This window comes from Pyrus communis, chromosome 7 (genome assembly GCF_963583255.1).
Source record: "Pyrus communis chromosome 7, drPyrComm1.1, whole genome shotgun sequence".
Classification (NCBI taxonomy): Eukaryota; Viridiplantae; Streptophyta; class Magnoliopsida; order Rosales; family Rosaceae; genus Pyrus; species Pyrus communis.
The window spans coordinates 26,718,774-26,790,051 of record NC_084809.1 but is presented as its reverse complement, the minus strand read 5'-3'; the positions used below and the strand labels follow the sequence as shown (position 1 = coordinate 26,790,051).

The 71,278-nt window shown below is 37.8% G+C and overlaps 7 protein-coding genes across 8 annotated transcripts; 2 read left to right on the top strand and 5 right to left on the bottom strand.

Annotated features, from left to right (window-relative positions):
• Positions 1-857: 857 nt before the first annotated feature.
• On the bottom strand, positions 858-4,055 carry LOC137739720 (probable inactive receptor kinase At1g48480). Its single transcript, XM_068479401.1, has 2 exons — positions 2,575-4,055; positions 858-1,839 (listed from the first exon to the last, which is right to left on the bottom strand). The coding sequence occupies exons 1-2, from the start codon at positions 3,827-3,829 to the stop codon at positions 1,238-1,240; spliced, it is 1,857 nt and encodes a 618-aa protein (XP_068335502.1). The 5' UTR covers positions 3,830-4,055; the 3' UTR covers positions 858-1,237.
• Positions 4,056-13,893: 9,838 nt separating this feature from the next.
• Positions 13,894-14,985, bottom strand: LOC137741066 (15.7 kDa heat shock protein, peroxisomal). The gene is made up of 2 exons (XM_068480869.1): positions 14,678-14,985; positions 13,894-14,316 (listed from the first exon to the last, which is right to left on the bottom strand). Exons 1-2 carry the CDS (start codon positions 14,817-14,819, stop codon positions 14,021-14,023), a joined length of 438 nt encoding a protein of 145 aa, XP_068336970.1. The 5' UTR covers positions 14,820-14,985; the 3' UTR covers positions 13,894-14,020.
• A 3,395-nt stretch (positions 14,986-18,380) lies between these two features.
• On the bottom strand, positions 18,381-20,006 carry LOC137741182 (plasmodesmata-located protein 7-like). The gene is made up of 3 exons (XM_068480989.1): positions 19,253-20,006; positions 18,701-18,814; positions 18,381-18,517 (listed from the first exon to the last, which is right to left on the bottom strand). The coding sequence occupies exons 1-3, from the start codon at positions 19,983-19,985 to the stop codon at positions 18,510-18,512; spliced, it is 855 nt and encodes a 284-aa protein (XP_068337090.1). The 5' UTR covers positions 19,986-20,006; the 3' UTR covers positions 18,381-18,509.
• A 2,526-nt stretch (positions 20,007-22,532) lies between these two features.
• On the top strand, positions 22,533-23,401 carry LOC137740755 (DEAD-box ATP-dependent RNA helicase 13-like). Its single transcript, XM_068480568.1, has 3 exons — positions 22,533-22,657; positions 22,975-23,068; positions 23,192-23,401. Exons 1-3 carry the CDS (start codon positions 22,533-22,535, stop codon positions 23,399-23,401), a joined length of 429 nt encoding a protein of 142 aa, XP_068336669.1.
• Positions 23,402-26,972: 3,571 nt separating this feature from the next.
• LOC137740940 (nudix hydrolase 18, mitochondrial-like) lies at positions 26,973-28,616 on the bottom strand. Of its 2 annotated transcripts, none has more exons than XM_068480746.1 (5): positions 28,409-28,616; positions 28,083-28,197; positions 27,904-27,972; positions 27,554-27,682; positions 26,973-27,457 (listed from the first exon to the last, which is right to left on the bottom strand). In XM_068480746.1, exons 1-5 carry the CDS (start codon positions 28,507-28,509, stop codon positions 27,311-27,313), a joined length of 561 nt encoding a protein of 186 aa, XP_068336847.1. In that variant the 5' UTR covers positions 28,510-28,616; the 3' UTR covers positions 26,973-27,310. The 2 variants fall into 2 exon arrangements, with proteins under 2 accessions (XP_068336847.1, XP_068336846.1); XM_068480745.1 differs by having other exon boundaries at positions 26,979-27,457; positions 27,904-27,987.
• A 12,260-nt stretch (positions 28,617-40,876) lies between these two features.
• LOC137741050 (uncharacterized) lies at positions 40,877-47,053 on the bottom strand. The gene is made up of 12 exons (XM_068480856.1): positions 46,654-47,053; positions 45,867-46,070; positions 45,447-45,592; positions 44,799-45,067; positions 44,270-44,367; positions 43,912-44,059; positions 43,395-43,834; positions 42,566-43,080; positions 42,394-42,454; positions 42,039-42,302; positions 41,630-41,891; positions 40,877-41,403 (listed from the first exon to the last, which is right to left on the bottom strand). Exons 1-12 carry the CDS (start codon positions 47,026-47,028, stop codon positions 41,090-41,092), a joined length of 3,096 nt encoding a protein of 1,031 aa, XP_068336957.1. The 5' UTR covers positions 47,029-47,053; the 3' UTR covers positions 40,877-41,089.
• A 20,849-nt stretch (positions 47,054-67,902) lies between these two features.
• LOC137739038 (glutamine synthetase cytosolic isozyme-like) lies at positions 67,903-70,791 on the top strand. Its single transcript, XM_068478511.1, has 9 exons — positions 67,903-68,089; positions 68,637-68,676; positions 68,791-68,894; positions 69,022-69,070; positions 69,200-69,394; positions 69,586-69,714; positions 69,819-69,893; positions 69,979-70,070; positions 70,181-70,791. The coding sequence occupies exons 1-9, from the start codon at positions 68,016-68,018 to the stop codon at positions 70,491-70,493; spliced, it is 1,071 nt and encodes a 356-aa protein (XP_068334612.1). The 5' UTR covers positions 67,903-68,015; the 3' UTR covers positions 70,494-70,791.
• The last annotated feature ends 487 nt before the right edge of the window (positions 70,792-71,278 follow it).

Below are 71,278 nucleotides of genomic sequence, written 5' to 3'. Positions count from 1 at the left end.
TCTCATCCAAAGAAGTCAGGATCAATCTTGGTCTCCCTTCCCGAATCCGAGGTAATTCTCTTCACGAAAGATTTCGTGAAGGTTATCTTCCATACTAATTTGTTTCCTGCCACCCGTTAATGCAAATATATTAATGTATTTTTAGTTGAGGAAATTTTAAAAAACATGCACCTATCATCGTCAGCTGTCTAATTGTATGATAAATTTGTAAAAATGGTCCATCAATTTTAACTTAATTGAAGCAATGATCCCTTAACTAAAAATTCATGATCATCGATCGCTTAACTCATCAAAACATGTAGCTATGATCATTTTCGTTAACCACATCAGAATTCAGTCAAAATAAGTCATGTTAGAAGGACAAAACTATGATTGGGTTAAAGTTGAGAGATCATTGCTTTGATTGGGCTAAAGTTGAAAGATCATTGCTCCATGTGAATTAATGCTGAGGGATCATTGCTACAGTTTTTCTAATTTGGTTTTTCATATATTTGCCCTTTGATGCAACCTCACGTGAGTGGCACGTGACTCATTTTGACGGAAGTTGTAACAGAGTTAACGAAAATGACCATACTTACAAGTTTTGATGAGTTAAGGAACTAATGGTCATGAATTTTTAGTTGAGGAACCATTGTTCCAATTAAGTTAAAATTAAAGGATCATTACTACAATTTCCTCAATAACTAATTATATATGCTTTTGAACCGCCTGAATACTTACTCTAGTATAATTAACACAACCATGTGATCCCAGAGAAGAAGAGAACCCTCAAACCACCAAAAGTACTCAAAACCATCTAATAAGATTATTCTCCAAGCAAAGAGAGAGTGCTTGATTTAGCTGAGATTAAAGACAAATAAAAGCAAATGAAGCATTTTTCAGTAATAAAATTTGCATCGAGCTCAAAGCTAAGAGGAACAGAAGTGGTAAGAGCACTACACTACAAGGCAAACTCAGATTTGCAAATGACAGCATTACAGACATCCCCCTCCACATACAGCATAAACAGTAATATACAGGGGGTAAAGAAGATTGCTACTGATAAAATAAATATGAAGGTGAAAACGATAAAGAGACATGATCCCGGCTGTAAGATTTGCTCAAAATAAACTCAAGATTAAGCAAATTATGCCTGACCAGAAGGGCAATGCAGGAAAGAATGCTGATCTTTGTTCAGTACTCACGGTGATATGCGCGTGTCAGTTGATAAATCCTGCTGAGAAAGCCATCGTCCACGTCATGAGATATCAGGATTCGCATCTTGTTCGTGCTTTAAACTAGAACTGTAAAGCTCATCGATTCGGCTAGTCACCTCACCCATTGAAGGGCGGCTATCAGGGTACTGAACAGTACATTCGAGTGCAATCTGTAAAAGCTGAACCATCTCCTCCTCAACATTCTGGTACCTAAGAAGCTCGAAGTCAAACACCTCAGCAGTCCACTCCTCTCGAACCACTGAGTGAACCCATCTTGGAAGGTCTACTCCTTCCTCGTTCATGATAGTTTGGGTTGGAGGCTTTCCTGTAAGTATCTCCAAAAGCAATACGCCAAAGCTATAAACATCTGCCTTTTGGGTTACTTTGCTAGTATCTGTGAGTTCTGGGGCACGATAACCAGAAATGCGGTTCGGAGTAGATGTTGGGCTTGCAAGATGAGCAAGGCAAAAATCAGAAACACAGGCTTCATAGGATCTAGTGAGAAGGATGTTTGAAGATTTAATGTTTCCATGGGAGGTAGTGGGACCATGAGAATGTAAGTATGTAATTGCACGAGCAGCTCCTACAGCAATACCAGACCTTGTTTCCCAATTCAATGGAGTCCTTCCAGAACCTCTGGTTCCTGCAGTGAAAAGATAAAGGAATGAACTGTTAACAGAAAGATGGTTAACAAAGAGAACAAATAAAAACTTAATCATTGACTCGTACAATGTGATTTATTGTGAAAGAATACTGAATTCAAAAATAAAAGATACAGACATAGTCAGAGACGCCAAAGCTCAGAAGCTTACAGCATTTTTTGCACCTGGTCTATGCAAGTGCTGCTAGCATTTGGACCAAATGCCACTCTCCTAGCCAATACAAGAGACCAGTAATCAAATAATGACATCCTTCCTATGCCTATATTGCTTAATACTTTCTTAGGAACTCGCATTTTGCTTCTTTGATGTAAAAGAAATAGCTGCGATGGGTCACAATCCTAGTTGTTCTCAGATGGGATTCAGTATGATTTTATTATTTATTCCTTGTCTTTTAAATACGTATTGATTTGTCTGTTTGGTATATAAATGTATAGCAAGCCGTGATAAACAAAAGGCTTCCACAACACTAGTCTATAATTACTAATTGAAGAGTTCATTTTAGACATGCATGTTTGGGGCAACAAAAAGACGATGCAGTTGACATAGAAAATGTACCAAAAAAACCATCCAATGGAGAAACACAGTCAAGAAAAAAAGCGATAAACATAATATAGCAACAGAAAACCATTTCAAGAAAAAGAAACGCGAAAACACCAACTCAAACAATAGCTGCATTATATAATGCAACGAATGAAACCCCAGCATGAAATGCTCACCGTGCAAAAGAGCAGATAAGCTTCCCATAGGCATGTAATCATACACAAAAAGCTTCTCATCCCTGCTGTAGTAGTAAGCCCTGAGTGGGACCAAATTTGAATGATCCATTCTTCCAATCTCTTCAATCTTCTCCCTGAATTCCTTCTCTGATACAGCCACTTCCTTCAACCTCTTCACTGCCACTGACACCCGCATTTCCAAAGTTGCCTTGTACGTAGTTCCAAATGTCCCCTTTCCAAGTACCTCAGCGGATGCCCTCAATAAATCCTCCAAATCAAACACCTTCCCCACATGCCCGAAGAACACTAAACTCTTATTCCCACCACCACTCTTCACACTCCCTTTTGATGTAGATGAATAATCAGTACTCGAACTCCTATCCAGCACCACCTTTCCACGGGAGGTGTCAGCCTCCTGAGGCTTCCCCGGCACAGCAAAGTTTGTACCTTTTTCCCCATTTTTCTTTCTTCGGCACAAAAATATCACAATGGCAACTATCGCCAAGAACCCAATAATACTACCAATCACAATCCCTGCAATTGCCCCACCAGCCAATTTATTCTTCTTCCCAGCATTCTCAGTCCCATTGCAGGCCTTCAACGGCTTCCCACAAAGCAAATTCCCCTCGAACGCGTTTTCGGGCCAATCCGAAAGCTTCGAAGGAACCGACCCGTTCAACTGATTAAAGGAAACGTTGAATTGTCCAAGAGACGGTAAACCCAGCTCAGGAATTGACCCAGTAAGCTGATTCTCCTCCAAATGCAGACTTATCAAACTCGTCAAATTATTAAACGCCGACGAGATTTCGCCGGAGAAATTATTTTTCTCAAGGTTCAATCTCATAAGGCTTTTCAATTTGAACAAAAACTCAGGAATTGGACCGGAAAATGAATTACCTTGCAAGTAGAGATTTTTGAGGTTGACTAGGTTGACAAGGTCGTTCGGTAGTGGACCGGAGAGCGCGTTTACGCGCAGAGAGAGGGTCAAAAGCTGGGTTAAGTTTCCGAGACCCAAAGGAAGCTGCCCAACTAGTGCCCAACCCGGAAGCCGCAATTCGGTGACCCGGTCCGACTCGCATTTGACGCCGAGCCACGAACAGGGCTTGGTCTCCGTCACGTTCCAGCCCATTGTACGGCCTCCCACGGCTGTTCTGAGCGCCAGCAAGGCATCTCTGTCGGAAGCCAGATCAGAATTCGCAGCCATGAGAACACCAAGGCAACATAACAGTAACACAATCAGCTTCGGGGGCTTCATTTTTTCAACTCCAATGGCGAAAAACAAAGGTGGGTTTTGTTCTTCGAGGCGCTTCACGAAATGGGTTTTATCCGATTTTTTATTTGAATTCGAATTTGGTTCTGTGGTGACTGTCTGTTTGGCTGGTGAGAAAGTCACAGAAAGTGAGAAAAAACGAGAAAAAATTGAAGGAGGGAGGGTGAAGGTTGAGAACTTGAGAGGACGATGAGGTGGTTGCGTTGTATTAAAAGCACCGGAATTCCAGAAATGGCTTTTAAAATGCCACTGACTTTTTTGAAACATAAATGAATGTGTGGGAAATGGTTGAAATTTTTTTGAAAATTTTTATTGTGACGGGAACACAGGTTATCATATGTTTTTATGTAATAGTGAAAATTTTTATTTTTCAAATTATTAACTTTTTAACACACATATCTCATCATTTGTATAGTAACACGTGATATATCATCTCGTGTGCCGGTCACATTGAAAAATCTCTCGAAATTTGGGGGTTTTGGAAGGATTAAGAACCAATCAAATCAAAAGAAGCTTCGGAATGGGGCCACTGACATTAGGACGGTGTAAAGGTATTTAAAATGTAGACGTGGTTTTATTATATAGTTTTTGGTTGTGTGTTAATTGGTGGGTCTAAATTTGGTAGCATATTATGTCATGATTTGGGCTTACCTTTCTCCAGAAGAAGTTGCATACGGGGAATTAGGGATTGTATTAAGATAGGTCAAAATGTTTTTTATGGTAAAAAGGATAAAAAAAAAAATGATTTCTATCGGTATGTTTTTGTGTATTACTTTTTTTTTACTTTTTTTTTATTTAACTGTCAAATATAAGTATGGGATATGGAGAAAATGATGTGTTTAAAATAGTTTCTTAAAAAAATCATTTAGCTAAAAAAAAATTGTATAAGAAATAATTGATATTTTCACCTTGAGCTTCTCAAATTGATTGCATTTTTTCTTAATTTGTAATCGTTTTTGTTTGTAAAAACCTTATGGGTTTACTTCCTTAATAATGCTCATTTAATGGAAATATATATAGAGGTTATACTATTCACATACATTTTGTATTTATCACACATCTATCTTAATTTTTTAACGTTGAATTAAATAAATTAAAAAAAAATCAAAATAAAAAATTTAATAAAAAAGCATGTGAAAAATAAAAATAAACATATGGAAATACCATATATAGGAAATGGGATTTTTGGGAAGTTGAGCTAATCAAATCTGCAATGATGAGGAACTTTTGAATTATGATACTCTACTCACTTGGTCAATATATAAAAATAATAAAAATATCCCAAGATAAAATTAAACAAATAAAACCCCATAAGAGGCCAACCAACCAAGACAGGTGTCACATGCCTATTAGTATTACCAAGGATGAAAAGGTTTGTAGAGGACAACCAGTTCATACTTTTATATATATATATATATATATATATATATCTATATTTTTTTTTTCTTTTGGTGAATGATTCATACCGTGTCTTATCCTAGTGTGGATTTTCTCCCTGTTCCTTCCTATTCATTTCTCTCGTATTTTCTGTTTTCTCTTTAGTTCTCTATAAATAATTCAACACAAATTAACGTAATTTAATTGTAATGGTTCAAATAAAAAGAAAGAAAATAAAAAAGAAATTAGCAGAGAAGAAAATCTTACTCCCACTTATACAATCCTCTCTCATATGATGAATGGAAGTTATCTTTTAAACAAAGAAAATAGTTCCAATGGAAAACAGTAGATTACCATGATAATTAAAGTAGCATTTATTGATCTCATGTTTATAGAAAAGCAAACTTTGTAGTAAACTAAACACGATTAGTAGTGTTGATTTTCAAAATTGAACTCCACGTTTGGTATAGAGCGTTACCTATGGTGGCTAAAAAAGCCTATAGGAAATGGGATTTTTGGGACGTTGAGCTAATCAAATCTGCAATGATGAGAAACTTTTTAATTATGATTCTTTAATCCCTTGGTCAATATATAGAAATAATAAAAATATCCCAAGATAAACTTAAACAAATAAAACCCCAAGAGGCCAACCAACCAAGACAGGTGTCACATGCCTATTAGTGTTACCAAAGATGAAAAGGTTTGTAGTCGTTTGAGGATGGAAAGGATCCTCTTCTGATTTTTTAGATAAATGATTAAAATTTGATTTAACGATTAAAGTTATTATAATTTTTAAATGAACCCATTATTTATAACTATTGAATCAAATTTAAATAGCTCAGATGAGTGGACTTTGTGGAAAAGATCCAGAAATAATCCCTTTCCTTCGAGGACTACCAGTTCATACTTATATATATATATATATATATATATATATATATATCTTTTTTTTTCTTTTGGCGAATGATTTATACTGTGTCTTACCTTAGTGCTCAGACGATAATTTTTCCCTCTACTCCTTTCTATTCGCTTCTCTCACATTTTTTTTGTTTTGTCTTTAGTTCTCTATAAAGAATTCAACACAAATTGATGTAGTTTAATTGTAACAGTTCAAATAGGAGGAGATGAAATGAGAGAAAAATTAGCAGAGAAGAGAATCTTACTCCCACTTATACTTATATGATGAATGGAAGTTATCTTTTAAACAAAGAAAACAGTTCCAATAGAAAACAGTAGATTACCATGATAGTTAGGGTACCATTTCTTGATCTCATGTTTATAGAGAAGCAAACTTTGTGGCTAACGCGATTACTAGTGCTAATTTTCAATATTGAGCTCCACGTTTGGAATAGAGCGTTACCTATGGTAGTTAAAAAAGCCTACTTATTTGATTATATGAGAATTGAGTGTAACTGTAGTCACTCTATTTAATATGTCATGTTTTTATTATAAAAATAATAATAAAACCAAATGCATTTCAATAGAAATTAGCTGGTTGAAAAGTCAACACTCTTTCTAGAGCCGGTAGACTTACCTTCATTAAATCAAGTCTAGCTGGAATGCTAAATCACACTATGGCCTGCTTCAAATGCCCCCAAAACTAACACAAGCTATTAACAGAGAGAGCAGGAAGTTCCTTTGGAACAAGAAGTCGAATTTTTCCCTTGTGGCTTAGAATGATACTTGCCTTCCAAGTCTTTAGGGGCCTCGGGATCAGAAAAGCTGAGAATTTTAATCTTGATTTATAGATAAACTTGCCTGGAAAATCATTACTTACAAAGAAAATTGGTGGGTCAAAATAGTGAAAGCAAAATACTCAAGGAATGAAACTTTTTGGAATGCTAAATATAAACGAAGTCATTTTGTTGCTTGGAAAGGTGTTTTCAAAAGGGGATGAGATGGATAGTAGGAAATGGTCGAAACATTTTGTTTTGGTCTCATAATTGAGTTTTTCTTGTCCTCTATCCAATTTATTCAAGATCAAGTAAGAGACTCTTTGAATTTGAATCTTAAAGTTTGTGATGTAATATTGGATAAAACTTGGATCAAGGGGTTAATACTTCAGTTAGTCCCTAGCGATGTTGCAGATAAAATTCTTGCAATTCCTTTACCGTTAAATGATATGGACGATGATTTCATTTGGGAACCCTTTCCAAGTGGAACTTTCTCGGTTAAATCAGCCACTTGAAACCAAAATAATGATCATTGTAGTGTTGGTTTTTAAACTTCGCTAAATAATGTGTGGAAACTCAATATTCCACGTAACATTAAATATTTTAGTTGGTTGTAAGAGAGAGACTTTCCACAAATATTAAGACTTGGTAAGCACAATTCTAATGGGCAAATTATTTGTGCCTTGTGTAGAAATGCTGATGAAGACCAATTACATCGCTTTGTTTATTGCACTCATGCTCAGGAAGTTCGGAAATTATGCAGCAATATCTCTCCGCCTTCTTCTATTGGTAACATCAATGTTTGGTTAAACAATGTTTCTTACATTGATAAAGATGAGCTTCTGATCTTAGTAAGATCCTTCTTTTTGCTGTCAAATGTAGAATGATAGAAACAGTTCCGTGCTTAGACAGGCTAAACCTCATTCTTCCCGTTCTTATTGTGGCAGCCATTGTTGCCGAAGAGAAAGCTACAAAAAATCACTGGAGAACCTATTAAGTAGAAGGCTCCTGCTACGGGTTTTTTCAAGCTCAACTTTGATGGATCGGTGGATGGACACTCTGCTGCTCGGGGCTTCATCATCAGAAATCATAAGGGAATCCTTCTGCTACGGGATCCTGCCACCATGGCTAGAACACTGTCACCGCCGCAGAAGCAATGGCTCTTCGAGGCGCTTTGAACTTTGCCATTGTAGAGGGTGACTTGAAGATTGTCTTTGAGGCCGTCTCGGGAAAATGTGTTGTCCCCTAAAGAAATGTATCTATCGTTGAGAACATCAAATGGTTAGCTGGTGTTTTCGACTCGGTGGAATGAAATTGTTGGTATTTGACAGTTTACTAACTCAATACCAAAATATGTGGGTGATAAGTTTACAAACTCTATCACACCTCTTTCACTTTCCACTCTCAAATAAAATTGGACAAAGAAAGAAATAGAGAAAGGAGGGAAGCAACAAGCTTTGGCAAAACACTTGGACTTTGATATATGAAAAGGTTTACAAACTTTTGGAATAAGAAAGCTTACAAGCTTCTTCACAATTGGAAGTGGGATTTGGATGGGATGATTTACAATGCTTGAGAACTTGGGTATTTATAGCAAACCAAATGATTAAACTAAGATTATTTATTACCACACAAAACACATTAATTGCACCTAATAATTTTTATTCAACCATACCTAACATTGCCTAACTTTCAATGCCTAACTTTGACATTGATTTTCAACAATAGCAACCTATTTTGATTTGAATTTCCAACACACCTCCTCAAATCAAAACGCCTTCATTCCTAGCATTTCACGCAGTAGCCGGAATGTTTCAATTGGCAATGGCTTTGTGAAGATGTCTGCCACTTGTTCCTTGGTGTGACAGTAGACAAGTTCAATTGTCTTTTGCTTCACATGGTCCCTTAGAAAATGGAACCTGGTATCAATGTGCTTGCTCCTTCCATGTTGAACAGGATTCTTTGCAAGTTTGATTGCAGACACGTTATCTACATGAATCACAGTCGATTCCATTTGTGGATGACACACTGACTTCAACAGATTTCTTAACCAAATTGCCTCACACACGGTTGAGGCTACAGCAACATACTCGGCTTCACATGATGACAAAGCAACAATTGATTGCTTCTTTGAAGTCCATGAGAAAGCTGTTGATCCTAGAAAAAACACATAGCCAGTTGTGCTTTTCCTTTCATCTTGGTCACCTCCCCAATCACTATCTGAATAACCAAATAATTTTGCATCTTCACCAAAATTATAAAATAGACCATAGTTTAGAGTACCTCTTATGTACCTCAAAATTCTCTTGGCGGCCAGCCAATGAGACTCCCTTGGTGTTTCCATGTATCGACTCACGAGTCCAACACCATAAACTATATCAGGTCTTGTGATTGTAAGGTACCTTAGGCTTCCAACGAGGCTTTTGTACACTGTTGAGTTTACAAACTCACCCTCTCCTCCTTTGGACAGCTTCAATCCAGTTGCGACTGGGGTATTGACAATGTTGCACTTGTCCATATTGAACTTCTTCAATATGTCTCTCATGTACCTTTGTTGAGAGATGTAGATACCATCACTTTCTTGCTTCACTTCTATGCCAAGAAAGTATGACATTAATCCATTGTCAGTCATCTCGAATTCACTGAACATGGATTGCTTGAACTCATGGAACATTGCCTCATTGTTTCCTGTAAACAATAAATCATCTACATAGAGACAAATAATTAAGAACTCCCCTTTTTCACCATTCTTCATGTAAACTGAATGCTCGTATGGACATTTCTGAAATCCATTTTGGTGAAGGTAGTTGTCGATCCTTGAGTTCCAAGCTCGTGGTGCTTGCTTGAGGCCGTACAAAGCCTTCTTCAAGCGATACACCTTATCTTCTTCTCCTTGTACTTAGAAGCCTTCTGGTTGTTCCACGTACACTTCTTCCTCAAGTACTCCATTAAGGAAGGCTGACTTGACATCTAGTTGATAAATTTTCCATTTATGATGTGCGGCAAGAGAGATTAGCAATCTTACCGTGTCAAGTCTCGCAACTGGAGCATAGACTTCATCATAGTCCACTCCATACTTCTGTTTGTAGCCCTTTGCTACAAGCCTTGATTTGTATCGATCCACACTCCCATCTGCAGTGCGTTTGATCTTGTAAACCCACTTGACACCAATAGCCTTCTGATTTGGTGGGAGCTTTGTCAGCTCCCAAGTGTCATTCTTCTCGATGGCATGGATCTCTTCTTCCATGGCTTTCTTCCAACAATCTTCTTCCACAGCTTCATTGAATGAGAAAGGCTCGTGGTCTGCATACAAGCAGAAAAGGTTGGTTTCTTCTTCTTCTTCTTGTCCATAAATCTCTGTGAGACTCCTTAACCTCACTGGAGTTGAGGAGCTGCTTTCCTCACTAGATGTAGGACCACTCCTTGCAATTCTGTGCACTGGAGTTGTTGTGATTGTTTGAGCAGGCTGTTGCTCAATCGGTGGTACAACTTCTGGTTCTTCAAAATCAGTGGAGACAATTTTCTCTTTACTGACTTCTTTGTTGTTCCACGTCCATGTCTCTTCCTCACTGAAGATGACATCTCTACTAACCACTAGTTTGCCAGTTAGTGGGTTGTAGAGCTTGTATGCCTTGGACTCTTCACTGTAGCCCACAAACACACACTTCTCACCTCTATCATCAAGTTTCCTCCTCTTGGCTTCTGGAACTTGAGCATATGCAACACACCCAAAAATTCTTAGGTGTGTAACATTCGGCTTGTATCCACTCCAAGCCTCTTGTGGTGTCATCCTCTTGACACTCTTTGTTGGACATCGATTCAACAAATAAATCGAACAAGCTACAACTTCTGCCCATAACTCTTTTGGCAAATTCTTCTCCTTAAGCATGGACCTTGTCATGTCAAGGATGGTTCGATTCTTTCTTTCGGCTATCCCATTTTGCTGTGGGGTATAGGCAGCAGTAAGTTGATGCCTAATTCCTTGCTCCTTGCAGTATGCTTGGAAAGCATTGGAGGTGTACTCTCCACCTCTATCTGATCTCACAGCCACAAGCTTGTGGTTACTTTCTGCCTCTGTGAGTGCCTTGAACTCCTTGAAAATTTTTAGGGCAGCTGACTTCTCCTTGAGAAAATAGACCCAAGTCTTTCTACTGAAATCATCAATGAAGGTAATAAAATACCTATTACCTCCATAAGACATGGGATCCAATGGACCACATATATCTGTGTGCACCAATTGCAGTGGTGCCTTTGCTCTCCATGTATCACCAACAGGGAACGATAGTCGTGCTTGCTTGCCAAGCACACAACCTTCGCGTGTGGCTTCAATCTGGGGTAGACCACGAACCATTCCTCCACTTGACAGCAACTTTAGGCCATTGAAATTAAGATGGCCAAATCGAAGATGCCATTTCCATGACTCATCTTCCATTACACCGATGTTGCAGCTTCCAATCTCTGTGTTCAAATTCAACGGAAACATCCGGTTCTTTAACATTCGAACACATGCAATAAGTTTTCTCCTTGCATTCTTGAGAGTGAGAAGCATGTTCTCCATATGTATAATGTACCCTTTCTGGAGCAGTTGACCAATGCTCAGAATGTTGCTCTTCATACCTGGTATGTAGTAGGTATCGGTATTCTTCTCTTCCATCCTTCTGGATGATCTTGATCTTCCCTTTGCCTTCAACTGGCAACTTTGAGGAGTCACCAAGACTTACAGATCCATAGGCCCCTTTTTTGAGTTCGGCAAAAAACTCCTTCTTTCCACACATGTGATTGCTTGCACCAGAGTCCAAATACCAAACATTTTGTTGGCTACTGGAATCATGGTGTGCTAGTAAGACTGTAAGTTCTTCATCAGTATTTCCACTTGATTCTGCCATGTTGACATGCTCACCATTTTTATGTGAACATTCATTGGCATAATGTCCATATTGCTTACAGTTGTGACACTGGATATGCGCCTTTCCTCGAGTAGATCTCCACTCCTAAGACTGACCTTGATTTTGTGCATAGCCTCGACCTCTTCCTCGGGCTCGTCCTCGGCTACGGTTGGATGAGCTCCCACGACGTGAGTTCCACTGCCCACGACCTTTATTTGGTTTGTCAATATTCAACTTTGACTCCAAAGCTTGCTCTAGCGTTGTGGGGCTTGCATTCTTCTGAATGCGTTGCTCGTGAACTAGGAGGGATCCTAGTAGCTCTTCTGCGCTCATCACCTCCAAATCCTTGGATTCCTCAATGGCAGTCACCACATGCTCAAACTTAGATGTGAGTGACCGGAGTATCTTCTCCACAACTCGTACTTCATCGAGTCTCTCGCCATTTCTCCTCATCTGATTTACTATCACAATGAGCCTTGAGTGATAGTCTGAGATGCTCTCCCCTTCATTCATATGAGCAGTTTCAAAATCTGCTCGAAGTGATTGTAACCTCACTTTCTTGACTCGATCTACTCCTTTGTAGATTGTACTGAGTGTATCCCATACTTGCTTGCTCGTTGTTGCTTCTGCAACCTTCTCGAACGTTGAATCTTCCAAACCCTGGTATAGAAGATACAGCGCCTTTTGGTCCTTCTTTCGTAAGTCCTTGAGAGTGTTCCTTTGATCCGCAGTATATACGGCTTCTTGCTCGGCAGTGGGTACAACATACCCACTACTGACAACTTCCCATAGCTCCTGTGATCCAAACAATGCTTTGAATTGGATGCACCATCTTTCATAATTTTCTTTCTTCAATGTGGGAACTTGGAGTTGCACTAAGTTGGACGCCATAACTGCTGCACCTGCCAGAATGGTATTCTGGCTCTGATACCAATTGTTGGTATTTGACAGTTTACTAACTCAATACCAAAATATGTGGGTGATAAGTTTACAAACTCTATCACACCTCTTTCACTTTCCACTCTCAAATAAAATTGGACAAAGAAAGAAATAGAGAAAAGAGGGAAGCAACAAGCTTTGGCAAAACACTTGGACTTTGATATATGAAAAGGTTTACAAACTATTGGAATAAGAAAGCTTACAAGCTTCTTCACAATTGGAAGTGGGATTTGGATGGGATGATTTACAATGCTTGAGAACTTGGGTATTTATAGCAAACCAAATGATTAAACTAAGATTATTTATTACCACACAAAACACATTAATTGCACCTAATAATTTTTATTCAACCATACCTAACATTGCCTAACTTTCAATGCCTAACTTTGACATTGATTTTCAACAATAGCAACCTATTTTGATTTGAATTTCCAACATCACATCTTTAGATAAGCTAATTATATTGCAGATGCCATTACTTTTATTGACCATCATTGGGAGAATTTTTATATTTGGAACGGTTGTATTCTTTAACAAGCTAAAAATGTTTTATTGTATGACTCCATAGGCCTTGAATGTTACCGAGGCTTCTCTTTAAATTACGCTATTTTTTTCCTAAAAAATATATATGCTATTGACAATTAGGGATTTAATTGAAGTCGCAAAAATATATTCGGATATGGAAATAATTTTCTTTATAAACCTCCTGATTTCTTTTTTATTGTTTTACAATATACCAAGTCAACTTATCTTTGACCTTAGTAGCCAAAATTATCCTGATTCTTCAGTGATTTAGTTCGACTTTGAGTATGTTAAAATAAATATCAGAAAACTTTAATAGGAGAATTAGGAAAGCGATTCAGATCAATTAACATCCCTCTTTTCCCCCAAAAGTTGATTTGATTTAATTTTTAAATGTTTTAGTTTTTCCCCCAAAAGTCGATAAAGAGATCTTTCATTGATCTTAGTTGGAGAGAAATCAGTTTCCAAGTATTTAACTTCTGTAAGTTACGATTCTTCAACTGCAACAGCCGAGGGAAATGGGATGGGCTATTGCTGTAGCCCACTGCGAGGTTTTGAAAGCAATTTGCTTCACTTGGTTGCCTTGTGTTTGAACTTGGTTGAAACGAGCTCTTGTATTCCCTCGTCCAATATCGCTTGTATAAAAAACTAAAAAAAGGGGCAAATTAATTACTAACGACCGCACATATTATACTCATTGTTACATGTTGTAGCACAATACATTACACATTCAAAGCATTATTTTTGAACCATATGACATAACATACATATGCATATGGTTAGAGCTTGCTAGTGATATTGATGTTTCGCACTCTGGATGGTTTGGGGGTCGAATCTTTTGGGACAACAATCGTGAGAACACCATTCTCAACCTGAGCTTTTATCTGATCGACTTTCACATTTTCCGGCAACTCGATTTCCCGAGAAAAGTCTGCTTTTCCCGTCCCCCTCTCCGCGACGTGCCAAACAGTGTCTTTTGCTGCACGAGCCTCCTCTCCTTCTTTCCCGCCTTCCCCTTTTATCTGCAAAATGTTCCCTTCTTCCATCTGCACTTTTATGTCCTCTTTTCTAAAACCTGTTTTGCCACAAAATCTCTGTCACAAACTGTGACTTGTTGGATCCACTTTCCTAGTGAAAATAAATGGTTCATTCCTAAAAGCAAAATTGGACAAGTGGTCCTAAATTTTCTCAACCCGTGACATTTGAACAACAAAGCGATGGCATGTATTTCAACATTTCTGAGTGTTATTGACATAACACGTTACAGTGACATATTAGATGTAATTAAGTTTCATTAAAAACCTAATGGGAGCAAAGAATCCATATCATACACATAAGTTTTAATTCCAAATAACAAAATTTAGAAGCAGAGATGAATAAAGTGAGATTAACTTATAAAACTCATTTAAGGAGAACAAAGAGAAAAATAATTAAACCTGGAACATTGATCTTGAATATGTGGGCATTAGGGGATTCAAGCCAGTCCATGAGGGCCGTTGATCCTGACCATTCACGGAAAACCGGAGGGCTCCAGAGTAGGCGCCTGAACGGGTACCCAAATATGCTATCAGCTGCCATTGTTTTTGTTTCTTTTCTCTGGTCTTCCTTTTTTGTGTTTGCTGTGAACAATTTTGAAGCAACTATAAGCTCGACGTTGATGATATTGATGGGGTTAGTACTGGTATTGGAAATCCACAGAACCCAGAAGCTTCTACTCAAAACCTAGTTCTTATCCGTTTCAGTTTCCCTGATACTTCTACAACATTCCAGTGCGTCTATAGCAGCCGTTGGATCAATTTGATTACCAAGGTCTCTGTCGTTTTTGGGTATTGGGCTATTGAATTGGGTCTTGAGTAATAAAACATGTCATACTTTGCAAATTGCGTGTATTTAGTCACATAAAATTAACACATTTGTTGATATCGATTCTAATAAAAGTAATCCTATGTGATACAATACATATGTATTGTAGAGTGTTTTGTATTTAAATAACGAGCCATGTTGTCTTGGTTACTTGGTGACATAAGATTCATGGTCATAGAGGTATTTTTAGAGAGATTAGATCTGAAACATTTCCAATTTTCATTTTATAATTTTAGAATTGGATCGGAGCGGAACACAATTTTTAGATCTGAAACTTTACGAAGTAATCTTATAAATTTCCGAACATAATTATGAAATTCATATATTTTACAAGTATTTGAATATTCTCAAACTTTTTCGTAAATTAAATCTATTGTTCTTTCTTAATTTTTGGTATGTGCTTATGTATATATCCATTTACTTTTGAGTATATTATTATGCCTATCTTTTTAATGTATACGTGTATGATTTAAAAACAATGAATAAAATGTACCCAAAACTAGCAATCAAATACAAAAGTTGAATACAAAATAACTTTAAAAAATGGAATATTAATATTGGAATAATTTGAATTCTTTTTATCCAACCAAGTTCGGAACACATCGGAAAATTTAAGATTGATCAAAATATCTAAATGCATTCGAATTCCCAATCCAACTTCGAGACTGGAAATTTTTTCGGGTTCAGAAATTTTGGTGTCAAAATCAAAAACACAATTCAAACTTACACCTCTAATGGTAACTTACCCTTGCATTTGATATCAAATGTCGAGATTAAAATACTAAAAGCACATTCATTTATTCTCCACTCTTGATATCAAAACTAAGGGTAAGTAATCATTTTTTTATTTTTATATAGAAATATATACAAGCAATATTCTATTTTAAACTAACATAAAGTGCCGAAAGGAGGTTCCGACTTGGGTGCATAGGGCAGCACATCATCTAAATGTTGGTCATTTGTTTTCATAATGCTCGTAAATGAAAATATATTAGCTTCTTCTCTTTTGGGCTTTGTTCCATGTTACAGTTTTGTGTTGGTCTGTTGGCATGTTTTTGAAAGATGAATAACACATCTAACCCGAGGCCAATGCTAGGAGGACAAAAAGGGGTAGATCAAAGAAATGAGAACAAAAACACACAAACCAACCTGAAACTAACCGTTTGAGTCAAAACACACTTTTTTCATGAAAAATGAAAACACGTGAACTTTGAAGCATCACACACTTTTTACGGCTACGCTGCGAGGGAATGAAAAACATCTATATAAGCTATGTAGTTTTTAGTATTTACTGTGAGATTGAGAACATCCATACTTCCCAAGTTTTTGCCTTGTTTCTTCTTCTTTTTTTCCTTCTCAATATTTGCATCTCTCTCAATTGCGACAAGTGCGATTATCAAGCCATGAATCAAGAAGACTTTTCTAAACGTAAAAGAAGGGTGACAATTAAAGATGTTACCTCTACAGGAAAACTTTTGATCTCAAGGTTTATCGCACAGATAGGTTACTCACATAGAAGAATATGATGTCAATTTTTTTTTTTTTTACAAGTTGTTATAACTTGTACTATACAAAACAAGATAAGTAGTAGCACAATTTGTGCTTTGCTTCTCTTGTTTTACGTAGGATAAGTTATAACATCTCATAAGAAAAAAATAGGCCTTCATATTGTTTTTTGTGGGCGTCCTTCCATGAACTTTTGAGATCAAAAGTCTTCTCAGGATAGCACCTATAGGAGGCTAGTATCTACTGGTACGCGTTTCAGTCGGATATGTTTGCTTAAGTCTTTATTGTTCTTTGCTTCGTAATCGCATTTTTCACAGTTGATGGACATCTTAAACATTACAAAATAAAAAATAAAAAATAAAAAATAAAAAAAAATTCAAATGAAATTAAGCAAAAGACAACTGAAAATTAAAAAAAAAACATGACCTTTTTATAGATCTTAAATGCAGAAAATGCGAGAATAGGTAGATAGCAATAAGATACCAACTTTACTAGATTGATAAAATGCATTTTGGTCTTGAAGAATGCAAAAGGGAAAACTAACAATACAACTACCGTTCTCCTATCAAGAGGGCAATTTTATTTCTCCTTGTTGCCTTTTGTGAAAACAAATCTTACAGCAAATCAAAACTAGAGTCTTTTATTTTGTATGGTGAATATCTGATCTACCATCAAGTGAAAGCAGATTGGTAATACCATCAAGTTAACTGTGAAGCGGGTTTTGTCCTGCAGGAACACGTCGGTACGAAACTACGTGGACGAGGTTCGGTTCAAATTTTGGATTTGCTTCCTGAACAATTTCAACCGTTGTTACTGCATTAAAATTTTCTTGATGGGGCTTCTAAGTTAAGGGCTTTCATAATCTGGACCTTGGTGTACACAACTCTCCCTTAATTGTTGATCTTAGCAGGGGTTTCTGCACAAGTTTCATAATCTGGACCTTGGTTAGGTTCAAATGCATATTGGATGCAACATTTATTACATCCAACATTGTTCTTTCTGCGTATAATGATTCAATTCAAACATAATGTGAAATCCTATTCATACTCTTTGAGTTGTTAAAAAGGATGATGAGTAGCCTTTATAGGCATTGATGCATTGCTAATGTCTTATTAAAAACATTTTTATTCGAATAAGCACAAGGCAAGTTTATAGATCCTGAGTTAGAATTCTCATGAGCACACACATATGTGAGTTTACTTATTTGAATGTGATTGCGCATATTGAGTACTTAACTTTAAGTACTGTACTTTGACGAAGGAGTGAGGGGTGAAAAAGGTGAAATTTTTCTTCCTTTTTCTTGTTAACTTTTTCGGTAATATGGAGGAAAAAGAGAAGAGAAACACTAAGAAACAACTAGTCTAGCTCTAGCAACACGCCGACACCAGAAGATATATGCAATCATCGAAAAGAATTTGAACAACTAGATTTTTTGTTAACTTTGACTTGATAGCAAAGTTGTTTAAATTATAGCAATCCTTCATCACTAAGAAACCATACAAAAATGAATTATATATAAGGGGACATTTCAGAAAGCACAAAACAATTACATACAGAATAAGAAATCACAAAAAGAAAAGATCATCTGCCCTTTTACAAAAGAATATGCCTCTTTCTTTTTTTTCATATTAGACAACACACTTTTGGTAAGTGGAGAGGAGATTGGAATCTTTAGCCTTTTTTTTTTCTCACTCTCCATTTAACTTTGATTTTAGCTAAGCACCCGTCGTACATATTTCCATCATAATTTCTATGAACTCTGTGCTTTTGGAGAGAACATAAAGTAATTAAATCAAAGAAATTAAAGCATAAAGAGAGGGAGGAAGTAGACATAATGAAGAGAAAAGATAACCAAAAGCAAGATCACTTGCGAAGACGATTACTTTGCATGCTCATTATTTATTTACCTGCACAGAAAGTAACAGCCAGAAAAATTTGTTAAGATATATCCCTGCATATACGGTATCTACTTTTCTGGTTCTAAAGCTAATGAAGATTAATAATAAATATGAACCAAGAAATAAATTTTTTTTTATAAAAAAAGTGAAATTAAGGTATAAGAAAGACAATCAAGTGAAGATTCTACGTACCATTGCCCCCAGAAATCCTTCTCATGAAAGTAACAAAAACAATGAGTAGAGCAACTCCAGCCAATAATCCAATTATCACAGCAAATGTCTTCTCACCATCATTGATGGATTTATCTGCCATTCATTGTTGAATTTAGAAAAGAAAGAGTAAATCCACAAAATAATGAATTCTATAGAAACTTAGTCGATCAAAAACATGTTTACTTAATATAAATAGGAGAAGGATCAAAGAACTTAGGAATAAAAATAACTAAAGAAACTGAATCGGATGCAAGTTGATCTGATCCCTGAATTTCATATATTTGATAATGAATTTCAAGAAGAAACTTACACTTTTCCGATTCCACATGTGTTAGTAAACAAGTGAAAAAGTTGAGAACGAATTAATTCTCAATCCCGTATTTTAGTAAACGGATAAAATTCATGAACAAAACTCAAAAATAAATATGCATTCAAATTATTATTCCCTATGCCACTAAAAGAATAAAAATGCTAAATTTATCAAATTCATTTGCAAAATAACGTGATGGTAAAATTTCAAGTCTAACTTACCATGATGATGGACCTTGGTGTAAACATCAGATCCACCAGTTGATGAGTACTTAGCGTAGCACTTGGTCAAGAACATATCACCAGAAACTGCGCCACCACATTCACTTTTCACCCGTCCAATTGCCTCCGATATGCAATCCTGACACTCCGCCAAGCTTAAATCGCCAACGCATTGAGCCAAACCTTGTACCTCCCCTGAACCACCCACCCGGTATAGTCCGCTAGACCCCACCAAGGCAGCCAACACTGAATCTCTACGGCTCACTCCATCAGCATCATACCCAATCGACGGCCCACATTTCTTCAGCACCAGAGTCTTATCCTCCACACCCAAAAAGGTAGTGTTGTCATACTTGATGTAGCATCCTTGTAGCTGAAGAGCGCCACCGGAATTGTAGGGGCAGAAGTGTCCAACTTGGCTCACTGCACGCGCGACGCAGGTGGCACAGTCGGGCATGGCAAGGTCGCCGCGGCATTGGTAGAGCCCGTAAACTACGTCTTGTGTGCTTGAGCCCATGATGGTGTAGTTGTTGTAGGAGGAATAGGTGGCTGAGTTGACCAGGGAGGTGAGGAGTGAGTTGAGATTGGACTCGTAGGGCGAGTTGGATGCGTACTTTTCCTGCGTGCAGCCGACGAAGACGAAGTCGTCTGTGGAGGAGGAACATGATGAAATGGAGAGACATGACAGAGAAACAATGAATGTGAAGAGGGAGAGAATAGTTGTATTTGCCATTAGAGAGAGAGAGTTGGCACTTCTTTACCAGTGTCAAGCTAACACTAACGTTGGATCGTAAATCACTTAATAAGGGACTAATAAATTGCTGCTATCTCCTTGTTTTCTAGGAGTTTCTCTAAAAAAGAACAAAAAACAAAAGGCTACTACAAAAGTTGTACCTCTTCTTATACAAAAAAATACAGCTTTATCTTTTTCAAAATTATTGTAATACAAGACATCAAACATATATATGTTATCCATATTTAGTCTAGCGGTATATTCAGTTTATGGATTACGACCTTAAGACACAAAAAGGATTGCGCTTTTTCCTTTGTTGAATTTTCCAGAGGGACGTCATAGATTCATAGTTTGGCGCTTTACTATGAATTATTGATAGACCTTTTGCGTGTGAACACACAAACACAACGGTGGCCATCGCACCATAGTATTAGTTGCACTCTCGTCTTACTTTACAGGGAGAGGACAGCTTAGTTACTTCAAGAAAAAGAAACCTTTGTTCCTGTGGATTATTAGCAAAAAATTGGCACAATTAGCCAACAGGAACGTTTTGTATCATAGCAAGTAAAAACAAAAAAAATGAACTCCTCAGTAGGGGTAAGCTGGTTTCATGCAATTGAACAACTCATGGTCTCACAGGGCAGTGGCATGTTTCCTGATTATGTTATGCGTAGGTATTTAGATGTGTTTTGATCATCATTTTGTTTTTTCATTATTAGTTTTGATTTTTATTAGAAATAAAGAGCAAATACAAGAAAAAAAGCAGGGATAAGTAAAAAGATAGAGGAAGGGTGGTGTCGTATGGATGTGGAAGACATGCACATAATGTGATTCACAATATGAAAACTAAAAATTAACAATTGAAATAATTTTAATTACGTTTTCTTTTATAGTTTTTTGTTTTCATCGTTTTGTATGTCATTCAATGTGCATTTCTCATACATTATTTCATCTTCTTTCTCTTAATATCTAGTAAGAAAACGAAATAAAAACTAAAACCGAAATGATTATCTAACTAGCCTTAATTATTTAAAGAGAGAAGAGTTCCTACTGTCAAGAGGCTATAAATGATTTCCAAATAAATTTACCCGTGTGACCATACACGTACATCATCCTTGTTATTCACTCTCGTGAATCTTTTATATATCTAAGAGAGCAAACTGACAATGACAAAGGCATGGTCGGATTTTATAGCACAACTGTGAATTGCCTAGAGCCTCGTGGTGCATGGCACGAAGAGACCAAGACAAAATACCATAAATTTAATACGACATTCCTGAATTGAACAGTCGTTCGTTGTTAGGAGTGTAAAAGCAAAGTAACATACACATGCAGCTTGCACGACTCTCCTCCACTACTTCATATCTAGTTTACTGCAGAGAGAGCAACGTTACAAACGAAGCAAACAAATTGATATAAATATTATGGCAGAAAGAAAGAGGCCGATGCCACAAGTGTTTGTTGTGGACAGTCGAGCGGGAGCTACAAACTCAAAGCATTAAATTCAGACTGCCCCATTCTTTACAAACTCTACCCAAAAAGAACTAGTGGTGTCCAGCAGACGAAAAGTGGTGTGCGGAAGTCATCTCTGTAAGTTGGACTAGTAAACACTTGGTTTACCAGTTCCTTGTCGGCCAGAATTGTTGATATATGTACGGACTGTATTCTGCAGTTGATGAGGCATGCTACTGCTACCAAGAGTCAGTCGTTAATATGACAATGCTTATAATTTTGTCACTAATATATAAAGCAATTACTTACTAAGACAATTGGGAAATATGAGCAGAATAATGGACTCTATCAGAGATTGTACAACGAACTCTGTTTCATCATGCTAAAGTAATTTGTAATGTCACACACGCTAATATTTATGTATGTAGTTGCATTCATAAAAAACAGGGTTATTCCTGTTCTAGCTTTATCAGTGGGCAGTACAAAATACTGTGACAGCAGTCACAATTGTGGTGTCACATAATGCTTTTCTCATAGGGAAATGCTAAGGTAACTAAATTTGGAGACTAAATTTGCAAATTAAATTATGTGTCACAAATAGGAATAAGTATTTTATTAACGTTTAAATAATAAACCAATCATCAACTTCCATGTCCTTTAGTTTTCAAAACTTTGTCTACAAATTTAGTCTCTCTAGCATTATTCTTTATATTTCAAAGAAATTGAATTCTAGTCATTGGTCCTGCTTTGGTTCATAAACGAGTTGCATGCATGCGCACACCTTCGTCATGCCTTTTTTCTGTTTACTCCTACTTTCTGCTTTTGCAGTTACATAATTCATTATCGTTCTTTGTGCTGGATGAGGCTGATCGAATGACAGAAAATGGTCATTTTCAAGAGTTGCAGTCAATAATTGACATGCTTCCAGCGAAAAATGGATCAATTGAATGCCATTCTCAAAATGCACAAAATTGTGTCGCAATGTCCAGCTTCCAGAGGAAGAAAAGACAGATATTTGTTTTCTCTGCTACCAAAACACTTTCTCATGATTTTCGTAAGAATATGAAGTGTAGTTCACTATAGTCAAACCAATCAATGTCTGACAGGGTGAATTCTGTAGAAGTTCTAAGTGAGCGACCAGGTATGAGAGACAATGTTGCGGTCATCGATCTGACAAATACATCCATCTTGGCAAATAAGCTGGTGGAGTCATTTGTTGAGTATGTGCCTTCCAAGTGTTCATCTATTATCTGGCATGTGGAACTCTTTCTTGTGAAAATTCAATTCGCCTTACCGACTTTGTCATTGAGTATAATTCCCTGAATGTGTTTTTTCACTGAATTGTGTGAAATTAACTCTCTGTTCATGCATATACTTTCATTCATACATTTGAGTATGAAATCTGAATTATGTATAATTCTGGAAAGTGAAGTAGACTATACTGTGGTAATTCCTTTTTTGGATAGTCAATCTTTGGTTGAATTTACATTTGTAAATAATTTGAACACTACTCTACTCTTCGTCGTGCTGAATGCAGGCAATTGATCGTTTTTGGGGAAATGAACATGCAGGGTGTACTTGTGGCCGATGCTGCTGCTGCAAGAGGCCTGGATATTCCTGGTGTTCGAACTGTTGTTCACTACCCGCTTCCCCATTCAGCAGAAGCTAACATTTGGATGCTTTGCACCATGTTTGTTGCGGCCTTTACATTTTCTGACTGGAGAATTACTTTTATCGTTTCTTTTTCCCACTAGGTTGATGCTCACAGAAGTGGTAGAACTGCTAGAGCTTCTGCTGATGGGTCTCGTGCACTCGCTTTACTAATGTTCGCGCTTATTTTCTTTTTTCAGGAGAAGTCAAAGAAAAACTGGTTTCAAAGAAATGCAGAATTGGTTCAATTAGTTATCGACCTTGATGACAGTGAGGAGGAAAGGGTAAAAGGTCAAAGAAAGCCAGCTCCATGAGTTTATAAAGAAGTTGCAAAAGGTAGCTTAATACTATGAAAATTGTTTTTTCTTAATGCCAAATTATCTCTTATGATTGTTGAGTATGCATGGTCTAAAGTTCAGGTCTATAGTTTTGGGTACAAACTCCCACCTAATAAGATTACGTGCACTATATGGAGTATATCCCTGATATGCGTAGAAGATGATGTCTACAGACTCTCTACACCGCCCCGCGAAGGAAGGGCCAAACAGTGGCACCAAATAATTATTTAATGCAGAATGAACTAGGATAATTAATCTAATAAGGAGTTTTCGGAGCTAGGGTTATCTTAGTATTTAAGTTACGGATGGATTTTCTAAGGGTTATAAGGCCATCTCTAACCGAGGATTGTCAAAGGAGCCCTCTGACCCTTCAAGATATTAATATTTTAATGAACAGTACATGACTATATTTGTCTTCATCTCCAACCGAGGGTCATAGGGCCATAGGACTCATTTTAGCCCTGTCATAAAAAACCGTCTCCAGCCGAAGGCTAAAGGGTCATAGGGCCAAACATAATTTATATATTATTTAAAAACTACAACTTAAATTCAAATCCAACGGCTAAGTGACGTTAGCTAGCTGTTAGATTTGAATTTTTTGGGCTATAAATAGGGTGGATATTGGGTTATAATTCACACAACTTTGAATTCAATCTATTTCAATTCAATCTCTTTCAATTCAAGTTTGCAATGAATTCCAACTTTGGATCCTCTTCGGATTCCAACTGGGGGTCCTCATCCAATTCCAAATTGGAAGAAAAATGGGCGCAGATGAGACGAGAAGATGAGGAGTCTAATGAAGAAGATGAAGCATGGCGCAACTCAAAAAACATAGCAGTAACCATGGCTGCAGCCATGGTGTGTCAGCCAACTGCGCAACAACCTGAATAGGATGGCTCTGTTGCTGGTCGCTCTTACAAACCACAAAACAGAGCCATGATGCATGCCAATCTGATGAACAACTACTTCAACCCCAACTCGGTGTACACATAAGAGGATTTCAGATGTCTTTTCCAGATGAGGCCTTATGTCTTTGAGCGTGTACTTCGTGATATCCCGCAGGTCAATTCATACTTTCGATAGAAGCGGGACAAAGCAAGCCACCCTGGTTTCTCACCTCATCAAAAGGTTATTGTTGCACTCTGAATGATGGCCTATGGCTCCCCAGCTGATTCGATGGATGAAACCCATGATATGTCTGAGTCTACATGCCTTGAAACTCTTCAACAATTTTGTGTCACAATTGTTCAGGTTTACAAAGATGAGTACCTTGGCGAGCTAAATCAAGAAGATCTGGATCGGCTCCTTCGCAAAGCTGAAGACCGTGGGTTTCCGAGTATGATAGGGTCATTAGACTGCATGCATTGGGATTGGAAGAACTGTTCCACCGGATGGCAATGAGGCTTCTGCGGAAGGTCGAGAAAGCCAACTATTGTGTTAGAGGCAGTTGCCTCGTATGACACATGGATATGGCATGCTTTCTTTGGAGTCCCTAGATCCCAAAATGACATTACAGTTCTTGGGCGTTCACTTATCTTCCATACCCTAATGGAAAGTAAAACACCTCAACTTGACTACTACATCAACGGTTGTCAATACAATATAGGGTATTACTTGGCAGATGGCATCTACCCAAAGTGGGCGACAATTGTCCAAGCAATTTCAAACCCTAAGAATGACGCCGAAAAGTTGTTTACCTTACACCAAGAGGCATACCGGAAAGATGTTGAGAGAGCTTTTGATATTCTACAAGCACGGTGGAAGATCAACGAATCGGTAAGAGGGTGGAGTCAAGAAAATTTGGACTCCATCATGATGTCTTGCATCATATTACACAATATGATTGTGGAGGATGAGTGAGATGGGTATATTGATGGAGAGTCCAATGACGACCGAGAGGATCCTAATAGGTCAAGAAGGGCTTGTGCAAAAATATTGCCTTTCAATCCACGAACTGATAGTATCTCTATAAATGAATACATGAGGCGCTATAGAATAATACGTTACCGTGCCACAAACAAGTACCAACAACAAGATCTTGTTGCACATCTTTGGGCCAAAAATAGTATGGAGTAGGAGTTTAAGTTTTATGTTGTTAAATGTTTTTCAAAATGTTGTTTAAGTTTCATATTGTTAAATGTTTTTTGTTTATGTTGTATAATTTTTATGTTATTTAATGTTGTTTAATATTGTTTAATGTTATTTAATGTTATTGAAAATATTGAAGGAACGATTATTGGAAGAGGTAAGAAAATATAATGTGAAGAATTGAAATAGAATGAAGTGAGATAGTATGAAATGGTGAAAATTATGTGAGAAATGATGTAGGAATGGCTTATGAAAAAAAAAAAAAAACAAATACATTTGAACCCAACGGTAACTAGCAGTTGAATTTCAAATTTTGGCAACCATTCCTGTCGGTTATATCCGACAGGAATAAGTACTATTATTGTTGATTATATCCGATAGGATTAATCAAATTTTTCGCCCAGCCCAGGACTAGCTGGATGGCTGGATTGGGCCAGCCAGTTGGCCCTTTAGCTCTTTCAGATTCCATGGGGCTCACGAACCCTCTGGCCTAGCCCTCAATTGGAGACGTTTTTCGGGCAAATTTCGGACCTCTGGCTCTTTGGACCCTTCTGTTAGAGATGACCTAAGTATGTGACGATGATCCTTTGTTCCGTTAGTATTTTTTCAGACTGGTGTTTCACCTCTTCTTCAACATTAGTTTAAAGAATTGGCAAGCAAAAACTTGGTGATAGCAGTGACTCAGGAGATAAGAAAAGAAGCTATTTGGTAGTTATTGGTCAGGAATCCGTGGAACGACTCCAGGCACTTCGGAGTGCTGGGCATGAGGTAGCCCATGTTCTGATTTAGAGTTTTATTGCATGATTTCATTACTCCCTTCTCGTTTGAAACCGGACAGAAATAAACCGAATATTAGAGGATCGCATGATGTCCGTATACTGATTTTTTTATGTTATATGGTTGAAACTTCTGTCTGCTCAAAGCCTTTTGTTTCAAATGATCTTTATTACAGATGTATCAGGAATAAAATTATCGATAGGTTTCTTAAGTAGAAACAATACATCAATCATAAACGAACGGATGCATGGCAAATCGGAATTACTAGAATATTAGCATCTGATGCATCGGAAAGTGATGTTGAAATCACATGTCAAACAACAGAAATTTACTTTCATTTAGAAAAACTTTGTGTGTGTGTTTTTATGTCCTTTCTTCAAAAACGAAAAGAAAAGAGAAGAGAAAACACAAACATTCTCGTTCCTTTTTGTGTTTCTGCTTTTTGGGGTGGAGGGGCTGGTTTGGCTTCTATGGTTTCTGTTGGGACTGTGTTTGTATTGATATTGTTATGCCCTTCAGTTTTGTGGCTATTGTCCTTGTAGTTCCATTTTGATTTCAATTTAGTACAAAGACGGAAGTGAAATTCCCAGTAAATTACAGGCAATTCAGGACAGAGTACTGGAAATTAAGGTAATGAATGGTCATTTTTCTTCACAGGACTTCATTTGATGAAAGAGTTCCCATTTTTCTATTTTTTTTTTTTCGCATCCCCTCGACATAATTCAAGCTCAAAAAGTCCATGGATCATCCAAGCAACGAACAAATTTGCGAAAAAAATGAAACGTTTTATTATTTGAAACAATCTTGCTCAGATTCTTTAGCTTCAACCAACATGATTGTGACAAAATTTTCTGGATTAGAATTCCAGCAGAACAAAAACAAGAAGCTAATGATTTTCAGTTGTGGCTTTTTTCTTGCTTGTTTGAATCCTATAGGAGAGTACTCTGCCTAAATGCTTTTTGACTAAGAGGAAAAAGCAATACTGATATCTCCATAAGCACTTCTCCAAAAGCACCTTTTCTATGTACATGCCATCAGATTTTCCTTCCTAGATTTAAGAAGAGGGCCTTGATGCTTTTGTTGCTGAGTTAGTCGATATACTAATCTATCCAAAGCTTCTTTCATCCACCAATGCTGACAGACTTCTCTTGCTTCTTCAACATTCATCTATTTTCACAATTATTTCCAAATTGAATCAGCAATTATATCTATTAATTGGATAAATTAATTGATAAAATTAAACATGCACATATAAAAGCATACCCAAACTCTTTGCCTGAGGTTCTTCTCTGGCCAGAAATCTAACTGCTCCTGAACAAGTAAAGGGAACATGTAGCCTTCATAGTCAGAATCATGGCTTTTGCTCTTGAAACTCCATTTACCCAATTCACACTGTAAAAAAGATAACAAGAACATCAAAATTATGATATTTCCTAAGTTAATTGTAACAAGCTAGTTAATCAGCCAACGAATATTGCTATTTGGACGACATTTACTGACCACTAATAGGATCCGCCTTATCATGGAAGAGGTGATTAGCAAGGCAGTGAGTAAATATGGTACAAAAAGCGTTATTCTTAAGTAAACGAGTAACAAGGAAGATCGTCACTAACCCCAATGAGTCCTCGTACTCCTGCTTCCTCTAGCGTCTCTCGCGACGCTGCCCCTTCCTTGGATTCGTCCTGTTCCCACCCTCCCTGTTATGGATTAATTGAAAATTTTGTATGATTTAAACTGAAGTAATTACTGCAACAAATCATCATTAATGTGATTGAAAAGAAAATCAGGGTACCTTTGGAAAGAGCATCCCTTTGCCCTTCTGTGAACTAATGACAAGGACTTCAAGTTCTTGTGCATCATCCTTTAAGGGAGTTTGCTTGGAAGCTTTATATCTATATGGAATACATCTGCACAAATAGTACGAACGGAAAAAGCACCATCAGTAACCAAAAGCATCAATCTCTTTTACCGATTACACGCGATATTAGTTGTCTAAGCTATACTAAATGGAGGGAAGAGGATTTGAACTCGGAACACAGAGAATTGGTGAAGAAGGCCCTTCAATAACAAGTAATGCAGTAGATATACAAGTTCGGAGAGAGAGAGAGAAAGACTAACCCGACAACTTGGCGACGACCTTTGCTGTAACGCTGCAAATGCCTTCCAGTGCGAGCTACCAAAGCAGCAACCGTGTTTTCTTGAGGTATCAAAGCTACCATGTTTTTGTTTCAGATATATTCTTGCAAGTTGGAAACCAAACCAAACACACCCAGCTTTTATAAACAAAAATAAGGAACAGAATCTTTGGAAAAAACAGAAACAGGCATCCTATTGAAACCAGAGAAAAAAAAAATATATATATATATATGTATATATAATTTATGTTTATTGCTGACCACTAGTAATATATAAAGGAAATGAATAACTTGACGTATTGATTGACGATCCTGACTTCCATGTGTTCTGTTATCCAAAAATAGGACAGCTGACCTACTTGGCCATGCCATATAATTAGGCCGTTTTAATTAGGAATCAGTTCGGTTCGGTTTGTCTGTTTGATATTAAAAATATAATTGAATTAATAAGCATTCAACTGTTTAATTTAATTTAGTTTTGATGAATACTATCATTGAAATTGAATCATATCAAACCATTGTTAATGGGTTTGGTAAAATCGGTTTAAGAATATTGTAAAAAAAAACTTCAATGTTGGAATCAAATTCACACATCACCGTGGGGGAGGAGATGCACAAACTCGACTACATGTAAAATAATAAACAAATCGTAAAGTGACCTTGGCACCAGCAGGGTGCTAAAGCAATATATGAGACTCAAGTAGTAGGCAGGAGAATAGAGTATGTGATAATTGTGTTACCAGAGATGAATCCTAAAATGGTGTATTTATACTAGTCGAGAGAGAGTCCTTTTAGAATATAGAATCTATATTAAACTGAGAGAATCACAGAGGATGTCTAGGAATAGATATTGCATTCTTTCAAGAGTGTGATTACTTGCGGCGTGTACTAAAATCCCTATATTGTAGGAATTTCAAAAATATAGGAAACCTGGTTAATTCTATGCCGGATCAGGTTTTCGTGTCTTGCGGAACAAGAATGACCTATCTTAATGAAGTCGATGGACTTTGCCCATTTATCTGGAATAGAATGATGGTAGCAGGATGATATGTTTTTATAGCTCTGCTATAGAGATTGTTGAGTCCATGACTAGATTTCTGGGATATACGTATTACTCTGGCCTAGAAAATTTGCTATAGAGACTGTTGAGTCCATGACTAGATTTCTGGGATATACGTATTAATCTGGCCTAGAAAATCATGGTCCCACAGTTACCCCTAACTATGTATCTGAAAGGAATGTTCCTTTCGATGATGGATAGTTATGAAAGACCATGCCTTTTGAAGTAAATCGGCATTCATTGTCACGCCCCGATCCCGACATTCGTCCAAGATCAACACGTGATGTCACCAAATACCTATATTTCTAACTTACCCTGCCTCCGGGATATGGCAAGGCACAACTCGAGAATTGAATCGCATAATAACTTTTCGTATACTTTATGGTTGCATCTAACCTCTTCGTTGGACTGCCTACGTACTCTAAACAGGGATCAAGTCATTCGTAGTTCGTCATTCACTACACTCGAACATTCATCGCATATCTCACTACGTCTCAACATAATACCATAATTCAAGCATGTAGCACCTCAAGGAACATTCAACGAAACACAATAATATTCTCTAGTCATCTTGCCATTCACCCACACATATGCATTCCAACACCATCCAATAATCACACCAATCAATAACACATACAATACACCGAAATGCAAGGCTAGAGCGACACAGTTCGGCCAAATACATCGGGCTCCGAACCACTCACCGAAATCCAAATCAAGATACGATTCCAGACCACTCAACGGAATTGCGGAGTAAAAGGGATTCCGGACCTCTCAATGGAATCCGAGTGGATACGATTCTGGACCACTCAACAGAATCGCGGAGTACAATGCATATCGAACCACTCAATGAAATCCAAGCTGGATACAATTCTGGAGCACTCAACAGAATTGCGGATCATGAGGGATTATGGACCACTCAACGGAATCCAGACGGAGTAAGGAACCAAACCACTGAACAGAACCCCAGTGGAAACCCAGTTCCGGATCGCTCAATGGAACCGAGCGGAAGTCCAAACAATATAACAATGGTCAAAGAACAAACAAGAAACAAGTACTCAAATTACAAAGGCTTAACGAAACGAGTCTCGAATCAATGAATCCCCTATGATAGTGGGTTAACGATCCACTACTAGCCCTCACATTTCATCACATTATACCAATCATGCAAATCAAATCTCATTTCAAATATGCACGTCAAATTACTTTCCATCGAACAATTCAACAAACACTTCAAATCACAATTCACATATATCATCAATACACAAATCAAATCACGTTTAATTAATAAATTCCATGAATCAAAGATACACGATATTAACGTCTGACTACGTTAATCAATCAATGAAATAACATATCATTTCATGAATTTAATTAAAGAACTCTACATAATTCCCTACTTGGATTATAAGTAATAACATGGTAAATTTCATTTATATTCACAAGATCTAGTGTGGTTAATCTTCATTCACTCGAATCTAGGGTTCTAGACTAACTTATGAAAATGAGCAAGAGTAAGAATTCCAGACCACTCAATGGAATCCAACTAAAATATGGCACCTACCGAAATGTTCTAAGTACCACTAATCATCATCAACTCTGGTATGCGTAAAGTCCCCTATTGAGGATATACCAAGCAGAACCATAGGCATAATCTAAGTGTGTATGCAGTGATAAGCCATTGCGGATATACCAAGCATAATCACCACTACAATATGTATGGTCCCCCATCGCGGATATACCAAGCAGGACCATATCCTAACTCTAGGTAGTGATCACCCATCGTGGATATACCAAGTATGATCATTCCTAGTATGCTTATGGTCCCCCATCGTGGATAAACCAAGCAGAACCATAGGCATAGTCTAATAACGTAGGCAGTGATCACCCATTGTGAATATACCAAGCATGATCAGCCCCTAACAGTCCCTCATCGTGGATATACCAAGCAAGACTGTATCTTATAGCTATAGGTAGTGATCCATCGCGGATATGCCAAGCATGATCACTCCTAGAATGCGTATGGTCCCCCATCGCAAATATACCAAGCAGAACCATATGCATAGTCTAATAACGTATGCAGTGATCACCCATCGTGGATATACCAAGCATAATCACCCCTAACAGTCCGCCATCGTGGATATACCAAGCAGGATGACCATTCATGTACCACTGCTACATGGTACAGTAAATTCAACACACAACCTACCCATACCTCAACCCCTATGAGTTACAATATAGTCACCTACACCATCAACTTCTCATGGCCATCAACTAATATGTCACACAATCATCTAAGTTCTACATAATACTTCTAATTGGATTCTAGGATCACTTTGTCATAACATTTATCATACTTATCATTCACATTATTAAGAAGATAAATAAACACACATACACACACACACACACACACACACACGCACGCACGCACGCACACGCACAAATATATATATATATATATATATATATCACAATATGACGTCCCATACACGTAAACCAATGTATATATTATCTAGGATAACTCACTAACCAATATAGGCCCATTAAGCCTACATAGTCTTTAGTAATATTGATTTTAATATTTAAGATCAATTCGTAGCATATTGACCAAAAGTCAAGTCTCTGCCAAAGGTGGGGTCAATGACCCTACACAAGTCAATCTGGAACATCCGCCTATGGAATTCCGATCTGTAACTTCCCAAGGGTCTCATTTATCTTCTAGAACAATATTCTAAAATTTCGAAACGATCCAACGGTCGGATCATCCCCAATTGCTATAATTAGGTTGCTATCAATGTTTAGTTTTACAAACTTAGAAATTCAATTTGGGAAGATCCGTACATCGGATTCCCAATCCATCAGTTCTTATGGTCCTCAAATGTTACGTATTATAACGTATTAATGTTTGGTGACGATCTAACGGTCAGATCATTGAATCATAAAATGGTCAAGTGGTGTAATATTCCATACTAGGTTCAAACTATCGAAATATATCAAATGGTTATCAAATTTGAAATCAGAACATTGAATTTAACTTAAAAAGGCAGCGTCGGCCCATTGGCTACGCACCATCGTGGGTAGCGGTTTCCAGCGAACGAAAACCCCAAATTTCGACCAACACTAAAATTCACCAAATTTTGCAGAAATGTACAACTCAAGGAGATGAACATTTTCATACTTGGGCCGAAGTCTAGTTCGGCTGGGAAATGCCTGAAAACCTCTTCGATCCGCCGGAACCTTAGAAATGGATGTGCTTCGATTCTCCTTTCTCAGTATTCCGCCGCCCCTACAACTGATCGGCCTTTGTTCCAGGGCTCAAAGGGAGTGTAATGGTGGAGGAGATCGACGAGATTACATTAAAAAATGGTGGATCGCCATCAATTAGCCCAATTTCCGTCCAATCTTGAATGAACAATGAAGGAGAAGAAGTGTGGTGGTGATTGCAAGTGATGGTTGGGTGCAATTCACCTGAAAAATGGCTAGGAACCATCGGAATTTAACCGAGTCGAACGGGTTGGGTGTGTGGGTGTTCGGATCGACGAGATCCGGTGCTCCTCACCTCTCTCATTTATCTCATTTCCCTTCTTTTTGATTAGGCAAATTCCTCATCCCTTTCTCTCCTTTCTCTTCTCTCTTTTCCATCCCAAACACACACGTGGCTTCATCCCAGCCATTGTTGCTCCAACAAATCTAGAGCCTTCCAGATTAATAACTAAATGACCATTTTGCCCCTAACTTCGTTCGTTAATAACTCATTCGTTATAACTCCAAATTGCATTCTGTTTGTGCTCACGCGATCGTATCGATGAGTACTATCCAAATATGTAAAGAAATATGGAAAATCACGAAAGGATCAAATACTTCCACCAAGAATCCTACTTAATCCATTAAGGATGTTTTCATCATTTTACTTATCGAAAGAAAAATTATACGCCATAAATATAAACGTGTTGAAACTAAGAATACAAAATACGTAATTTTAAATAGTGAAATCCGGAGATGGGATTTCACATTCATTCCATTTAAATTCTCTTGACACGTGGTAATTTAACTCCATAACCCGTAAATTGTACGTTCTAGATTCAGATGTGCTACCTCAAAAGTTATGGCGGGAAGACAACAATGATGAGGAGTGTCATGTTATGTGTGTACAATAAACAAGAGGCAGCTCTTTATATTAATGATTGGCTTCGGCTTTTGGTCACACGAATCTCAAGGTAAGGTGTTCCAAAATTTAATAGTGAGATTATTCAGAGAATCTTCTTTAAATAGCGTGGTTCTCTTTCCTTTCTTCTAACTTCTCTTTTCCAAACTTCGGATCAAAGTATGGCTTTCCTTAGTTTCTATCATATTCCACCTCTCGTATCCATTCCTTACTTTGAGTCTTCGATGATTAAGATATGTAGCAAAAAAATTTGCACAACCCTTATTCGTTGTCATCAAGAATTTGTAGAGGAAGTAAGAGTGAGCATCAACCTTTCAATAATGAGCTTCCTTCCCTTATCAGGTCTTATAGTCCTCATACTCTACTCCATAACGAAAAGTAGCATCCTCCTTGCAGTCTTTGTGTACGGGTTTAACTTGAGCAGAGTGTCGAGATTCTTCCATGGGTGCTTCTTAATTGGTGCCCTCTTAGTATCTTCCTAAAGTAAGTTGGACAAGCCTGAATAACATGGATCTCTATTACAAAAGAAAGAACACCCTTCTTAGATAAATTTTGTGCTAGGGGTAATAAGTAACACAGAAAAATACTGAGAACTTTTCATCCTTTGTTTCCTAAACACGGAATAAGTTTCTTGTTCGATAATCTTTCCAAAGTAAACCAACTTTGGAGTAATAAGTAACACAGAAAAACACGAATAAGCTTGTAGGCCCAGACATAGCTCCAAGCCCCCCTCGATAACTTTAGTTTGGAAAAATGTTATCTCCCAAACTTAGTTTTTATAAATATTTTCATTGCAATATTCGAAATACCACCCTACTCCAACAACAGGGCCAAAACCCATGAAAAATCTTTTACTCCGAACTTGTTATGATGCATTGGTCGGATTAAGGATTAAAAAGTGATGAGTCTTATCTGGAATGGTCTCCGATTCTTAATACCGTTCCAAGCTTATTTCTTTAAGTATGATTTTATGCATGTTTGCTCGTTCACACTACCTCATTCCGTGTCTAAGAATTTTTTTTGTCGTAATGTGCCACTCAGAAGGGGTTTTCCTTCTTAGTCTAAAATGCGTGTCCATCACTAGTGAATCTTAAACAAAAGGTCATTGGAGGCCCTGTCTCTTAATGTGGGTCAGAACATCTTTGAAATCCTTTTGTCAAACCTTATGCCTTGGACCTAAGCACTTCTGATCGGGCTACACTTAGCTGACTTAGCTAAGGTATTTCCACATATTAGAGCTCTACTAGAATAAAAATTCATCTTGAGGATTTCCTAGTCTGGATATCTCATCGGGACCTGCTCAGCCACAAAATGGTCGCTGAGCGTACTTGACTTAGTACGTTGGTTATAGAAGTAATTGTACTATGGGTAGGAGTCCAGATCGCCCTTTCGGTTATTCTCTCAAATGACGTATAGCCTAGGTTTGAATTTTATAACCCACAACTCTTAGGTTGTATAATCTTTTCGGAAGCCGAATGGTGCATTGGAAATTTCAAATCCGGGGGCGATGTCCCTGTGTCTATAGTCTGCCTATCGTAATTGCGCTTAATACGGTTTGAGCCTCCTAAGCTGCTAAACGAAACATCACATAATGTGATATAGGAGGCTCCTTTGACACTATTACTTTGAGTTTTTAGACATGCAATTATAATTGTATTAGGATTCATTTGGAAATATCATTAAAATGATTGAAAGTACTTTTGGCAAAATTATTTTTGGATTCCAAAATCACTTCAAGTATTTTTCATGATTTCTTTTCATTTTTACTGATGATTGATTTTTAAAATACTTTCACTAACAACGCTTTTATTTATTTTGAAAAACATTTTCCAAAGAGTCCATAGACTACATAGTATTATTCTCTTTATGCACGAATCTAAATTATATTGAAGGAAACTTTGAGGAGCTATCAATTAGCCGAGTCATGCTACAGAGCCAAAATAAAACCTTACGTATAATGAGGGAGACTCTCAAAGTCGCCATCATCAATTGTGTCCTTGTAAACTTTGAAATTAACATCAATAATAAAGTCCACTTTCTAGAATATTGAAGAAGTTTAGGTTGACATTTTCTATTAAGAAACTAACGTCCTGTATGATTTTCTCTATTTCTTTAGTTAAAAAGAGAAGCAAAATATTTACTATTTAGTATAATAAGAAAAAATGGAAATAAGGAAGGAATGAGAGAGAGTAGGGTAAAATACTATATATAGTATTAAAAATTAAAACTATAACCTAAGATCTAAAATATTTTATATATATATATTATATAGTCAGGGACACGTACTTGCATGCATGCCTCCCAATTTGTTAGATGAGTAGTGCTATTTACATACTTCATTTTACATGCTACACACTGTTATTAATTTTTGTTCATTGATTTTCTTCAATTCATTAAATTTAAAGGATGAAAATTTAGAACATGTGTGAAAAGTAAAAATAAATGTGGAGCACCACCCTTATTAGATAACATTAAAAAGTTAATGATAGTCCAATGGTCCCATTAACAAATTGACATTGTCGTCCCCGAGTGAGGATTCTCGCCGAATCCTCTTTGTGAGGATCTCATCCGTTCATCGTACATTATACGGTTAGAAATCATTGTAAATTTTTTTATTTAAAATTGAATATAAACAGTACCTGACGAAAACTGATCACACTATATATGATGACATAATGTAATTAGAAGATTCCTAAAATCCTCATAAAAAGAATCCGACGAGGATCCTCTCTCGTCGTCCCATCCTCTCTCTTGACTTTTAAAGTCTTCAAATCAATTATTATTAACAAAGTACCTTCGCACATAAAGCGTGCAAAAGATAAGATGTCCTAGTTCAAATTGAAGAATCCGGATCCTGGTGGGATCTTTTTTGTGATGATTTCGGAGATCTGTGAATTATTTATTGTACAACATACGGTTAAAAATCATTTTAAATATTTTTATTTAAAATTAAATACAAACAGTACCTGATAAAAAACTGATCACACGATCTAAAATGAACAGACATAATTTACAAATTCTCTTGATTCCCACCAAAAGGATCCGGACAGGATCCTCCTGGCAAATTGAAAATGTAATTACTATTTAATTCCGTAATTTGTTTCCTTGTCATTGGATTGTGAACATGATAGTCAAGCTTGATTTATTTTAAGTAATAAGAAAAGAGAAATGATAAGGATATAAAAGTTTTTCTTCTTATATTTTTCTTTTTATTTTTAATGAATAACTTGAACGAAATCGAGGAACAAAATTAAACGATAGTAATGCTAGGGAAATTAAGTTTTTAGACAAAATTTTATAAACTAAATGACATAAAAGTTGATGATTAGATTATTACTGAAGTTTATAAATGTGTTCATTTCTATTGGTGACACATCATTTAGTTTGTAAATTTTGTCTTCCTAATATTACCCATTGAACAATGATTTGGACTCATATGTAGTTTTATTTCTCTAAAACAACCAATGGCATCATTTGAGAGCTGAGAGCCCTTCCAAAAACATAATTTACTTCCAAAAACATAATTTATGTATTAAGTAGAAGTTTAAAGATTGAAATCATGGAAAGTTGTTTATCCATTTGATTGTCTGGTTGTAGTGGGGTTACACAGAGTAGAGCGTGAATCGACATGGTCGTATATTCTAGGTTTTATCTGTTGGATAGTGGCCAAATTAGGCTAGGAAACAAAACAATATTGATGAGGGAACATCATGATGAGGATTATGTTTCCTTGTTTTGTGGCTTGTTTTGTGGCTTAATTTGCTCCTTGTTTTGTGGCTTTTTCAAAGCCATAATTATTTGGCTTTCGGGTGGAAGAAAGGAGGAGAAGAAAAGGGGTTGTTTTTTATTTAAATGCCTTGCCAAAGGAGAAGGAATGGATGAAGAGGAAAAAGCATCCAAAGAGATGGTGAGAGCATTTGGCTCTACCATGGGCACGGGTGAGAGAAATCAAGAGAGCTAGAGTGAAAGGTCTCTAGTGAAAGAACTCTTGGGGTAGAGTGAGGCTCTTGGGAAAATTCTGTGAGTGGGTGTACAAGGGATATGGGATTGGGTTATGTCGATTTAACTCATGTGTAACTTGTACTATTTTTCTCATAGTGAAGAGCAATATCTCTCCGAGGACGTAGGCAGGTTTTTGCCGAACCTCATAAATTTCTCGGTGTCTTTATTTCTTGTATTTTAAACTATTCAACTGTGGGTTTGTATGTTGGTGAAGATAATCAGCCAAGGCACAACATTATCAATTTTAGCATGAGTGACATTTTCTTTTACAAGGGCAAGATTCACATTCGAATATAAGGGGAGGACATCCGCTTAAATCAAAGTTTTTGTGCCCACTTCTATTAGGTTTTCATATTTAATGTCACTACTTTTTAGTTAGGTTTTTTTTGGCTAAAATAATTTTTAAGATTGACATAACTCTTCAATATGATCCGTGACATTAACAATCGACAGAATTGGTCCTTGATTTTGTGTATGGTAAATCATTTTTTATCCTTCAGTGAAAAATTTGTACATATATATCCTCGTTAAGTGTTAGGGTTGGTTTGACAAAATTACTATTGAAAAGGTGGTCACATGGTCGTTCACGTGACAATTTAACGAGGATATTGACAGACTTTTCACGGAATAACCAAAATGATTTATTGTGAATAAACTCATGAATCACTTCTATCAAATTTTTTTATCAAATACCAAAGTGAGAAGTTATGCTAATTTCATACACAATTTTAGCTAAAAAAAGAACCTTTTAGTTATATGTTAATGTATATGCCTGTCAACATGTTCTTTTGTTTTGTTTTTCTTAACCCCATTTACTTTGGACAAGTTGTGTTGCCTCTATTTTTGGTTGGCTTTTTCTCTCCTTCTTGGTTTTATCTCTGTGTTATTTCTTTCCCATTGACCTAAAGCTAGAGAACAACTTGTGATAGTGTGTGAACCCACCCCGGCGCCCCCACACCGCCCCCCCCCCCCCCCCCCCCCAACCCCAACCCCAAAACAAAAAACCCTAAAAACAAAGTGACCTACTAGAAGAAACCTTATCCAAGAGAAGTTTTATGAATGATTTGAAGCATTCAAAACCTCTGGATAACCTTCTATATGAAACTAGCTACCGCAACATGCATTTGTCCTTTGTATTGAAATGGCAAGAGTCATGCCTCTAGCGTAAAACCACCCTCGTCAAGCCCACATATTAAGAAAAATACAAGTCTAGTTTATATCCTTTTTTCTTTATCGGGACAAAAAATGTCTTTCCTTTTGGTTTTTTTGTCAACGGAAAAGTACTCCATTAAACAAGGTTCTAGAAAGATAATACATGATTTGAATTTTTTGTCAATGGAAGAGTACTTCATTGAACAAAGTTCTAGAAAGATAATGCATGATTTTTCAAAACATGAAGGGCACGCTTGATGCATAGGATTGGTTTGGCTTGAACTAATTGTAAGGATTGGCTTGGATTGGTCTGACTTGCATTGGGTGTGTGTTCTAGTTAGGCTCCTTATCTTGTAGAGAAGATATAATCTCAACTTATTCAGTTGTTAATTTATTCGATGTTTAGTCTATATTAAAATTGATGTTGAATATTCTAATTTAGTCCTAAACCGGTCATACAAACACTCCGAAATTTCTTTCCTTAATGCATTATATTTGTGCATGCATGCTAGCGTTCGTAGAGTAGTCTCATGTTCCCAACATCTTAAACCCTGAATATTATGGTTTATGAATCACTTCCCTATGCATGTTGCCATTTCAACACTTTAATTAAGCATATCTAAGTTGTGAAAAGATTTGAAACCAAACAAATCGATTCATTAAATTGTAAATTGTTCGTGATACACGATTCACGAACAAGTCGGCGAGTCGGTGACATGTCGGCTAGGATTGAATTTTATAAAGCAATTGTTTATACGTACTTCGTTACCGATGCATGATCCATGCGTGCTAGGATATTATAAACAAGTCAAACTTAGAAAAGGCTTTCTGCCTTGTGAGAAAATGAAGGGGGAGAATGAAATTCTTTATCCAACTTGTGTGTTGATATCATGTATAATTTTAGTTCACTTGATTGATTTCATCCAAAGTCTAAAACTTTCGATCTCATAATTCCATGATGTTTAGCAAAATACTAATATATATAATATATTTTATATATATTAGCTCATTCAGAAGACATGGGGAAATTTTCAATTCAAGTCCTCACCAGGTACAAACCACAAATACACCTAATATTAGCTAATTCAAGTCACAGGTTTCTGGTGCAAATGTGTTTGGGCTCCTTGGTATTGTTTGTGTGGGATGCCATAATGGCACCAAACTCTTCTAGTGAATGACTATCAGTATATTTCAAATTAAAATCTCCTCATTATTTTTTTTTTTTTTTTTGATATAAGAGATATCCTACCACACATCGATGACGGATTAATTATTTTTATCCTCTTTATGCAATTTCAGTACAATATGAGGCAACAACAAATTTATGGCCTTCTGGTCAAATCTTAAATGGTACGCAAAAAGTAGAGATAGTCGTCCCAAAATATACGTTTGTTAGAGTTCAAACTTAAATTGGGAGTTCCAAACCATTGTTGGAGTTTTATTAGGCCAATCCCTTAGGATTAATCCCCACATCTTATTGTAAAGAAAATGAACCTATCATTTCTACGTAGCCAAAATGAAATATCATATTTTCATAACAACCCTAACATGTTGATATATGTGTCCAAAAAAAAAGTTGGGATTGGATAGAAGAGAATGATTTTTTGTTAGATCCCACATCGTTCAAGGGAGAGGATCCTCTATGCCTTATATGTACATGCTCACCTCTATATAGCACGAGGTTTTTTGGGAGCTCACTGGCTTCGGGTTTCGTAGGAACTTCGAAGTTAAGCAAGAATGGGCCAGAGCATTCCCAAGATGGGTGACCCACTGGGAAGTTCTGCTCAAGTGAGTTTCCAGAAACAAAACTGTGAGGACGTGGTCAGGGCCCAAAGCGAACAATATCATGCTACGACAGAGTCGGGCCCGGGATGTGGTGAAGCCCGGGTTGGGATGTGACATAATTTTTTTCAAGTAATCACAAGGAGATTATACATGAATTCTTCTCCCTTCAAATCGTACTAAATTTTCTTTTCGAGTAATCCATTTCCTAACTTCAAGTTGGCCATAATTATTTTTCATTTATTCCTTTAATCACATGTTGAAAATAGTAATTTGTCCATTCCAATCTAATCATCCATACGAAACAAGGCCGGGATTTCGACACAAATTCATAATAAAAATTCATGACCAGCCTATATATTACATTGTGAATCGTTAAACAACCAGAGTAACGCGAATCTTAGAACTCCCATGATCATAACTATACAAAATACATTCTTCAAGCAATGATCATTGCATTAGTGGAGAAATATAACATGCAAACCCGTTGAATTAAGTAACTAATCAGATCCATCTTCATCAGATGTAACCTCCGAGCCCTCTTCCTCTTCATCATCTTCGTCGATCTTCAAGGCTTCAATAGCAGTCATCTTTGATAGTGCTGCGGTCTTGCTTGCTCTCTGTGAGCGAGCGCTTATTGTGCCAAGATTATTAGCGACAACGGAGGTGGGTGAGCTATCTTCATCATCGGAAGATGACTCTTCAAGTGTCACTCGTTTTCTAGAACGGGTTGGCTTAGTGGAGCGAGGAGCTGGGGTCTGCGGCATTTCAACAGAAACATTGAAATCCAAGTTGAAGCCTAGTTCTAACTTACCTGCACAATATATATATATATATATATATATATATATATAAGCAGAAGAATGAGAGATTGTAATCATAAACGATCTCACATACAGCAAACATACACGAAAACTACTTAAAATGATTGCAGTCCCATAGGTAATTTGTCAGTGAAACAACCCCTAGTAAGGCAAATCAATTTAATGAATGAATAAATCCTTTCGATGGTAGTCCTAATAGCATGTTAAGGATTTTACCAAATATAAGATTAGCTTGATCCTTCGACATTTCCTGATCTGGATACCTATCTTGTGCCTTGAGATGGTCAGCCATTTGCCTTAACTCTTTGAGAAGATCCTTCTCTGCTGATGCAGATTCTACCACACGAATTAAAAGCCTCCTCATTAACTGGATTGCCTCTTGCTCTGATAACCGGAAATGGAGCATGACAAGTACTCTGCATAATGCTGACACATATGCCTTCTCTGCAGGTGTCTTCTTTGAACGGAAAGTAGCAACCTACATAAAGAAGATATCCATAACTAAGATCATAATCACAGCTTCAGAGTATGGCATAAAGACCAATCTCTTGCAAGTTGAAATATTAACTTATAGCTGTGGCCCGACTTAACAAATAACCATTTAGTAATTTAATACTACAGTTACCTCTGCAGCTATGCGTATGGCAAGCCCCTCCTCACCACACTCCAGTGGAGGTTCTTCTATCACTTCTGGAAGTTCCCCGGTATCACTTTGTTCCTCTGCTCTATTTTTATATAAGGGAGCCTGCATGATGTGCAGCATAAAATGTGATACTTGGACTGCACGCTTACGCATATTAGAAACCACGGAAGCAGAACCTCCAGCAGTGCCATTGATACCCGGCCACATAGAACGCATGACTGGAATGAAAGCCTTGGCTATACACTTCTGCATCAAATAACCACAAGATTTCAGGCTACTGGCATCATCTATTGATATACTAGAGGCACCTCATGTTAGACAAATAAGCACTACTTGCCTTGTGATTAGCTGCGAGGGAAGGGTAATTCTCAAAGAACACGGATAAGCACTGTTTCAACCTGGTGAAAGGTTTTGTATTAAATTGGAATAAGTTGGTTTTCTCCAAATTTGAGTTGGGATGATTTCACTTGTAAAAAAGGATACAGAAATAAATAAGGCACAAACACTACCTCTGCAAGTTTTTAGATTCGTTGCTGAAGTACAGGGTAATGAGCTTCGATAAAAGCAAAGGATGTAAAGAAGCAGGCATGCCTTGGTAGTTCTCACTTAGAAGAAGAATTTTTGCAAACCCCTCACCAAGAGCGGAATGAACAGATTCATTTTCATCACTTGCTAGAGAATTGTCCCAATCATCTTTCATAATTCCAGCGTACAAAAGATCAAGCAATTTAATGTTCGATATCCCATCTGTATCAGAAAGGTTTAAAGGACTAGAAGTTATATCATACTCTTGAACTTGTGTCGAAATGTCCAGGCCTGTCACCCTATCAACTTCCTGAGGATTATGCCACATTCCAAGATCAAATAATGCCTTGCAAGCAACTATGCTAATTGGAGCTGGTCCCTTAATAAATGAAAGCTTTAACTGCTTTACTAGTTCCTGGCTTGGCTTTTTATCTAACAATCCAAAAAGCCCAAGACACCTGGCTGCAATCCTTTGGACTTCCAAGTGAGAATGTTTTGCCTGCAAGTCACAATCAAGAAAAGTTGTAAACTCCTCAAAAATAAAAAAAGAGAGGTGTTTTACAATGTTGTGTGGACAATTAGAAATGTATAAAGAAACCTTATCATACATGGAAAAAAATGTTGAGTGCACCAATTATTAAGCACCTTTCATTTACCTTAAAATCGCTTTACAGTAAAAAGATGAAATATATTACATTTTAATAATTATCCCCCTATGCTATCTCTTAAGTTAGAGGTTAGGCAAATCAAAGCACTGACACTCGTTCCCAAGTTTTTCTAAATTTAAAGTAAATACATGAAATAAGTTATTACCGCTGGAAGCAATAACGATTGCAGTAGTTCAGTAGGCTCAATAGCTTTCCCTTGAATCCAATGATATGACCTTGCCTTCTCCAGGCAAAGGCCGAAAACAGCAAGGCAGTGCATCCACTGCAGAAAATCCGCTGTTCTTTCCCTGCAAGGACGAGCAAGTTCCTCTACAACGCCAAGAACAACTTCTTCAAACTCACCACTAGCAGCATGCACCTTGCTTGCTAATCCAAACACAGCTTCAGCCCAATCTCTATCACCACCAAGATTTATTCCATCTCCAATAACAACCATGTTTCCATACTCATCAACTTCATGGTCAAAAGGCTTATTCAGCAATTCCAGCACAAACGTACTAGCAACCTTCCTGTTTGTAACATCGGAAAAATCAAGCATTGCACCAAGCAATAGTAGCTGCCGACATGCAAAGCGATAATTTGGTCCTGATTAAGAAATATAAAGTTAGGTTTTATAGTTGGATATAATTCAATGTTCTTAACCAAATGAAACTTACACTCACCAGCATCAATGTGAGCTTTGACTAAATCTATATGATCAGAAATTGTTGCTGGCAGAATTTTCTCAAGAAGGTCACTGGTGTCTGAAGCTTCCGCTGCATATACTGTTGCTTCAGTGCCCGTTGTAGAAGCAGCATCAGAGCCTTTTGCCTGTTCAACCACAATTTCTGAGCTTTAAAAATGAGGTGCAAATTTGTTCAGTATATGTAACTTAAGAACAATATACCATTGGAATAGATGCCCTGTTATAGCGTTCCAGACATGGTTTACATATTTTGCCTTTTCCGCACCCACTGGCCACTATCTCTCAAATTTTCATATGCCTTTCGACAGTTACAAAGTAAATCGGTATAAACGTACTTGTGCTTCCATCTGCAGGTGCCTACATATCATCCTCCAATAAAGAGCAACCTCCGCTTCCATTAGTTGAATGCTTGGAGTGCAACGTGTTGAATCACCTAATTACGAATTGGAAGCATGAGCAATGAGACAGACTAATATACACACTTTAATACACATACACATAGAGAGTTCCATATCGGAGAGTAGCATATTGAATTGCCATCAGGATGGTCAAACAAGTGGGATCATATCTAAATGTATGATCCTCATGCGAACTGAATCTAGTCATGATGACATGTTCAAAAGATGTTAAGTTCTTTAATTCGATTTATTCGGTTGTACTTTTGAAGAAGTCTACCCAAATATACATTTTTCCAGTCATGCGTGTGCATGTTTTCTCTTCATTGTAAACTGCCAGACCTTGAGTTTCTATGAACTATCCCAAATATATGGTCAAGTTTGTTCCAACAAGTTGGATTTGGAAAATAAAATAAAATGCAATGCACACATGCAAGTAATAAAAAAGAGGTTCAGAATACTATCACACCTTCAATTCTCTCATTCGTAGATGATATGTAGTGCCGAATACTTTCACCATCGTGTAATTTAATCAAACCAGCTTTTAACAGTGCACAAGCCACAGACTCCCCAACCAATTCATAGGTCTCAACATCAAGATACTTGAGTAGCTCTAAAGGGTCTCCTTTGCAGCAATTATTTAACCATTCATCTTTCATTAACTTAAGACACTCATTTGAAACAGCAACAGAACGATCAGCAAGTCCCCTCTGAAGAATTAATGTTCTATGCTTGATACTACAAAAGCAGAAAAAGAAAGTGAGAAAATAAAACAAAAGACAACACCCCAAAAATTAATGTACTTTAAGAATATGCCAGCTAACAATAACAGCTGAGGAGGTTTACTATATATAAAACTAGTAGCTCACATATGATGAGACACTGGTAAACACCACGGTTTACAGAAAAAATGACCCAAATATTATCATCAAACAAATAATGTTAAGTCAAAAGATTCTCCCACTTTGCAAGTTTTATGCCCCTTCATTTTAAAATTCAAATCTGTTTAATTCTACATTAACAAATTTTTGTGACCACCCCTTGGATTTTCATCAGATGTTGTAATACTGCTGCAGGAGATCAAAGGGGGCAAAATTGGAATTGCACCATAACTTACCTCAGACTTTGAAGAGGAAATTTACTAGCTAGAACATGGTATGCTGCTTTGCGCACTGATTCACTGACATCTAATGTACAACCAATGATTGCTTGTGCAGTTGCATTTGAAGGAGGCAAAGATAACACTATTGCCTTCCGAACCTCCTGCAAAAATGCCAAAGTCAGATACCAACAGATTTGTGCAAATATTTGAGTCATAGTATTTCCTTTGGTGAATAGTACTATTGCAAGCTATACCATTGAAAAGAGTAAACAAACTTTTGAGTATACCTATAATATGCTGAAAGGTTTCTGGACAAGACACAAGTGTATTATATGGAAATGATGTTGATAAGGCCTCTGTAGGTAGCATACTTTGTTTAACATAGAGATTAGTGTTTATCGAATTGTGTGCATATAATAAAAGAGAGGCACTCACCACAGTTTGTTCTACAGGAAGCATCTCAAGAAATAAATCAAGGATATCGCTGTTCTCGCAATCACTTGCAAAACGTGAAAGAGCTCTAACTGCACATGTACGGATTACAGGGACCTTGTCCCCCGCACACAACTTCATACAATCTATTACTTCATCCCAGAGATCACTGCTCACTTCTGCATCATCTGGTAATTGCACGATGATCTGCAAGAACAAAAAATTATGTCAATTGTCAAGCCACAGGCAAGAGAAAAATGTTGCAAAGTATGAAATTCACACAATCTATGAACTTAAAATCAGAGAACACGAAAAATCGGGGGGAGTTCAACAGTATTACAGTGAAGCCCCTGCCAAGAATGAGTGACGCTAATAAATTATCACCATATAAGTTCAGTGTAATATCTTAAAGTAGATACATCAAATGTTACTTAACTCAATTTTAAGGTGCTATTAGCTCAAAATTAAAACCTCGAAGAAAATAGCTCTAATAAAACCATGACGCAAATAGCTCTAACAATTTATGCTACCTTCAGATGAAAGTTCATCAATTTGAAAACTGTTCGGCAGCTTTTGGAGAAATAATTCATGAGTTACATATAAAGCATCCCTAAACCCTAAATCTATCACAAACCAAGATTAATACCTTCTTCAAATCTCATGACCTTCGAAATTATACCCATCTTCAAAATCATAGACATTCAAATCCCAAAAGTAACAAAGCCCTAAAACCTTAAATCCCAATTGCCTCTCAATTTCCCAAATTCAGTAACCAAACTAAAAACACTACCTCAGAAACAATCTGGCAGGCTCGGGACCTCGAAGTCTTGTTGGCGGCGTAGGACGCCGGTAAAAGGAACCTGAGGAAGTCCTTCAAGAAAGCGTCGGATTGGGAGACATTGCCGGAGTCTCGGGCGGTTGCAAAGGCGGAGATGAACCGGACTATGCGTTCGGCCGAGGCAGTACGCCTCTGGAAGGAGAAGAGGGGAAGTAGAGTTTTGCAGAATGCAGAGAAGAAGAGGGAGGAGGACGACGTTTTTGAGCGGAGGGCGGAGAGCTCCTTGAGCTTGCGGTTGTGGCTGGCGTTGGAAGTCCGAGCGTCGTCGAAGATTTGAGCGATTTTGAGCATCAAGGGCTTCTCGTCTTCCGCCGTCGGTTCCGCCATGGCTCTCTGTGACTGCGAGTCGGTCGGTCTCAGCCTCTGAGGAAATGAAATGGATCTGACGATTATTTGGCACGTCACTCAAAGAATGATTGCTCTTTTTGAATTCGAGCGGGAGCCTCTGTTTATTTGAAAGAGAACGGAAAAGTCAAGACAATACCAAGCCCAAGCCCAAGCCCATGCCCAAGTTATTAGTTGTTGAAGGCTGAAACCCAATCGTCCAATGCCTTCAGATTCAACTCAAATCCCAATAGAAGGAGCCCTATTTTATATATGGGCTTAGAGAACATTAAAATAAAAAAATTGTCTCGGCTCTAGATTCATCTCCTCCTCCTAAGTAACACCTAACAAATTTTAGAACATTACTCGTACTCATATCTTAAATATTCCTAATAGTAGGATAGTCATTTGAGCATTGATGATTCGTAAAGATCAAGATATATTATGTCTTCCAGTTTGAGAAAGTGATGGTCTCAAGTCAATACTGCAAAGGCATCAAGTATGTAAGTGCTCAATAGAGAGTGAATTCACTAAATGCGATTAAACGCAAAGCTTGGTAGCTCGAACTTGTAACTAAGTGAGGTATTAAATTGATTGATTGTCTGAGGCCGTTGAGTTTGGTACTAAACCTATAGAGCACACCCTACCCGCACTGGATAGGTAGCTAATAAACATTTGATACTGAACGCGATCAAACAAGTGTTCTCATATAGAAGTTTTTATTACGGGGAAAGTTTATAGACACAATATTGCAATTAGTTTTTGGACCTGACGCACCATGGTTAGTTGGTGCAGAATCAGGTTGTGAACTAAATTCACCAAGTTAAGCATCAGATTGCACGTCATAGCTTGTGAGTCCGAGGTCTCTTCTTTGGTATGAACTAATCATGGCTTATGGATTGTATTTCTAACGATTATGTAGTTGTTGAATGTTGAGTGATTTATTTTGGTAAGTGTAACTCTTTTTAGTTGTTTTTTCTAGAGCCCACATTCTCTTTTATATACTCTGTTTTTAATAATGTTTACGTTTAAACAGTTGTAAGGTTTTGGGCCGTAAACCATAAACCCATTCTAATTATTATTCAAAAATTGAGTCTCGCTTGATTATAAGCTAAAATGCTTAATATTGTCATTCAAATGAACAAGTGACCGAACGAGCGATGGAGCTAGTAATTGTAAATAACACTCTTTCATTAGTAATATATTCATCATGTGATCAAAGAATATAGAGAAAAAGGAGCTATCATCACCAAGGTATTGCCCCACTTTGTTCGGAACCCAATTTACCCAAACCTACATATCTTGAAGATTAGGAGAATCCTGGTAAGTTTGTACCGTTGTTTCTAAGATGTTTTGCTTCAAAAGGGAAATCTTGGTATATAGATTGAATGGATATAGTGGAAAATACATGACATTATTTGAGTGATTTATTTTGGTATGTGTAACTCTTTTTTGTTGTTTGAGGTTTTTCTTATGTGGTTTTAATCAATTTTCTTTCTTTCTAATTACTCTGATTTTTTAATGTTGACATTTACAGTTGTAAGGTTTTGGATTGTAAACCATAAACCCATTTTAATTATTATACAAAACTTGAGTTTCACTTGATTGTAAGCTAAAATACGTAATACCATCATTCAAACAAACAAGTGACCGAACAAGCGATGGAGCTAGCAACTGTAAATAACACTCTTTAATAAGTAATATACTCATCATGTGATCAAAGAATATAGAGAAAAACGAGCTATCATCACTAAGGTATTGCCCCACTTTGTTAGGAACCCAATTACCCAAACATACATATCTTGAAGATTAGGAGCATCCTAGTAAGTTGAAAATAAGATGTTTGGCTTCAAAAGGAAAATTATGGTATATAGATTGAATGGATATGGTAGCAAATACATGACATTATTTGAGTAAGAATATGTTCCATGCATGCATAGAATATTATTGCAGATTGATGGATAGACTTGTATAGGAAATGGTAACCACCCAATGAGCCTTCTTGTAACTATCAACAACCCACCAATGTCAGCAAGTATGTTTTACAAGATATATACACAAATTCAAAGCCTGCCAAATTTGGCACCAGATGCCAATTCCCATAGGCCAATAAAGCGGAACACAACAACTAGGAGGCCAGCAGGTGCAGTCTCCAAGTGACATTGTCCCGCCATCCGCCAAAAACTTTGTGTGGCTACTTGCCATTGCCACTGCTAGTGCACAACAACAAGGCCTAGACCTAGGTCTGTCGAGGTCCGCTTTGTCATCCATCAACTACGCCAAAATGCACGATAAAATACTTTAGCTTAGGGCACAATGTGATTCCTTTATGCTTTGAGCAAATATAAAAAGATTTGCACGAAAGCGAAATGGACCATAAACATATGTGTGTGAATATATATATATATATGTGTGTGTGACAGATTCGTGACATAAATTTTTCATACAATGTTTTACAAACATTTTTGTGTGGCAATTATTTTGTATTGTATTTTAACGATCTAAATCGTTTATCTTCTAGATTTTCTCTCAAAGATCACGTCTACCAAAAATCACTCAAATCTGAAATCATATGACCATCAGATTAAGAGTTTAGAATTTTTTTGTAGAACCATATTCGTTCATTGTATTCACTACAATGATTGTCTTAATAATTTTAGATTTATCTAATTTTTTTTGTTGATACCATTGCTATTACAAAGTTGCAGTTGTCAAAATGTGATCGATGTCGACATGGCTGTAAATATATCGTCGTTATTGTACCTGCAACTGCAATTTGAGTGGAACGTTGAAAAGATGTATATGTGTGTGTATCTAGGAAATTGAACTGCCAAAATCACTTATCTAATTGTTAATATCTACTTTGTATTAATAGTAAACAACAAGAAAATGATTGAGACAACTCCTAATTTCAAAAAATACGGACCGATTATTTGAGGCATTGAGCGGGTCGTACTTCTAATCTTAGCCAAAATTTGATTAGTTGACCTTATGGTTGCCTTACGTTTTAATGGTGACAAGGGTAAGGTTAGCCTCTAATAGAACGAGTGGCAAAGAGAGGGGTCTGCTACATCTGTTTTGCAACCATAAAACCCTGGCTCGTTTGGTTTGCTGATGGGATTAGACCTTAAAAATATGATTAGATTAGCATAAATTTGTAAGACAAGACTTGTAACTCATGTGTAAAAATATGTTAGATAACTCACTCTATTGTGGATTCATAACCTATCATATATAATTATGTTCATCTCACATTTTGACACAACAAATAGCAGACTGGACATAAGTCTATTTTAATTGGTCACAACCTATCTCATCTAACTCACCAAGCGCAGCCATATATATGTAATTAACTCTTGACGGCATGCCTTATTTTATTTTCATGATCCACTAGTACCATGTATATGAATTTCGGTTCATAGGTTTGTCAAAAAAAAAAAAAAAACAAAAAACGAGAAAGAGTTAGCAAGATAACTTTGAAATATAAGTAGATTAACAATAACAGAAGTCTTACTCAATTAGGGTTTGTTCAAGTGGAGAGGTACGAAAAGAGCGTGATTAGGATTAGTTTAATTTTCTTCAATGTGATAAACAAAAAGGGAATCAAAGTCTAATGCTCCGCACGTGCGTCATCAAATGTGTAGATTTCTGACAAAAAATGAGTAAGAAATTGTAATTATGTGCCCCTTCATGATAACTTAAGAACACCTCTTTGATCTTTTGTTGATCTCCATTACAATATGATTAAGAGGTGTATTAGATTAAAGAACAATCTTGTCACTAGTTTTTAAACAAAAAATTATCATAATTATCACCTAATCAATAGTTTAGAACATGAGAAATGTCTCATCCAATACTAACATATTAACTTGTAACAGCTTCCGTTACTAATATTTTTGTATTTTATAGAGATTGTCAACGAACGACCTTTGAATTAGCAATAAACTACCCTAAATGATGTGAGATAAACTCATAAATTCTTATTGTTTATGCGTATCAAATGTTGACTAACTAAATACAGAGAATGGTATGCTGCAACTAGACATTGCGCACACAAATTTTCTCATTTATTATTGATGAAAACCAAGTTGATATATCATAAATTTACATATATAAATGTTCTCCTCGTCACCATGTGATTAAATAATGCATAATCAGTTATTCTTGAATTTGGTATCAAGGGTGGACAGAAGCTCCCACATTATGCACAAAATAAACGAATAGAAACAATTAATACAGTTATGAGAAAACTACAAATTAATGAAAAACCTAGAGATGCTTAAATATTCGTTTATTAATTGATTTGCCTCCTAAAACAGTTTTTAATCTCACTTTACTTCTTGAAATTGTCAAAATCGAGTCATTTCACTCTTTTTATGTTCACGCTAGCAGAGATTTGACAAATTTAGAGGTTCACGGCAATGAAAATTTTATACCTCGTCAACCACAATAGCTCGTGTCTGCTAACATGGTATGAAATGTCCAGATTGCTCTTTCATTTAACATCCCTAACAAAATTGACGAAGATGAAATGACTCAATTTTGACAGCTTTAAAGAAAAAAAGTGAGGCAAATCTAATTTAAAGAGTAAAATCAGACTAAAAGGCAATTTCAGGAGGATATCACTGCATAACCCCAAAATAATAGTCATGAAAACTACCTCAAAATAGCATCACGCAATGAAAGACATAATCAAAAGTTTTTGCAAGTTCTTTACTGAGAATTAATATTATATGAAACGGTGTCAATATTTGCTTACTTCATAACCACGCGCATAAATATATTATATATGCTAATTAATTAAGCAACGGACAAGATTCATCGATGGTGGCTTGCGCAATTTTTAGGTAAACGGTGTGTGACACTGACCCCAGATTGTGTTGACAATCCTTTAATTTTAATTCATGTCACCTTCGAATAATATATGAATGGTGCTATTCACACACTTTCTTACTCTAATATTTAATGGTGAACTGGTAATCAAGGAAAAAAGAAAGAGAGAAAATGCAATTTTAGAAAATGAGTTGTTGAGTTTTTTTTTTTCTTTTAAATGATTGATAATAAAATAGAGTGGTGTTATCTACACCCCTATTTTTACCTCTCACACACAGGGACGAAGCCAGAAATTTGTAGGAATGGAGGTATCCTCAAACAACAAAGTTACAATTAAAAAGCTAAAAAATTTACCAAACAAAACACTTATATATTAATTTATAAAATTTTTCAGACAACATATTACAATATATCTCGACACATTTTCATGTTTAGCAGGGCACCGATGTCACATCCCTGCCCGGGGCAGATCACTTCCCAGGCCCGCTCCACCACCGTAGCACGATATTGTCCGCTTTGGGCTTACCAAGCCCTCACGGTTTTGTTTTTGGGAACTCACGAGCAACTTTCCAGTGGGTCACCCATCATGGGATTGCTCTAGCCCCCTTCTCGCTTAACTTCGGAGTTCCTACGGAACCCGAAGCCAATGAGCTCCCAAAAGGGCTCGTGCTAGGTAGAGATGGGAATATACATATAAGGATCACTCTCCTGGTTGATGTGGGATGTCACAATCCACCCCCTTAGGGGCCTGACGTCCTCGTTGGCACACATGCGGCCAGGGTTAGGCTCTGATACTAATTGTCACATCCCGGCCGGGGGCGGATCACCTCCCAAGCCCGCTCCACCACTGTAGCATGATATTATCTGCTTTGGGCTTACCATTCCCTCACGGTTTTGTTTTTGGGAACTCACGAGCAACTTCCCAGTGGGTCATCCATCATGGGATTGCTCTAGCCCCCTTCTCGCTTAACTTCGGAGTTCCTACAGAACCCGAAGCCAGTGAGCTCCCAAAAGGCCTCGTGCTAGGTAGGGATGAGAATATACATATAAGGATCACTCCCCTGGGCAATGTGGGATGTCACAACCGATATGCAAAACGGTGGACTATTTTAATTGTTTACCTATTTTTTTATTTTTAATTTAATTAGGGCTGACATCAGAATTGAAATGCAATTTGTAGTTTAATTAGGGCTTGAGAAGTGGAATGCAAAAGTACACAAATTTTTATAATTAAAAAAAAAAAATTTGAGTGGGGGCGGATGCCTCCCCTAGGCCCTTAATAGCTTTGTCCTTGCTCACACACCCCTCTCATTTCCCGGTCATCCGATTGAATGAATTGAAGAAAATCAAGTGATGCGATAATTTATACGCACACAAATTAAACCCTCTTTTTATCAATTGTAGTATAGGTGCAAGTAGGGATCGTTCTGGACCGGGGATTAGGAGGGATTGTTAATCACTTGGATTTGACTTAAAAACGTAAAAACATAATATAAAACACTAAACTAGACTCAAAGAATGTAAAACTAAACTTTAAAACACTAAAACAAATCAAAAGACTCAAAATGCTTTTAAAAACACAAACTAAAATGCTATACTAAACTCGAAGAATTCAAAACTAAAAATAAGAAAGATTAAGACTAAGACTTAAACGAAATATGGGGGGATTGATTTTGGACGAATTTAAACTAAAATGGATAGATTGTAAAGAAAACAAATTGTAAATATGAAATTGACGGAAATGAATGGATGGTATGGCTAGCTAAGGGGTTCATATTGACACACCCCGACCGAGATCAGGGCATGCTGGCCGTCACGCGAAGGTGACGTAGCCATGTGCGCGTGCGGAAGCTAAAGGTATAGTAATATAAAAGTACGAATAATTAAAAACCTAATAGCATACAAAGTACTAGTGTATGTGAGACACAATTCAGAGCAAGTCTACAGCAGTCGAAAAAGGAAAGTTACGACATATGTACACCCGAAGGTGACCCTACAATGGTGAGTGTCTGTCAGAAATGCCGGGACGCCCTCTGGGATGGACCACCGAACTTGCTAGACCACTAGAACCTGGAGGGGCGCAAAAACAAAAGCGTGAGTGGGCAAAAACAAAGCTCTTTTAAAACTCTTTAACAAAAATACATTCTAACCCCTCGCCGTAAAACCTGTATACTTCCCAGAAAATGAACATATATACGTATGTATAGGTATGTCAATAATGCTCCACATATGCCATTCATGCTCACAATATGCCATTCATGCTTGAGAATATGCCACAACAGAATCTCATAATCAAATGTAATTGTTCAAGCATAATTCACATCAATAACATATAATCTGGCAGCCGGGAGTCACCTAACGTGACCTGTACGGCTGCATATAGAGCTTCAATCTCAACTCAATATCTGAATCTGCACACGAGTCGGAACCACCTAACGTGGTCTGTACGACAAGACTGGGTGTAATATATACGCTCTAGTGCTACGATCACGTGAAGACTGTGCGAATAATCGCGGGTCACCTACGAGTCGGAACCACCTAATGTGGTCTGTACGACAAGGCTTGCACCTAACTTGGATCCAAGGCGAGCGTGTGGTGCTGGTGAACATCACGTGAAGGACTGTGCCCTGGCCCTGGGCGGGAGCACTAACACCGGGGGTGCAGATTATGAGCTCTCTAAGCATTTCAAACTACTATTGCATAATAAACAGGAATGCATAACCACATGAATACCGCTTACCTGGCACTTACCTGTGCGTCCACAGCACCAAATACACATTTATATATGTATGCCAACTACCAACGCACGTGATGATGCGTAAACAATATTCAAATGATGCATGGCATAAAACATATAACCTTTTCTATTTAATTTCTGGGAATTAATATGTATATAGGTATATACGGAAAACAAAAGCCCACTCACTGATAATTAGAAGGGTCGTAGCCCCCCTGCCTCGAGTGCGTACGCTCGTCCTCGGAAAACGAATCACCTATACGCGACAAAGTTACGAAAACATTAATTTAAAAGCACCTAAGCAACTTCTCGTAATAACTTCTCAAACATTGCTCAAAATGGACAAATGAATATACCAACGTGACCTACACAACCTCAGGATCACGCCCATATTTTTAGAAAAATTTTTGGACCACGCACGCGCCCCCACGCGCCTGAACACGCACGGACCTACGCGCCCCCACGCGCGGCCCACGTGCACTGCACACTGACGGCGTCAGTTGACGCCGTCAGGAATATTCCGTTAACTGACGGAATATTCCGTCAAATCTAACCGGATTCTGTCACTGCCGTTAGGAATATTCCGTTAGACTTAACGGAATATTCTCCTTTCTTCTCCGGCGAGACGCCGGCGCCGGCGACGGCGCCGGAAAACTGGGTAATTTTCAAACTAAGTTTTCTCCTTCGTTTTTCAACCATTTTTCACGTTCTTTATACCAAAATGAAGCTTAGGACTAGTAGAATCACGTTAGACTAGTTTTAAGGCCTAAAAATTGCTAGATCATACCTGTCTTCAACTTCAAGAATCGGCCAACTTCGTACAGGACGATCCCGACGTCCAAATTCACCCAACGAACTACTCCGAGGCTCCTTGGGACCTCACAAGCACAACTACAAGCTTAGAAATTCCAAAAACAAGCTAGTTTAGGTTTGCATGAACAGTGTTCAAATCGGACCTCGTGATATCGACGTGAAAATGGTGTTTTCCTTACCTGAAAATGGCACCTTTGAACTCCTCTCAGCTCCACGAACACGATGGTGGTCTTGGTTTCTTGTTTGGTGAAGATTTGATTAGGTTTGTATGTGTGTCCGTGTGTAGAGGAAGAAGAAGAAGAAGAAGGTGAACTCGGGGAGGAAGAGAGAGAGAGAGAGAGAGACTGAGAGAAGAGACAGAGTGAGGGAATGAGGGAGGGAATCCCGGGAAAGTGAGGGTGAGGTGTGAGTGTGTGTGTGGTCCTACAACACCACACTACACAACACTTAACGTACACAAACAAATTAGGGTAAAATTGTCATTTTAAATGTACGTCTCGTTAGTTTCGGGACGGGATGTTACAACCTACCCTCCTTAATAGAATTTCGTCCCGAAATTCAAACTAACTAATTACACCCCTAACGGTCAAAGAATAATCTTGGATACAAATCCCTCATCCTATTTTCTGTCTCCCATGTCGCTTCTTCAACCGAGTGATTCCTCCACAAGACTTTCACCAAATTCACCGTTTTGTTCCTCAGAACCTTCTCTTTCCAATCTAAGATCGTTAACGGTTCCTCGTCGTACGTCAAATCTGGATTTATCTCTAACGGTTGAGGAGGGATCACATGCAATGGATCAGCAACGTAATGTCGGAGCATAGACACGTGAAAAACGTTATGCACTTTAGCCAACTCCGGAGGCAACTCCAACCTATAAGCTACCTCACCAACTTTTTCTGTGACTATGTACGGTCCAATATACCTGGGACTCAACTTCCCTTTCTTTCCAAACCGCACAACACCTCTCCACGGTGAAAGCTTTAGAAATACCCAATCTCCGACCTCATACGTTCTGTCCGTAGCATGTCGATCTGCTAAACTTTTCTGCCTGTCCTGAGCTGCTTTCAGGTTAGACCTAATTACCTGAACATTTTGAGTAGTCTCCTCGACAATCTCCGGACCTACCAAGACTCTTTCGCCAACCTCCGACCAACATAACGGAGTGCGACAAGATCTACCATACAAAGCTTCAAATGGCGCCATGCCAATGCTCGAATGGAAACTGTTGTTGTAAGCAAATTCCATTAAATCTAATCGCTGGTGCCAAGCATCACTGAACTGTAACACTGATGCTCGCAGCATATCTTCCAAGGTCTGAATAGTTCTCTCAGACTGTCCGTCCGTTTGTGGATGATATGCCGTACTGTAAAGTAGTCTCGTACCCAAAGCTTCCTGAAAGGCTACCCAAAACTTTGATGTGAATCGTGGATCACGATCCGAGACAATACTTACAGGGACACCATGGTACTTCACAACCTTTGAGATAAACAATTCCGCTAACCGGCTCAAAGAATACTTCTCTCTTACTGGAATGAAATGTGCCGACTTAGTGAGCCGATCAACGATCACCCAAATGCCATCAAAGCCATTATGTGTACGCGGCAACTTGTACACAAAATCCATAGTGATATTTTCCCACTTCCACTCTGGAACGGGAAGCGGCTGTAACAATCCAAACGGCTTCTTTCTTTCTGCTTTAACCTGCTGACAAACAGCACAACTGCTCACATACTCAGCTATCTCCCTTTTCATACCCGGCCAATAGTAAAATGGTCGAATGGTATGATACATTTTGGTTGCCCCTGGGTGCATGGCATAAGCCGAGATATGTGCTTCATCAAGAATTTCCTTCTTCAAGTCCACATTACTAGGCACGAACATTCTACCCTCTAACATCAACATGCCATCAGAATCACGAACTCTGAGATCTCGCCACCTTCCTTGACCTCGAGCTTGAATTAGTTCTTGAATCTGTTCATCAGCTACCTGAGCTTCAAGCACCCGATCAACTAAGATTGGCCTAACTTGAAAATTAGCAAGTAATGCCACTTCTCGATCTTCTGCTTCTAACCTTACTCCCGTAGCACGCAAGTCCACCAAAAGAGGAATACGACTAGCGTACAACGCATTGATACGGCCATGTGACTTCCTGCTAAGTGCATCGGCTACTACGTTCGCACGACCAGGGTGATAATCAATCGTGCAATCGTAATCGCTGAGCAACTCCAACCACCTCCGTTGACGAAGATTAAGTTCCTTCTGGGTAAAGAGATACTGAAGACTCTTGTGATCTGTGAAGATCCTACACTTTTCTCCATAAAGATAGTGTCTCCACAACTTCAACGCAAAGATAATAGCAGCCAACTCCAAATCATGTGTAGGGTAATTCATTTCATGGGTTTTCAACTGCCGCGAAGCATAAGCAATCACCCTACCATGCTGCATCAATACACATCCCAGACCATTCAAGGAAGCATCGCTATAAACCTCGAAATCACCACTATCGTCTGGAAGTGCCAAAACAGGTGCATTAGTAAGACAATGCTTCAACTGCTGGAAACTTTGCTCACACTTATCATTCCACTCAAACTTAACATCTTTCCTTGTTAATCTCGTCAGTGGCAAAGCAATTACCGAAAAATCCTTAACGAATCTCCGATAATATCCCGCCAAACCAATGAAACTTCTCACCTCAGTGACGGTTCGTGGTTGCTCCCAACTCTCCACAGCTGCAACCTTCTGAGTATCAACCAGAATACCTTGAGCAGAAATGATGTGCCCCAAAAACGCGACTTGATCTAACCAGAACTGGCACTTACTAAACTTAGCATACAATTGGTGTTCTCTCAACCTTTTCAACACCAAAGTAAGATGTCGGACATGTTCCGCTTTGGACTTAGAATACACCAGAATATCGTCAATGAAGACAATGACAAATCTATCCAGGTAAGGCTGAAATACCCGGTTCATTAAATCCATAAAAGCTGCTGGTGCATTCGTCAACCCAAATGGCATAACCAGAAACTCGTAATGACCGTAACGAGTCCTGAACGCCGTCTTAGGAACATCATCCCTACTAATCTTCAGCTGATAGTACCCAGACCTCAAGTCTATCTTAGAAAATACACAAGCACCTCTCAGCTGATCAAACAAATCGTCGATACGAGGCAATGGATAACGGTTTTTAATCGTCACCCGATTCAATTGTCTGTAGTCGATACACAGCCTCAAAGTCCCATCTTTCTTTTTCACAAACAACACTGGAGCGCCCCAAGGTGAAATACTAGGCTGAATGAATCCCTTATCCACTAATTCCTGTAATTGCACTTTCAATTCCCTTAACTCAGCGGGAGCCATACGATAAGGAGTTAATGAAATAGGATTGGTACCTGGAAGCAACTCAACAGTGAAATCCACATCTCGATCTGGGGGTAAACCAGGTAAATCTTCAGGAAAAACATCAGGGAAGTGTCTAACCACTCTCACATCCTCAATTCTGCTTGGAACGGCCTCCTCTAGTACCACATGAGCTAGATACCCCTGACAACCTTTAGTCAACAACTTCTTCGCTCGTAAAGCCGAAATAACACCATGTCTTACCCCACTCTGCTCACCCACAAAAGTAACCTCAGGTAATCCAGGACGGTGAAAAGTAACTACTTTCCCGTAACAATCAATTTTGGCACGATAGAAGTGCAACCAATCATTGCCCAAAATCACATCAAAATCGACAATATCTAACGGAATAAGATCCGCGGGCATAACTACACCCTCTACTATCACTGGACATCCTGGGTACACACAATCTACAACACATCTCTCTCCTCTAGGCATAGCGAACTCTAAATCGTACCCTAGAGGTGTGGGGCGAGGTTGCGTTACTTGAGCAAATGTATGAGAAATAACGGAATGTGTAGCTCCACAATCAATTAAGACTCTAGCAAAATAACCAAGAATGTTTAACGTACCCATTATCAAGTCCGGGTTGTTCTGAGCATCCTGCAGGGAAATATTGTGAATACGCCCCTGGCCCTGCTGTCGTCCTCCACGACCTCTGCTCGCTTGAACACCGCGACCTTGAGCTCCACGCCCCTGACTGGGCTGACCCATCTGCCTCGAAGACCCTGCACTACTAGTGGCATTCTCACCCTGCTGATACTGTCCTCCTTGGTACCACTGAGAACCACTTGTTGGAGCTGGAGGATACGGCATGTAGTTGCTGGGATACGGGGGATAACCACCTTGTGAATACGGGTCCTGGGGGTACTGATACGGTCCCGGGGCATAGGGAACAGCATCACCCTGATAGTGATAGGCACCACCTCTACCTGTTTGACCATAATTACTCGGACCTTGGATTTGCCGAATCGGTGCAGGTGGCGGCATAAAGGTCTGCTGCGGCTTCTGTTGCTGACCCTGGGGACAATTCACCGCTCTATGTCCCATCTGCCCACACGTGAAACAAGCACCGTTGCCACGCCTACACTCGCCGAAATGTCGATTATTACATCTACGGCAAAATGGGAGTCGGTTTCGGCCACCATCATCTTGTCTCTGGCCTCGAGCACCTCCATAAAACCTACCTCCACGTCCTTGTCCAGAGGCACTGAAACCACCACTAGACGAACTTGAACTTGCACCACCCCTTTTAAAGTTCTGAGTTTGGCGAGGCCCCAACGATGTTTGACCTTTTCCTTTGTCGTCTTTCTTCTGATTGCCGTTTTTCTCTTCGTCACTATCACTTGACATATTCTCAGAGTCCTCTACCCTCAACAATATCTCATAGAACTCCTGATATGACTCACAGTGAGTAGTAGTTACCATAGAACGCCATTTCTTCTTAGTGCCCAAGCGAAAACGACGAAGCATCTCCGCCTGATTACCAGCGACATCGGGATAGTAACGAGACAAATCAGTGAACTTACGATAGTACTCGTTAGCCGTCAACTTTCGCTGTTTCAATTCAGTGAATTCCTGTTTCTTACGGTCGATATACTCAGGGGGTACAAATCTCCTTTGAAACACGTCTTTGAAAACATTCCAATCGGTCCTCTGAGCTGGAGTCAACCTACGAAGTTCTTGCTCCCACCAAGCTGCAGACTCCATCTCCAGAAACCAAGAGGTTGTCTCAACCCACCTTTCCATAGGAAGGTTCCCCTGGTTATGCAACACACGGAAAGTCTTCTCTATGTGTTCCAACCAACGTTCTGCGCCTTCGTGACCCTCGTTACCTTTAAACTTATCCAACTTCAAGTTATACATAGTCTCCAGAGGAGTCCTCTGGGGAGGGCGCATCACTGTTTGAAGGGCTGTAGCAATCACTTCCCCCAACTGAGTAAGATCAGGAAAACTAGACTCATCTGAGCGACGTGGTTCCCGACGAGGCGGCATGATTCTGACAGAAGACACCAACTATTAGAATACTCACAAAGACACAGGACTGCCAAACCTAGGCTCTGATACCAAGCTGACACACCCCGACCGAGATCAGGGCATGCTGGCCGTCACGCGAAGGTGACGTAGCCATGTGCGCGTGCGGAAGCTAAAGGTATAGTAATATAAAAGTACGAATAATTAAAAACCTAATAGCATACAAAGTACTAGTGTATGTGAGACACAATTCAGAGCAAGTCTACAGCAGTCGAAAAAGGAAAGTTACGACATATGTACACCCGAAGGTGACCCTACAATGGTGAGTGTCTGTCAGAAATGCCGGGACGCCCTCTGGGATGGACCACCGAACTTGCTAGACCACTAGAACCTGGAGGGGCGCAAAAACAAAAGCGTGAGTGGGCAAAAACAAAGCTCTTTTAAAACTCTTTAACAAAAATACATTCTAACCCCTCGCCGTAAAACCTGTATACTTCCCAGAAAATGAACATATATACGTATGTATAGGTATGTCAATAATGCTCCACATATGCCATTCATGCTCACAATATGCCATTCATGCTTGAGAATATGCCACAACAGAATCTCATAATCAAATGTAATTGTTCAAGCATAATTCACATCAATAACATATAATCTGGCAGCCGGGAGTCACCTAACGTGACCTGTACGGCTGCATATAGAGCTTCAATCTCAACTCAATATCTGAATCTGCACACGAGTCGGAACCACCTAACGTGGTCTGTACGACAAGACTGGGTGTAATATATACGCTCTAGTGCTACGATCACGTGAAGACTGTGCGAATAATCGCGGGTCACCTACGAGTCGGAACCACCTAATGTGGTCTGTACGACAAGGCTTGCACCTAACTTGGATCCAAGGCGAGCGTGTGGTGCTGGTGAACATCACGTGAAGGACTGTGCCCTGGCCCTGGGCGGGAGCACTAACACCGGGGGTGCAGATTATGAGCTCTCTAAGCATTTCAAACTACTATTGCATAATAAACAGGAATGCATAACCACATGAATACCGCTTACCTGGCACTTACCTGTGCGTCCACAGCACCAAATACACATTTATATATGTATGCCAACTACCAACGCACGTGATGATGCGTAAACAATATTCAAATGATGCATGGCATAAAACATATAACCTTTTCTATTTAATTTCTGGGAATTAATATGTATATAGGTATATACGGAAAACAAAAGCCCACTCACTGATAATTAGAAGGGTCGTAGCCCCCCTGCCTCGAGTGCGTACGCTCGTCCTCGGAAAACGAATCACCTATACGCGACAAAGTTACGAAAACATTAATTTAAAAGCACCTAAGCAACTTCTCGTAATAACTTCTCAAACATTGCTCAAAATGGACAAATGAATATACCAACGTGACCTACACAACCTCAGGATCACGCCCATATTTTTAGAAAAATTTTTGGACCACGCACGCGCCCCCACGCGCCTGAACACGCACGGACCTACGCGCCCCCACGCGCGGCCCACGTGCACTGCACACTGACGGCGTCAGTTGACGCCGTCAGGAATATTCCGTTAACTGACGGAATATTCCGTCAAATCTAACCGGATTCTGTCACTGCCGTTAGGAATATTCCGTTAGACTTAACGGAATATTCTCCTTTCTTCTCCGGCGAGACGCCGGCGCCGGCGACGGCGCCGGAAAACTGGGTAATTTTCAAACTAAGTTTTCTCCTTCGTTTTTCAACCATTTTTCACGTTCTTTATACCAAAATGAAGCTTAGGACTAGTAGAATCACGTTAGACTAGTTTTAAGGCCTAAAAATTGCTAGATCATACCTGTCTTCAACTTCAAGAATCGGCCAACTTCGTACAGGACGATCCCGACGTCCAAATTCACCCAACGAACTACTCCGAGGCTCCTTGGGACCTCACAAGCACAACTACAAGCTTAGAAATTCCAAAAACAAGCTAGTTTAGGTTTGCATGAACAGTGTTCAAATCGGACCTCGTGATATCGACGTGAAAATGGTGTTTTCCTTACCTGAAAATGGCACCTTTGAACTCCTCTCAGCTCCACGAACACGATGGTGGTCTTGGTTTCTTGTTTGGTGAAGATTTGATTAGGTTTGTATGTGTGTCCGTGTGTAGAGGAAGAAGAAGAAGAAGAAGGTGAACTCGGGGAGGAAGAGAGAGAGAGAGAGAGAGACTGAGAGAAGAGACAGAGTGAGGGAATGAGGGAGGGAATCCCGGGAAAGTGAGGGTGAGGTGTGAGTGTGTGTGTGGTCCTACAACACCACACTACACAACACTTAACGTACACAAACAAATTAGGGTAAAATTGTCATTTTAAATGTACGTCTCGTTAGTTTCGGGACGGGATGTTACACATATCCATACATGTTACACTTGCATAATAAAATGATTTCCAATTGCATTTCGATAAACCATGAATTCTCAACACCCCGGGTTAATTAGGTCCGCTTAAATTAACCGTCAAGTTTTCCTTAAGTTAATGAATTGGATGATTGCATACGACAACCCAAAGCATTCCTCACAAGTTCCCTACATGAATTGCATAATAGAGAAACAAGCAAGAATCATTAAGCATCATGAAAACTATAAGTGTTGACGAGGCATTCGTTACTATGATTGCATGAAACTTATGCCAAGAATTCGTTTAACACGATTGTTTATAAGCAACCTCCACTACTTGTGAATATAAGTTCATAACGATTAGGTGAAACTCACTTATATTCTAGCGTCATATTCATGCATGAAAATTAAGCGCGCATTCTTAATAAACATACATAAATAAGTTATCGATCAAACGGTTAAACAAATTGAATCCACAACTTATGAAACACAATTAGAAGTAATCAAATCAAAATGCAAGCATAAACATATATTTCGAATCCCCCCTAGCTAAAGGGGGGTTTAGTTCCTCATACAAAACAAAGAGAATTGAAATTAAACATTGAAATCAAAGAAACGCCTAAACATTCCAACAACTCAAACTTGAATTGTATGAACGTTTAGGCTCTCTTCTCTTCCTCTTTATTGTAGCATAAGGTCTAGGGATAATTGGTTTGGGGGATGGAAGTGTGGAATGGAAGAGGAGTGGTGGAGAAGTGGAAGGGGAATGGAAAAATGGTTTTTGGATTCTAAGGGAGACTCACGGCTAAGAGAGAAAGGGATGTGTTTGTGGTGTGTTGTGTATGAAATGAGATGTTTTTGAATGAATGAATGCAAGGGTATTTATAGGAGTAGTGGAGGGAACATATGGCTATGTCATTTGTAGGTGAAGTAGGTGGATGTTGTAGGTGAGTAGGTGGATGTTGTAGGTGAAGTAGGTGGATGTTGTAGGTGAAGTAGGTGATAAGTGATAAGTGTATGATATGTTAAGTGATAAGTGAATGATTATGATAAGTGATAAATGAATGTATGATATGATAAGTGGTGAATGATAAGTGATAAGTGGTGATGATATGTGATAAGTAATGAGTGGTGATGATAAGTATGGAGCATGTGAATTAACTAATGAAGGAAATGCATGTGCAATGACAATGTGTTAGAATGGATGTGTGTTATGCATGGCATGATTGGGATTAGGAAAGGTTTTAAATGTCCTAAAACTAAAGAGAACAAAGTTCCAACACTTTGGTCTTCAATTAGGTCTTCAATTTCGTCCAACACTTTGGCTCCAAGCATAAGCTATCCATCCTTAGCCCAAAAGTGCTCCAAAAGTCTCTAAAATGCATCTTTTTGCTCCTTTAGCCCTTTGGACCTATAAACACACGAAAATAGCTTAAAGTACTAAAATAACTAAAGAAACATAACGTAAATGCACGAGAACAAGCTATTTAAGTCGCATGAATATGCTCCTATCATCAAGGAATAAAAATTAACAAGTGTGTGTTAGAAGTAAAAATAGGTGTGTGAATAACACTACTCATAAAATATTCAATGTTTGTTAAAATTGAGAGTTGTTGAAGATGAAAAGTTACATATACTAGCTGAAGTAGTTTTTTTGATACAGTTTACCTGCTAAACTAACAAAAAATTAACAAAACCATTAAAGATGTTTTTAAGTTGTTATCAAACTTTCCATCTGTAAGTTTAGATCTAAAATCTCCCACTTATAAACAATAGGATTTTTTAGATATAGATCCTTACAATTTTTATTTCCTAAATAAAAACCCACCTAGTTACAAACATCAAAATAAAACCAAAATTTGAAAATGACTACCAAGTAGAGAAGTAATTAACCTATTATTACAAAATATTTACAACTTGTACCACAATATTCAAAATAAATCAATAAATGTAATTACTCACCTTAATTACAATGAACAAATAGTTACTGCACATATTATTAACCCTAACGTGTATATATATATATATATAGTACTACTATATGTTCAAACATATTAACTAATTAATCTACCTATATGTAAATTTATGATGAGCAATAACGTATATTTTGTAGGTAAATTAATACTGAATCAAATAACATTCTTTTATTTTGTAGGTAATATATTTTCCATGTATTATTACGTAAATTTGGCACATTTTATTATTATAAGATATATGTACAAATAATAGGTAAACTAATTTTGAATCAAAATAAAATTGCTTTATTTGTAAGTAAATTAATTTTGAATGAAATAACATTTCTTCATTATGTATGTATTTTATTTTGTATGTATCATCATATATATTGGGCATATTTTATTATTATATGTATAAATAATAGGTAAACTCGTATTGAATAAAATAATAATATTATTTTTATGTAGGTACATTATTTTCAATGTATTTTGAGATTTGCTTTATTATGTAGGTAAATTATTTTGCATGTACTTTACGTTTATTGGGTAAATTATTTTTCTTTTTTTTAAGCAATCTAAAATATTTTTTTACTAATTGTTTTTTTTTTAATTTGAATAGTAGGTGCACTGAATTAAAATTTAAATCTTACATCTTTTTTTGCTTGAATTCTTACATATAGCATGCATGCATGCTTTTTTGTTTTTGTTATATATGTGTGTGTGAAATAATTTATCTACAATTATATGTAAAATATAATTTGATTGACTAAACTAAGCATGTGTTATTACATATATTATGACACACCCCGACCGAAATCAGGGCATGCTGGCCGTCACATGAGGGTGACGTAACCATGTGCACAGTGCGGAAGCTAAGAATAATAATAAAAGTACGAACAAATAAAAATCAAACTACATACAGAGTAGTTAACATACATGTGCAAGCGTAGGTGTGAAAAACAATATTCAGAGCACAGAAAACCTATTGCAGTTTAGAAGAACAAATACTAACTAAACACACCCAGAGGGGGTCCTACACTGGTGATAATCTGTCAGATATGCCGTGAATTCCTCGTGAGCCACCAAAAGAGCAATCCAAACTAGAACCTGGAGGGGCGCAAAACAGAAAGTGTGAGTGGGCAAAAACAAAGCTTTTCAAAATCATTTCATTATCAAAAGTTCTAACCCCTCGCTATAAAACCTGTATAGTTTCCCAGAAAATAGAATATACACATATATAGAAAACATGCTCAGAAATATGCCATGTTGAATGCCCCCACATAAAATATAAGTAAACCAGGTAATGCCAATCAATGCAAGTAACATGTCAGCCGGAGTCACCTAACGTGACCTGTACGACTAAATCTAGAGCTCAAATCCCCAACTCACTAACTATACCTGCACACGAGTCGGAACCACCTAAAGTGGTCTGTACGACAAGACTGGGTGTAAATAAATACGCTCAAGTGCTACGATCAAGTGCTAAAGATTGGAATCGAAAATGCTGGCACCGAACAAGACAAAGAAGACCGATGAGAGAATCAAGAAAGAGATAGAGTGGGAGTTGGACAAGAAAAGAGGGAGAGGGAAAATACATGGAGAAAAAGAGGGAAAGCTTTCAAAATAGAGATAGAGAGTTCTAGAAAAGGAAAAAGAAAACAAAAGAGAATTGCTTTTTATTATCACACTTATTAGTCCGACACTGCACCAAACTCTTTACTAAGTTAATTCAGCATAGTCTATTGTAAGCCAGTTCAGCTTAGTCCCTGAAGTCAGTCTAATGTGAGATAATCCAGTTCAATAAACGCACCTTTTAGATGAGCATACATGTGGTAAAAGACTCTTTTTATTTTATTATTTATTTCTTATTAAAATCCACTTAAAAACAATGAATTTACTAACCATCCAGAAACCTATTATGTGAGGTTTTTTTTTATGTATACGTCTTTTTTTTTTCTTTTTTTTGGAATTTCTAATAAAAGAAATCTCATTCTAATTACAAGTGTATTTTTTTCTTAATTCGACACACCTTATAAGTGTATTTTTTTTATAATTATAAAAATTTAAAATGAAAGTAAAATTTTTAGAATAATAATAACTACTTAATATTTCTCTATATATATATACTAGCATTTGCCTACACACTTTGTGTGTATGACCACATTTTTTTAGAAAATGAGAAGGAGAGAGAGGGAGAGAGAGAGAGAACGTGGGGGAGGGGGAGTGGGAGATTTCTGTTTTTTGTTTTTTATTTTTATTTTTTTAAAATATTAAAGGTATTTTAACATCAACTATATGTGAGGTTTTAATAAAAAAAAATTAGACCTGAGAAATTACATTATTGCCTATCATCTTTTTTTATTTATTTATGTGATAGAAGATTAAGTAATATTTTTACCATCTTTTGATTGACAAATTTTTTTTTATTAATTAATAGAGATTAATAAAGATATTAAGACCAAAAAAAAGCAGTTATCACTTATCAGGTGAACATTTGTCCATATATCTCGAACAGCGTGGACCTCCTCCGATTTGATTCTCCTCGCTACCCAAAACTTTATCAGAATCATAATTTTCTCTGAAACGGCAAAATTAGTAGAAATATAATTATTTGTTAAATCTCTTCCAGCACTTATTCAATTACGAAAAATACCAATTATTTTACCTTTTTTTATAAAATTAAAAAAGAGAAATTTTAATAATTTAAGATTCCTTCTAGGCTTCTACGTTCACAGCACCGAGAGACCGTACTATAAAAGGGAGCACACACCCATCTCCCTGTTTACGTCTCTTTGAATACAATCACTCACTGAAAGAGAGGAGATAGAGCGAGAGAGAGAGAGAGAGAGAGAGAGAGAGAGAGTCTTCGCTTCAAGTCTTTGTGTTTCTCTGCAACTATGTCGCTAGTCTCAGATCTCATCAACCTCGACCTCTCAGACAGCACTAAGAAGATCATCGCAGAGTACATATGGTCAGCCCCCTTATCCTCTTACTCTTTTAATCTTCTGTTTTTCCATACATGGACATGGTATACATATTTCTGTGTATTTATACGCATTTTATACGTATGCAAATGGGTTTGCTTGTTTTGATGAATACGTTAATGGGTTGGCTTTGGTTTTGTGTTTCGTTCTTGTGATCGACCGCTTGGAGGGTTGATTGTCAGATGGTAAAAGTCTCCATCTTCTGTTTTTCTGCAGAGAAATAACTCCTGTTTCTTTTTGGTTTACTTTGCTTTCTGTTTTAATTTCGTGTTTTTCTACTTTGTTGGAGTAAACTTTTTATTCTTTGTTTGCTTTGATCTTGTTTAATTCGGTTGTTGAAGTTCCAAGGTTTTCTACTTTTTTTCTAAAATTGACCTGCTATTTGTTCATAGATGTGTATATGTATGTTTCCTGTTGAGTGTCACTATCTTTTTTAGTTTGGTTTTGTTAATCCTTTCCAACTTAATCATGTTATTTACTTGGGATTTACCTTCTTTGATTACTTTGCTCAATACTTTTGAATTACTGGAACAGGATTGGTGGATCTGGAATGGATATCAGAAGCAAAGCAAGGGTAATTAATCTTCTCCTTCTCTTTGATCTTGTTATCTTGATTGGTTAATTGTTATCTTGATTTGTTCTTAATTAATTTGTTGAAATAGTAATATTTGTTTTCGTGTGTATGTAGACTCTGCCAGGACCAGTGAGTGATCCTTCAAAGCTTCCCAAGTGGAATTATGATGGTTCCAGCACAAATCAAGCTCCTGGAGAAGATAGCGAAGTTATTTTATAGTAAGCTTTCCTTCTTTCTTTTTTTCTTTTAATTTTGTTGCCATTTTTCTCTTAATAGTTATATGTTTATATTGTTTAATCGCTGTTATTGGTTTTAATATGTCGTCTTTTTATTGAAATGAATCAGCCCTCAAGCCATTTTCAAGGATCCATTCAGGAGAGGCAACAACATTTTGGTGAGTTATCAACGATCTCCTACCTTTTATAATCTTCTATCTTGTTATTTTCCACTTTCAATTCAGTTGAGATATGGCATGCTGTGAGCTATTGAACTTATCTGTGTTTCTCAATGATGTTCAACTTAGGTGATATGCGATACCTACACACCCGCTGGGGAACCAATTCCAACTAACAAGAGGGCTGCAGCTGCAAAGATTTTCAGCCATCCTGATGTTGTTGCTGAAGTAACCTGGTATGGACTTGAACAGGAGTACACCTTGCTGCAGAAAGATGTCAAATGGCCACTCGGCTGGCCCGTTGGTGGTTTCCCAGGCCCTCAGGTAATGGAACGCTCTGTTTTCTGAGGATGTCCTTCATATTTTATGCTCATAATAGGTTACCTAATTCTTACATGTTGCCCGACTTTGGAATTGCTAACTTCTAAGGATTCTCCGGACATATATTCTTATGTGATGGTAATTCTACTTTTTAACAAAAACATAACTTCGTTATGTTGTTTATTGCGGAACAGGGACCGTACTATTGTGCGGCTGGCGCTGACAAGGCCTTCGGGCGCGACATTGTTGATGCACACTACAAGGCCTGCCTTTATGCTGGCATCAACATTAGTGGAATCAACGGTGAAGTGATGCCTGGCCAGGTAAAAGAATCAGATATATATTTTCTTGATCTTTCTTTAATGTCCCATCTTCTGCCCAAATGTTAAAAGCATTTCTGAATATAATCCGTTAATCAATAATGCAGTGGGAATTTCAAGTTGGCCCTTCTGTCGGCATATCCGCTGGAGATGAACTGTGGGCTGCTCGTTATATTTTGGAGGTAACTTAGCATGCTTGATTGTATAATAAAATGCTGGTATTACTTTACGGTGTTGGTCAGTGAAGTTTTGTTTCTATGCGAACAGAGGATCACCGAGATTGCTGGGGTGGTTCTGTCATTTGATCCCAAGCCGATCCAGGGTGATTGGAACGGGGCTGGTGCTCACACAAACTACAGGTATATTGCCACTTATTCGTTGTTGAAGGATTTGCATCTGTTGATCAAATTATGTTACGGTTAGCATTGTTTTCTCATATGATGACGTTTGTAATGTAATGTTGTTTCAGCACCAAGTCCATGAGAGAAGATGGAGGCTATGAAGTTATCAAGAAGGCAATTAACAAGCTGGGACTCAGGCACAAGGAGCACATTGCTGCCTATGGAGAAGGCAATGAACGCCGTTTGACAGGAAGGCATGAAACAGCTGATATCAACACATTCAAATGGGGTGTTGCCAACCGCGGTGCTTCTATCCGTGTTGGTAGAGACACAGAAAAAGCTGGCAAGGGCTATTTCGAGGACAGGAGGCCTGCATCGAACATGGATCCATATGTTGTTACATCTATGATTGCAGAAACCACCCTTCTGTTGAAGCCATAAGCACACCCAGCCACACCTACACGCGTGCATTTATAAGTCTTGTGACAACGTAATCGTCTTTCATTGAGGTTGGAAATGTGATTTACCAGATCCTTTTGGATGGATCCTTGTGTGTCCTTAGCTTCAAACTAGAGTTAGCTTTGTCCTTTAAACTTTACTGTGTTGTTGCTTCATTGCCTCATCACTGTGCCCGTTGTGTTGAATAAGTGTCTTATGAATAATATTTTTCAAGGGGCTGGTTGGTTTAAATGCCATTTTACTTGTAATTCTTGACAAATGCAAGCCTCATCTTTTTTTTGTTGCTGTTCTTGTTAATTGAGTGCATTATTAGCAATTGATAACCTTAGATACACCTTCCTGTTTAATCTTTGTTCGTTTATTCATACATCTTCCTGTTTAATCTGGTTCATTTACCAATTTAATTTAATCAATTCAATGACTAGAAATAAAAAGAAGTGTAGAAAAAGAAAACAAAAGCTTGGCTCTCATTTCCTTCCTGACATTAATCTGTAAATAGGGTAATTTTTCCACCCATTAGGGGCCATAATGCCCTTGAATTTGGACCTTAATTACGCGGTGGCAATGTCAATGCAGCTTTTTACTCCATGTATTGAGGGTCAGCGACGGCATTGCCACCCCCACCATGGCTATCACAATTTCCCCAAAATTCCAACTTCAAATATTTTTATTTTCTCTAGTTTGTTCAAACCTTGTAGTTTGTACAAAAGAGGCCATTGACTGTTTGGTAGCCATGCCCCCAAATCTTGCCATTGACTGGTTGGTAG

Coding starts and splice junctions, on each gene's coding strand:
- LOC137739720 (XM_068479401.1), bottom strand. CDS start 3,829: ATGAAGCCCCCGAAGCTGATTGTGTTACTGTTATGTTGCCTTGGTGTT. Junction 1,840..2,574: donor CTTATCTGCTCTTTTGCACG/GTGAGCATTTCA, acceptor TTTTCACTGCAG/GAACCAGAGGTTCTGGAAGG.
- LOC137741066 (XM_068480869.1), bottom strand. CDS start 14,819: ATGGCAGCTGATAGCATATTTGGGTACCCGTTCAGGCGCCTACTCTGG. Junction 14,317..14,677: donor ATTCAAGATCAATGTTCCAG/GTTTAATTATTT, acceptor GTGGCAAAACAG/GTTTTAGAAAAGAGGACATA.
- LOC137741182 (XM_068480989.1), bottom strand. CDS start 19,985: ATGGCAAATACAACTATTCTCTCCCTCTTCACATTCATTGTTTCTCTG. Junction 18,815..19,252: donor CACCAAGGTCCATCATCATG/GTAAGTTAGACT, acceptor AATGAATGGCAG/ATAAATCCATCAATGATGGT.
- LOC137740755 (XM_068480568.1), top strand. CDS start 22,533: ATGTCTGACAGGGTGAATTCTGTAGAAGTTCTAAGTGAGCGACCAGGT. Junction 22,658..22,974: donor CTGGTGGAGTCATTTGTTGA/GTATGTGCCTTC, acceptor TGCTGAATGCAG/GCAATTGATCGTTTTTGGGG. Junction 23,069..23,191: donor ATATTCCTGGTGTTCGAACT/GTTGTTCACTAC, acceptor TTTTCCCACTAG/GTTGATGCTCACAGAAGTGG.
- LOC137740940 (XM_068480745.1), bottom strand. CDS start 28,509: ATGGTAGCTTTGATACCTCAAGAAAACACGGTTGCTGCTTTGGTAGCT. Junction 27,988..28,082: donor AAGGGATGCTCTTTCCAAAG/GTACCCTGATTT, acceptor AATCCATAACAG/GGAGGGTGGGAACAGGACGA. Junction 27,683..27,903: donor GAGTACGAGGACTCATTGGG/GTTAGTGACGAT, acceptor TCTTTTTTACAG/TGTGAATTGGGTAAATGGAG.
- LOC137741050 (XM_068480856.1), bottom strand. CDS start 47,028: ATGGCGGAACCGACGGCGGAAGACGAGAAGCCCTTGATGCTCAAAATC. Junction 42,455..42,565: donor GAATCTAAAAACTTGCAGAG/GTAGTGTTTGTG, acceptor ACCTTTCACCAG/GTTGAAACAGTGCTTATCCG. Junction 41,404..41,629: donor TCAAGCTAATCTTATATTTG/GTAAAATCCTTA, acceptor TATATTGTGCAG/GTAAGTTAGAACTAGGCTTC.
- LOC137739038 (XM_068478511.1), top strand. CDS start 68,016: ATGTCGCTAGTCTCAGATCTCATCAACCTCGACCTCTCAGACAGCACT. Junction 68,677..68,790: donor ATATCAGAAGCAAAGCAAGG/GTAATTAATCTT, acceptor GTGTGTATGTAG/ACTCTGCCAGGACCAGTGAG. Junction 68,895..69,021: donor GATAGCGAAGTTATTTTATA/GTAAGCTTTCCT, acceptor GAAATGAATCAG/CCCTCAAGCCATTTTCAAGG.